A 57,889-nucleotide genomic window follows, 5' to 3' on the forward strand; every position below is an offset into this window, starting at 1 on the left:
CTTTGCGCGAATGAAAGAAAACGAGTGCGTCGCGGAGTACGCGAGTCGAATCGAGGAAATCTATTATAAATTATGTACAATTGCAACAGAAAAATTAAATGAAGCCGAAGCCAAAATCTATAAAAGTCAACTTAAAAATCAGGCATTAATAATTTTTGTTAGTGGGTTACCGAAACATTTAAATCTTGCACTAAAAGCTAGGGATCCAAAAACTTTAGAGGATGCTATGCAGGTGGCGAAAGACGAAGAAACCGAATATAACGCTAATTTAGATGTAGAAAAATAACGGAAAAACTTGGAAATACAAGATTTAAACGGGGGAAATGTACTTGAAAATAAGTTTAGGAAACAAGGAAATGATAATAATAGTAACAAGCAAAATTTTAATCGTGGAAATAATAGATACAATAATTATAACAACGGGTTTAACGATTCTAATAGACGAACTAATAATAACGTATATAATAATACATTGGATAAAAATTTTAATCGGAACGGATATAATAACGGAAGACAAAACCAGAGCAATTTTAATCAGCGTAATAATAATCAAAACAGGATATCGCCAAATAACGCAGGATGTTATATCTGTGGCGGCACAAATCATTTCGCACGAGATTGTAGGCAGGCAGGTCAAAATCTGAGACAAAACATTAATATGAATAGACAACAAATTCCAAATTTCAATCCGCGCAGAAGTAACAATAGTAATAATAACGTGGAACCACTGAGTTGCACATATTGCAATAAAAGAGGACACGAAATTTCGAGTTGTTACACAAAACAGCGAAACGATAGGAATAACGCAAATTAATAAATAGATCACGCGTAGTTATTAAATATAACAGACTAAAAACACGGACTACCTAGTATTCAAGTATTTATTGTAGGTATAATATGCAACAGTAATTCGAGTGACAAATTATGATCATTAGAACATTGGAAAATTATGTAAAAAAACGAAAAAAACATTAGGACATCGGTAGATTAAAAAAAATTCAAAAAAAAATCAATCAATTATTAATCGTTATTTTGTTGTCATTAGTATGTCCTTTATTCCTTACGCAGTAGGATGGAAATTTATCAAATTTATTTTTCTCCGCCGCCGGGATCGAACCCTATACCCTAACATCTAGTGCCTAACGCCTAACCTACTGGGACATCCTACCGAGTTACTGGATTGTGGAAAAACTTTAGCATTTAAACCGTTTTTATTTAGCGGCGATTAATACTAAAAACGTTTAAACGTGTGAATTATGTGTCAGTTAACCTTATAATATAGTAGGTATGTTTGTTTTTAATCGATGTGTTTATACTATTTCGGTATAGTATATCCATCTATGATTCTGTTCAAATTGTACTAAGTTATGTTTCTATTCACTGTTTAGTCATAACATTTAGTTAACCTACCATTATTTTATTGCATATTGTAACTAACAAAATTAATCAAGAAGTTATGTGAATACACAGCAATTTCTTAGGTTAGGTTAGGAAAAGAAGAAGTAACAATAGTAATAATAACGTGGAACCACTGAGTTGCACATATTGCAATAAAAGAGGACACGAAATTTCGAGTTGTTACACAAAACAGCGAAACGATAGGAATAACGCAAATTCGTCGGGAAACGCTCAGATGCCAACCTCGAGTGGGGTGGGATTGGTACATCAAATAATCGATTCAGAACCCTCACAGAGCGATGCTTACGCATTTCAACAGCTATAATTCAAAATCATATAATGTTACAATCACCTAGTTTTAATACAGAAAATGTTCAATTACTATTAGACACGGGTAGCGATTTAAATTTAATAAAAATAAATAAATTAGCTGGTAACACGATAATAAATGAAAATGAAAAAAATTATCTAAAAGGCATAAACGAAGAAATAGTTCCTACAATTGGACGTACAATAATTACATTAATAATAGATAAAAACGAATTTAAAACTGACTTTTTTGTAGTAGATAAACAGTTTCCGGTCGATAAGGACGGAATACTAGGACAGAAATTTCTGATAGAAAATAACGCTATAATCGATATCGCAAATAGTACATTAACTATAAAAGATAAAAATGACTTTAACGAAAATAAAATATGTTTCACATTAAAACCGCGAACGGAAACGGTGGTTTGCATACCGATTACAGATCCCGATATGGAAAATAAAAATATTTTAATAAATAAACAACAATTATCAAAGGATGTGTATTGCGCAAATATATATAATACGGTTAAAAATGGCAAGATTACAGCTAGTGTATTAAACATATCAGAAGTAACACAGGAAGTGAAAGTAGCTCAGATTAATAAAATACCATATGAATACGACGTGGATACAGATAATCACGAAATAAAAAATATAGTTCATGATAATGCACGCGTAGATAAAATAAAAAGTCTTATTAGGAGCGACCATTTAAATACAGAAGAACGCGAAACGTTAATAAAAATTTGTGAGCAATATGCCGACATATTTAATTTAGAGAACGATTATTTAACTATGACAACAGCGGCAGAACACGTAATCAAATTACCTGTTGACCAAGCCCCAGTTCATCGAAAACCATATAGGCTACCGCATGCGCAGTTACCTATAATTGAGGCAGAACTTGCGAAAATGGAAGAAAACGATATCATAGAACGGAGTATGAGTCCGTTTAACGCAACACTCTTATTAGTGAAAAAGAAGGCAGACGCGTCAGGGAAGGAAAAGTTTCAAGTAGTTATAGATTTCAGGGCATTAAATAATGTTACCTTAAACGAACTCCACCCTTTACCGAATATCACAGAGATTCTGGACCAACTAGGTCAATGTCAGCTTTTCACTCTACTCGACCTTCGAGCGGGATACCATCAGGTACCTTTAGCAAAAGATTCTAGAGAGCTTACGGCCTTTTCAACAGGTCAAGGTCATTACCATTTTAAGCGATTAGTGATGGGATTGGTGTCAGCACCCAGTACGTTCGCACGTATGATGGCAAACGTTTTATCGGGACTCATTGGAGTAAAGTGTTTAGTTTATTTAGATGACATAATAATATACGTGAAAAACTTAAGTGACCATAACAATAAATTAATTAGCGTATTCGAAAGATTACGTATACATAATCTAAAAATAGAACCAGATAAATGTGAGTTTCTCAAACGAGAATGCCTGTTCCTAGGACATATAATTTCGGAACATGGAATTAAACCAGACCCAAAGAAAGTTACTGCAGTTCTAGATTTTCCAATACCAAAGAATGTAAAACAAATAAAAAGTTTTCTAGGACTTAGTGGATATTACCGGAAGTTTATAGAAAATTATAGTCCGATAGCTAGACCGATTACTGGGCTGTTAAAGAAAGATGTAAAGTTCGATTGGGACGATGATTGTCAACAAGCGTTTGATAAATTAAAAACATTACTTTGTTCAGAACCAATTTTGCAATACCCAGATTTTACGAAGGAATTTATACTTACGACCGACGCAAGTGGGAAAAAGCGCTAGGAGCAATATTATCGCAAGGACAGATAGGGAGCGATCTACCTATATCATACGCGTCTAGGACATTGAGTCAGTCGGAAGCGAATTATTCAACAACGGAATTAGAATGTTTAGCAATAATATTTGGGGTTAAACATTTCAGACCATATCTCTACGGTAGAAAGTTCACGATTCTTACAGATCATCGACCATTATCTTGGTTGTTTAACTTAAAAGATCCTTTATCTAAATTACCAAGGTGGAGAATCGAATTGGAACAATATACATATGAAATTAGGTATAAACCAGGTGTACAAAACGCGAATGTAGACGCGTTAAGTCGGATGTATAATATTAAAGAAATAAAAGATGAAAGTTACGCAAACTTTCTTGAAAAATCGGAAACTATGATAATAACCAATAGAAACGTGAAAGAGGTACACGGTGAACTAATAGAGTCACCAAATGAATACAATATAGTGTCAGAAATAGAAAATATTATAATTGAAGGTCAGGAATTGAGACAAACAGAATGCTGAATATTATATGAAAGTAACACGAAAAATAATATAATATAAGAAAATAAACAATAAACTAATCACGTAGATAAATCAATTAATATTAGAAGTAGAATTAGCAAATATTGATAAAGTGCAAAAGAGTTGTAACGGATATGTCCATAGGTTAAAATCGATAAAGAACACCGGAAAAACCGGATAGTACCTATAAACTGGAATATATATGTATACACTTAAAACGTATAGAATGTATGGTTAAGGGAATTAAATTAAAGGGATAAGTTAGTTAGAGGAACTTTATTAATATTGTTATAAAGAAAAAAAAAATGAAATAAAAAAAAATTAATGTAAACAATGGTTATGGGAAAATATTATTATAAGTATTATAGGACAATTATGTTAATCAAATAAATAAATAATTAATGGAATATACATGTACTACTAACACAATCTTTATTATTATACATATAAGTACAAACGGAAAAAAAAATATTATTAATATAACTATTAACCAAAAATATATCATATTATATAAAACATTAATATTATTGTAATCTAATTATTGTAAATTCGATAAGCATATAGATATATTTATACATTATAATCATTGCATGTAAAATTACGAAATTGTAAGAACTTTTAAAACATATGACATTTGAATTTGTACACAAGCTAAAGCTTGTAAATGTAAAAATGTAAAGTAACTGTTACAAATACTATTTAAAGATTTCTGTCTTGAGGACAGAAACCTTTTTTTTAGGGTGGAGGTGCTATGTACTGACGTCCCACTGAGACATCTATACACGCATATACACGTAGATATATATAAGTGACCATGGGGCGTATGAGTTCGCCAATCAATTCTGTTGTGTAGGACCTCAATAGCTATATCGAAGGCCAAACTCCTAGCCTTTCCAAAATATTACCATGGTGTGAATTATATATACGAAATATTAAATATGAAATCGTAGTCTTGACAGGCGTTTTTAGAGATATGATTAATGTCGTCGGGTTATGGAGATTACGTATCGCGAATAACCAGGATGTGGCCGACCGGTCGCATGGGCGTGGGAAGCTTAGTGGGACACATACGTATCTTATCGATAGGAGAGGAAACGCAGGGAGTAGGACTATCTGGACTATATAGGAGAGCCCCGATTAGACCCAATTCAGACGTGAGCCACTAGAGTCAGAGCAAGCACCTTCACGCCAGACACCAGTCCAATTTAATTATTCGGACTTAGAATATTTTGCAACCAAATCAATTTGTGCAGTAAAAAGTGTTTTATTTACATAGTAATCAAATAAATATCTAATAATTAATCACAAATTAAGTTGTTATACTTATTACACTCAATGCATCTACCTCAACACCAGTCGTTTGTCCTCCTGTATGCTGGGACGCTACATAATTATCACGTTATCAATATTATTGTACACACCATATTATTGTACTCGTCTCAGACTTACGACCAAATCATATGTATTATAATTAAGAATATTATAATATTTTACATGGTGTGAGATGAAATTCACGGTATTATGGTATCTCTCCAAACTGAAGACGCCTTCACGATAAATTGGGTCATTCTCTCTTATATGAGTTCATTCATACCACTAAAATTATTATTATTAATTTAAATCACTTCGTATTCAACTGTCCTGATATCAGCATCTATATTTTAATTAATTTTATATCCGTTTATAATCTTCGCAAAAACCAAACAAATCTTTGTTTAAATTGATTCAAAGAGTCTTAAACTTCATAATGGATTTCCAATCATGTAAGAATATTTTATATTATATTATGGTAATATGGTATGATATGTAACATTATTATTTTATTCAGTCAATGAAATATTACACATCGTTTTAAAAAAATCGTCTGAAGAAAAATTAAATGTAACATGTGGTATAAATTGTAATATATCAGACCTGTGTCAGAAATGCAAGATAAAAAAGGATAAGTTTTGCAAAAATTATCATTTGGTAAATAGTTCGAAGTGGTTTGAAATTATAAAACGTAAATTTGGTAAATTTGAAATACTATGGTTAGTTGATGAAATTGCTACGTATTCCGGTTTTGATTTCGAAGTATTATTGCGTGAGTTGTATGAGAAAGTGTATAACATTATTTGTGATAGCGGACATGATTTCTGGAAAAAGAAAATTTCTAGAAAAAGCATAACCCGCAACAAACCGATGGTGAGTAACAATTATTGGAATAATTTAATTTATAAGATATTAGAATTAAAATGCGAAAAAAATAATATTATAGCACATAAGTATGATTTACCAATAAAAACAAAAAAAAATTGTTCGCAAAAATATATTTTTAGATTCCTTAGGTATATATTACGATTATAAAAAATTACCAACTATTGAAAACCACCGTTGTGCCAATTTCGGATCCAGTGCAAATGAAATTTGGTAGAATATTTTCCGTCCACTTCTAATTATTCTTAAAACTAATGTAATTATCATGTTTAAACAAATATTATACACACATCATTGTTATTGTACGCGTCATATATATAAATGTATCCCCGCTAATCCTCTTCCACTAAGGTGACTCGCACATAGGCACGTACAACATACAGCAAGGTAACAGCTACCCCCACAACATATATATCTTGTCCGCACACGGTACACCTCAGTCTGCTTTTAGTTACTGAATTTACGTACATAATATACGCTTTTTTTAAACATTTTGTGTAAACCTATAAGATTTTTTTTTTCTTCGTCTGTAAAGATCATCGTCGGTAATAACGTAAGTATTTTACATCTTTCATAAATTATTTAAAAATTACACCTAAATCTAATAAAAATGTCGAGTAATTCATCGCCAAATACACCGAGGTAAACCGTCGCAGAATTCAATAGAATTCTTGAGGGTATTTTACAGTCACCGGTGAGCTCTATATCACAACACAGTGAACTTATGTTTGATGACATGGTAAAGTTATAATTTTAAAATAATAATAATAATAATAAAAAAATATAAATTAAAATACAAAAATATTATTTAGGCTCAATCCCACGATAGCAGTTACTTGACCGATCATGAGTTGTGGCTTGCTGATATAGAGCAGGCTTATCTACCAGCTCGACGAGGTATTCTAAACCCAGTTCACTTCTCACCACCACAATGGTACATAGTTCCACCACCGCAAAATACCCCGCCGCGTCTATAACCAGTCCAAGCTCCGCCACAACGAAATACTCCACCAAACGTAAGACGTAGTTTGTTTCCTGATCCGGTGGATGATTTTTGGTTATCACCAATTTCCCCAGATATGTTAAGACCATATTATAGATTTCATCAGCCATCCCCTTCAGCTTTACAATACAGTCTCGAACAGCATGTTCCGCTCCAGGAACACGCTGCGCTAATTTTTGGGGCGTTATCAGACGCAACGCAGCATTCTACTGCTGATGAGGTTTCAATTGAGATGGAGTGGGATAACAATACCAATGATGAAGAGTTGAACCTCCATATGGATATGTATGAAGAGAACGAAGAGTTGAACCGCTTGCCAATGTGCAAAATTATACTGAATTTCTCCCGCTCCACTCACACCTGAGCTACTAAAATTATTAAAAACACACGTACAGCGCCACCCAATTAAGTTCAATCTACAACTCGAGGCTACGTATAGCCGACCAAACGTTCCAAATTCGTCGGAGAATAGGGCGTTTAAAACATCGACAGTTGAAATTTTTATGGAGTCAGGTATTGAGGAGATTATAGAGAGAGCGTACGTAAAGTTGTTGAGCGAGCAGGATGAGTATAAATCGCGTGGAAGTGAATTTACACTGGAGTCGATAGACGGGTTGTTTTTGTCAGTGTATAAATATATGCCGATGGGCGGCTCGTCATATATAGAGTTACCGTCGAATATCGAAAATAAACGAGGCACCATCAACCCGCAGAATGTGGATCAACACTGTTTTAAGTGGGCGATTCTAGCGAGACACGTGACGGGGACGGCGGTATGCCGTGTCGGTCAAAATTACAGGCAACACGAAAACAAATATAACTTTGATGGTATATCGTTCCCGACCCCGATGTCAGATATACCGAAATTTGAAAAAAATAATATTAACGTATCAATAAATGTATACGGTCTAGACAAAAAATTCCAAATACCGAAATTGCCGAAGTATGAGGTCTACCCTCTGCGTGTGGTAGATGAAGAGAAGGCCAACCACTTCGACCTGTTGTTGGTAACGGACGGTGACAACTCACATTATACGTACATTTCGAATTTTTCCCGGCTCGTGCGCAAGCAGAAAATATCACACACGGAAAGACTTGTATTTTGTAAACGTTGTTTTACTAGTTTCGATGATAGACGGAATAAATTCAAGCTGGGCGGATAGGAGGCGCTAGAACAGCACAAATTGATTTGCGGGAAGCACAAACCAATTCTGCCGGAGATGCCGAAGGAGGGGGAGTGTATTGAATTCAAGACGTGGAAAAATACGGTTCGACACCCATTCGTGATATATGCGGATTTCAAAGCATTATTGGTGAAGACGGATGAGGATAAGGGAAAAAGCACAAAAATAATACAAAAGCACGAGGCGATGAGTTACGGGTTTATGGTGAAGGCGAACGACAACGTACCGTTGGAGTTGTTGGATGAGTACGAGATACCGAAGGAGCCAGTGGTATATAGAGGGGGCGAGAGTCGACAGGACGTGGCGAAAAAATTTGTAGAAGCGATAGTTGGAGTGAGCAGGAAAATTGAAGAATTGATGAAGACGAATATACCGATAAAAATGACCGAGGACGAAGAAAGAACATTTCAAGCGTGTACAGAATGTAATCTATGTAAACATAGATTAGTCGGAGGCGGCGGTAAAGTTAAGGATCATGATCATCTGACGGGCAAATTTAGGCAGACTTTGTGCTCAAAGTGCAACTTGGAGTTACAACAACCTAAATTTGTCCCCATATTTTTTCATAATATTTCAAACTACGACTCGCACTTTATAATATCTGAACTTGGTTATGACACAGAGTCTATAAACGTTATTCCGAACAGTGAAGAGAAATTTATATCTTTTTCGAAATATATAAGTAGTACCTTCACTGTTCGGTTTATTGACACGTTCCGGTTTATGGCGTCGAGTTTATCGTCTCTGGCGGAAAATTTAATTACAGTAATACAATTTAATCAGTCGGACTGGTTGGCCGAGTACATTAATTTGAACACTGAAATGAGGAAAAAGGCAAAGAACGCGTTTGAGAAAGATTTTTACAAGCTCATGAACAATGCTATTTTTGGTACCTTTAAACTTTTTGAACTTATTAAATTTTTTAAAACTTAAAAAAAAAATTTTTTTTTCTAGGGAAGACTATGCAGTCCAAAAGGAAGGAGATGAAGATGGAGTTGGTGTTGTGTGAGAGGAGATTACAGAAGTTAATAAACAAATGCACATTTAAACATTTTACAAATTATAATGAGAACCTTAACGCTATTGCTTTGGAGAACAAAATGATTAAATTTGATAAACCTATCTATATTGGTAAATACACATTATGTTTTATATTATACATTTATTAACACATTTATTTTATACAGGATTTGCAGTGTTAGACATATCAAATACGATGATGTACGACTATCACTATAATGTTATGCAGAGGCATTATGGGGATAGAATCAATCTCATTTATACTGACACAGGTATTATAATATTATATATAATATATATATTAATTTAACATTATTTTTCTAGATTCATTAGTGTATCATATTGATACTGAAGATTTTTATGTAGATTTGGTGGCTAATCGTAACTCGTTGGACCGGATGGACACTGCTAACCTGCCCAGTGACCATCCGTGTTATGTGGCAGATAGGAAGAAGAGTCCGGGATTCTTTTCCGATGAAGTCGATGGCAATGTGGTGACAGAGTTTTGTGCACTGCGTGCCAAATCGTATGCATTCAATGTATATGCTGGAGAGGGCAATGTAGAGGGGAGAGAGAGAATCAAAGCCAAGGGGATCAGGTCTAATGTGGTTAAGAACCATATGACTCTTGAAGATCATAGGAAGTGTTTGTTTGGTGAAGAGGGAGTAGAATTACACAGGGCGAACGTGTCAATACGGTCATTCAACCACCAGCTTATGACAATAAAAACTAATAAATTAACATACAACAGCTACGATGACAAGAGGATAGTATTACAAGATAAAATACATACAGTAGCACATGGGCATTATAGTATAAAGTAAGTTATTACAAATATATATATTTAAATTATTTTACTAATATTTTTAATTTTATGGGGGAGATGATCTTAATTGGCCTGAGCTTGAAGATGAGGTGGATGATGGTGAACAGAAATGGATCGATGAGGAAAAAGAAATGATGAGAGAGCTACTGCGTCATATGGTAGATTAATTTTGATTTTAAATGTATATATTTTTTGTTATTGTAAATTAATATAAATTGTAAGTACTTTGTATATATTTTGTTTACTTGTAAATATTAATCGACTAATTTGTTTATGTAAATACTTTGTAAATGCAACACATCAACTTGAAATTATTATAAATACTGTGCAACATCATGTTTTATCAGATTAATGTAATATTTTCACTTTTTAATGTATACTTTGTAAATATCCATGTTAACGTATATATTTCTGTAAAATAATAGCTAAATGTATAAAATTGTATTATTTTCACCTTTATAGTGTATAAACACTCTGCATGTAGTCATGTTAGTTATTTAAGCTAGATTTATAATATATTTCTTGTGATATTTATTTTTATATATCCATATATAATGTATAATTTGTTAGATATTTTGTATTTTCATGTATAAATGTTCATTATCATATTTTTCTGTTTCAGGAAGTCTATATATTTAATTAACCTTGTAATTGATAACATAAATGTAGCATGTAAATAAATAAATAAAAAACAATGTTAAAATATAATTATGTTTATTATATAAAAATTGCGTACATTTTTAAGAATTATTTATAAACCATTTCCTTATAGCAAATACTTTATAAAATGTACATTGTTTTGGATTAAACTCCATATGGAAAATGCAACATGGAAGAGTTTCTTCATCACATATTTGTTCCAAGCGTGGACACCCGAGGTCTTCAATGTTGATGAGTGTGACATGAGGTATAAATCCAATGATAATTTGTGTTCACCTTTAACGTATATGCTGGTGAACTTTAATGAATTCAATATTCTTCCGACTTCTTCATATTCGATATCACCATAATCTATAGTTAGTTCATGATAATGACGTTCCAGCCACTTGTTAGTTTTTCGACTCTTGTTGTCCTGCATAGATTTTGAATTTTTAAAAATCCAATGTTGTGCTGCCCATGTTTCTGTGTCGACTATAGACATTTCTTTAATAAGATACTTATTGTTCGCTCCAAGAATGCATTGAACGTCTAAGATGCCCGAAGACATTATGCCTTGTCTTTAATATAAGTTCCAATAGTGTTGAGTTGACTTTGTATGCTAGGCAATATTTTTTTAATTCCTTCGATATTTTCTAATGAAGCTGCAATATTACTCACACGTTGCACTATATCTATACACGTTAGTTGTAAGTTTTCTGTTTGTTCTTCCAGCACAAGCATAGATTTGTTATTTTCTTCGATTAAATGTTCGATTTTATCAATTTTATTTGTACATGATTTGATCGACTGTTCAAGATTTGAAATATTTTTTTTTGTCTCACTAGCTTGAGAACCTCCGAACACGTTCATGGTTATAATACTACTGACACTATATTTTAACATCGCGTGTATTTATCCAACTATTATGTGTATTATCAAACCCGAGCCACTTGACAAATACTTGCTCCCCCTTCTTACGTATTATTTTTTCGATTAAATATTTGTTTGGAAGATTAGTTTTAAATATTTCTTCAGAATAAAAACAACCTGAAAATAGGTTTTCCCATATAATCTTGTAATTGATAAGTAACGGGTAATGTTTTATTTATTTTTATGATCTCAAATATTTCCGTAGACCAGTTCGGCAGATAACCTTTTGTAAACACGCCTTTTTGTGTACTGATACGAACGTTATCACCAACTTAGGTTAGGTTATTTTATTATTATATAATTTTTACATTATTTATTTCACGGTGTTTTATTTTCACTGACGTGGGGTTGGCATCTGCTTGCATTGGTGTCATTCCTATAGTCCTATGTCGCGAACTGTTGTATTCGTCAAGCGACATTGGTAAAATCGAAATCCACTCGTGCGAGCCGCGTGCTGTGAACTCTCTGAACATTTTTTCCTTTAATGTCCTATTAAACCTTTCTACAATACAAGCTTTCATGATGCTAAAAGTCGAATATTTGAATATGTTATACTCGGTCATTAATGCGTCGAAAGTGGTGTTATAAAATTCTTTTCCGTTATCGACTTGTAAAAGTTTCGGTGAGTCTTCAAGTAATATTTAAGACATTGCGCTAGTGACTTCTTTCCCAGTTTTGGACTTTAATGGCGATGCCCAGGCACGCTTCGTAAAACAGTCTATTATTGTCAAATGTACTTGTTATTTTTATTTTTATTGGAATATGGAATCATTTCAACCAAGTCAGCTTGCCATAAATCATTTTTTCCATACACGTTAACTCTGCTATATATAATTTTACTCTGAGCTTGACATTCTACCCATATTGTACCTAATGGTTTTATTAAATATCCTCCAAATGTTTCTATTCTTACTTCACACTTTTCAATTGGCTTTGGTATCAAACTGTTATAGAAACTATAGGGTAATATACTAACTTCAGCGCCTGTATCAAGTTTTATTTCCACATTCAAATTATTAATTTGTATTTGTATTTGTCCATTTTTTCTTTGCTAAGTTATTTTCCTCATTAAGAACTCTAGCTATGCTATTAATATTGAAGTACTCATCACTACTGTCTGATTTTTCAAAATCTACTGTTCTCACTTTTTTTATTTTTGCAACCTACAGCAAAATGATTCATCTTCGAACAATTACTACACTTTTTCCCAAATGCTGGACAACTTTTTGGACCATGTTCATTATTACATTTTTTACATAAGTATTTTACATCTTTATAACTATTTTTATTAACATCACTGTTATTAACAATTTTATTTTTATTTTTATACAACTGCTTACCTTTAAAATCCTTGTTATGATGCTGCTTGAATGACTTAACTTCTGCTCTGTTTACTGATACCCCTTCCTTGCCGATGACTGCTGTTAATTCGATCTCGTGCCTACTTTTCTCCGATAATTCAATGGACTGACAGAACTGCACAGTTTGCTCTAAATCCATATTTTTCTCTAGTAGCTTTTGTTGAGTTTCTTTATTTTGAATACCCAATACAATTTGAGTACACAACAACTGTTTTTCAGCATCTTTTAACTGACAATGTTTTACAAGTTCTTTTAGATCTGTGTAATATTTGTCAAACGGTTCTGACTGGTTTTGTCTTCTTTGAAAAAATTTGAATTGAGACATTACCAGATTTCTTTTTGGTATGCATCTTAGTTTCAGTGCGTCCGACATTGCACTTACTGTTTGTTCTTCAATGTCATCTTTTATTTGGAAATATATTTTTCTAGCTTCTGCACCCATTATGTTCAAAAGTCTAGCAACTTGCGTTTCTTTCGATTTCTTAGTGGTTTCAGTTGCTGTGAAGAATATCTCGACTTCTTGTCGAAATAATTCGAAATTTGACTCCACGTCTCCTTCTAGTTTTAAAATTGCTGGTTTTTCGAACTCCACCATTTTACTAATTATTAGTTTTAATTTATACACTATAACTATGGACTAGTTAAAATCCTACGGACTACGCCATGTTACGTCTTATGTTACTGACCTGACGTTGGTTGATGGTGATTTAGGAAAGATGGAATCAGATGCAAAAAAGAATGTGGGTTTTTGAGCATTTTATTTAATGTGTATTAAAGAACAGTGATAACTGTTACAAAAAGGTTATGTGTGTGATAACATCCTTATCACATTAGTTAATCAAATAATATTAGATTATGTAACAAATACGATAATTGTACGTGCATGAATTATTTGTATGTTGACATAACATTAAATAAAAATAAATAAATGAATAATAGTAATAATAATAATATACTAATAATACATAAAAAATAAAATATAATGTTGAGTATTTTTTCACGTTTGTGGATGTCAATAATATTAAATACATACTTTTTATATTTGTAGTTGGAAATTGTATGCAACACCACGAAGGTAATCTACTGTTACACGGTTATTATAATCTGCACATATTTTATTTTAAATTTAAATTTTATTTCTATACATTTTTTTTGATGGTGGTTCTTGACCCGCGACATACTGCTGAATTTTTAAAGAATTAATACTTTCTTCTTTTTGGAGTGCATGTATAAATCTCCAAATTGATGGATGTTTGGATGAATTAAGTGTAGACGAAAAACAATTGTGCCATCCTTCAACTGCATTATTAGTTCGTAGAAGGTCTGCCGCTACTAAATCATAACAATTCCATACACTAATGGGGATGATCGGATCTCTTCTTTAGCCTCTACGATGCAAACGGCCAATCCAGGTGCCCTCAAAGTAGTATATAATTGGCATTAACATTTCTTAATTTTCAGAAAAGTATTCAGAGTCTAAAAGTTTTTCATAGTCTTTTATAACTTTCTTTTGTGGCACAAAAGCAAGAGCAGGTAACATACGAATATGTAAGGCAAATTCAGAATCTTGTATGTAATTTTTTTGTAACCCTGCTTCTTGTAGGTGGCGCCAAATACATTGTGATAGGTGAAAAAAACATCCATTTATTGAGGTATTTGGAAATTCAGATTTAACAGCATTCATCGCTGCTTTTTCAAAATCCATCATAATAGACTTTGGATTTAAATTTTGGTTTAATGATTTAAGAGCCTTAAACATTTGTATATATGTCTCTTCTTTTTTGTCGAGTAGAAGAGCGTAAGCAGAAGGGATAACATTTGAATAATGTACAGCGTGAATTGTATATAACTGTTTAAACGGAATAGGCGATCAAGTAAAAGTGCCATCGCAAAACCAATCAAGGCAATTATTCATTAACTCCAAACTATTATTCGTCGAAAACAATAATATTCTTTTTGTATACGATTTGTTATTAAAAAGTAGAAAATCGTTGCCATTTGTCGTCTTTGTAAATTCTTCAGGAATATCAAAACTAAAGTTTAAAGGGTTTACAGGAGCATTTAGTTTAGTTTGACGAGCACGTTGTATTGTTCTTTTCAAACTAGCTACGCTGGGTAATTGACCTGCAACCGATAAGGGAACCTAAGAAAAATATAAATGTTAACGTATTGCTTTAAATTTAAAATAAATGATAAGTTTTTTTATTGTAAACCAAACTTATGGAAAATCTTGTATTAAATTTTCATTTTTATAAATATTTATAAAAAAAAAAAACTAAACAAAAACAAATACAAAAAATACAAAATTAAATAAAATGCAAAAATTTAACTTTCTTTGAAATAGTTCTAACATGACATGTATATTATTCCTATTTCCTTTAAACATTCAGTCTAAAATTCAAATTCTTTATGCAAGTTTCAAGCACTTTTTTATAATTTTAATTTAAAATTCAAAATATTTATATAAATCAATTTACCTGACTTGCTATGTTTCCAATGACTCCCTGACTTGTAGCAGCAGAGGTTTGTGCATCGTGTTTCATGTTATACATTAATTCCTTTGTCTCCACTTGAGCATTATCTGGTACATGATTATGTTCATAACTTTTGACAACTTTGTCATTTTCCACATGAACACGACCACCACACTTATATTTTTTATACAATGAACATTTCCAAAAAGTTTTTTTTCCGTTTGTTTTTCGTGGTAGAACATGTAACTTTTATGTACGATTATATCTGTACCACGATCACTTTTTACGTATTTTAAAACCATAGTAATTAAATACTTATTGCGGTAAAATAAAATTGGATGGTCAAAATTACTGGTTGTACTGTTGTTTGATTTTTGTGACAGGTATGTGTTAGTATTAGTATTATACCTACTATTCCAGAACACATTGGGATTTTTGTGCTCATTATAAAATGTTCGATAACGAGATACGTTATCGATATGGTTTTAAACTTCACACATTCCACACTAAATCAAATAGTATGTTATTTATACCAAGGGGTGGACACTTAAATTTTATAACATGGTAATCATACTTATCACACAAAAAGGTGGCGACCATATTCTTATTTATGAATCAGTCTGTCCACACAATGGAAAAAAAATATCTAAAATTATATCGTGTAATTATATAATGAAACTTAATCACAAAATGATACGGTTCAACTGGTTCAAGTTAAACTTAAAATCTTTAAGTCTAACTTTTTTAAATTCTGGCTTATTTTTAATTTAATAGTACCTAGGTATATTATTCAATTCAATTATAATACAAATTAATTCAAATTTAATATATTATATCTATTTCCAATTGTTGTCTATTTATGCTGATTAAAAACTTTATTTTTTTAGAATAACACTTCCATAAGTATAATTAATTAAATTAGGACAATAATAATATGTAATTAGGTATAACAAATAGAAAAAAATAGTGATTCAACAAATATTTATTTTAATGTACAAGGTAATGTTACAAATGTTTTATAATTGCGAGTTTTCTATTTCTACGATTTATTTCAGTCAGGAGTTCTCTGTTTAAAAACTTTAAGGATGAAAAAAAAAATTCTTAATCTTACATATACTTTGATTAAGAATGCTTTGATCATGCATATGGACAAGGATGATTAAATGGTACATTGAAAAATGCATTTTTCATTTTAATGCCTACATTTTTGTCTACAGCTAAGATAGGAAATTGTTCAATAAATATATTTTCTAGTTCAAAAATAAAATTGTGGAAGTCATTGTGTGGTAGATTAAGATGTCCAAAGATGGTCTTATTTTTGTCTACATATGATTTAAAGTGGTAGAAAAGAAATGATTTGTCTAAGTCCTTTTGACTGTGCCCATATTTGATACATTCATTACACGTATGATTTTTTAAACATTTCATATACAAGTATCCACAAATATAATTTAATGCATTACTTTCAGGTATGTTAAGGTCTCTGTAATCAACATCTTCAATTTTCAAATAAGGCATGACATTGATTGGATTTGCTGTCTGCTTTGGAAGTATTACCGGTGTGTTGCAATTTCCATTCTCTTCCACATTTAAATGACTTAAAATGCTATCCAAATCTTTTAAGCAATTTGCATTAGGTGAGTGTTTAAAATAATTTAAGCAGAATAATTTTTTGAAGGCACAGTAAAACTGAACAGGTGTCGGATTTAAATTATTCCCATTTTGAAGTCGAAACATACCAAAAAGATTTTCGAGACGATCTGTATTTAAACGTGATGTATACAGAACAAAATTACAATCATTTGTGGGATTCATGTTACACCACAATAATAATAGTCCATTTATTGATATCAACCAGCCATTAATGAAGTTCATTCGGTTAGGTTCATTGCTGCATGAAGTTTTCCTCGTTGTTTATGTCAGCCAACTTTTGACCCAAAGTGGTAATAGTTTTTTGTGCTTCAATCCTTGCCTTCTTTTCAAGTCTGTACTTTGATTTCAATGATTTTTTTCTAGGTGTGTCATCAGACCACGACTTCAAGGTTTGAACAACTACTGACGATGCTAAACAAATAATAAAATGTGTACAACCAAGTAATAAATGCTTATAAAAAGGTATTCAAAATGTATGCATTTGAATTTTAAATAGCACATAGGTAATATTATTATTATACATTATAAACCTAAACATGAATTGAATTTAAAATCAATATATTAATTATACATAAATTTAAATAGGGTTTTCAATTGCATAAGGCTTAAGCACAAAAGATTTCAAGAACAAAAGAGTGCGGGATATTCGTTTTCCACCCACTACAAACAAATTTATCTGATACAATTCAAAACAGTCTAAAATTAAATGTTAACTAATTCATTATATTGTTCGATTGGCATCCTAATAAGTCAATTGTGAAATGGATGAACAGCAATGAATTATTATTTGTACATTTAAATTTGTAACGCTGAATGAATTATAATAAGCATTGTAATTTATAGGATTGTATGATAATACAGTGAATTAGCATTTTTCATATATTTTTTCGGAATAGGAAATTTAATAATAACAGTATTTAATAATATTAATAATTGTATTTGAAAAAAAGAAAGTATTTAAATACATGCATACAAATAACTTAGAACATAATATAAGTCATTATACAATATAAAATGTTGAATTTTATTCCTTAAATCATAATATATTTTCAATTTTCTATGCCTTTGTTGCACAAGTGTTCATTTATCGGCCTTCGTAGGACATATAGCACTCTTGGTGGTGATAACTGTCCGTTGTAAAATTTTCAAGCAAGCGTTAAGCACAGAATAGATGAAATGAAGAATGAAACAAGTGACAATACATTATCAATACACCTTGAAGGGGATAAATAATTATGATAAAAATATATTGTTGAACATAAAATATCATAAACTAACTAAACAGTAGGTAATGTAATTTTATAAAGTAAAAACTATGTACAATTATAACTTACAATTTTTCCCAGACTCATTTGTTTCAAATGAATAATTTAACTCCAATTCAAGTGAAACATATGAATGATCAGTACATGGACTGTTTATCGTGTTGTGTGAAATCATATTCATAGTCATTGGAAGCAAGTTACCTAACAAATGAATTTGTTGAAATCAATCTTATGAGTAGAGTAGGTAATAATACATAATATGATAAATAAATAATATAATATTTACTTGGTGTACTAGAATCCAATGGTAGAGCTAATACATTTGGCGAAGAGAGAATTGTGGTTTCACATTCTGTTGGAGCATTAGATGGATTATTGTCAACAGTAGAACAAAAATCAAGTTGACGTGAAATGCTGCTGGAAGAAGACGGTGTATCATCTAAAATATAATACAAACTATACAGTATATTTCATTTTCAAACATAATAAAACAATCTAATATAAAAATGAAATTGTACACTAACTAATACAATGTCTCGGTATTGCATGACTATGAAGTCTATTGTGAAGATCATTTAAAAACATTTTTTTTTCAAAGTGTTTGCCACACACCTTTAAGGACTTTTTGTATGTAAGCATCAGGAATTGTGATACCACAGTTTACAATCCACTTTGCACGGCTATGATTAAGAATTATTTTTTAGTATTTTTATTACATTTTTTCTATATAATGAATTTATTTTATTTTATTATACATACTTAGTTGGATCCTTCGGAAGAGAAAAATAACTAACGTTAGGATTTTGAACCATTTTGTTTTGACAACCTGAATACGAAGCTTTGATGTGATTATTTGATTTATTCATTATAAAAATAATATACCAACAACCACAAACAACTGACAACAAAAAAATTTCAATTAATGCAAATAACAATATTAGCACAAGTTGCAATGTGAAAAGTGAATTAACGATAGGTCACAATATGTTTACAAACATTACAAACTGGTCGGGACGTCGGGTATGAATGTATGATAGTGTTTAATACAACTTAATTTCATAACCTAACAAATTATTCTCTGACAGCATAAATAAGAAGATGGCGGCCACCATCCCCACTACATGCAAAACGTTCCTTGCTTTAAGTATCCTTTCTGATTTCATATATTCTGTGTTTATACTGCCGTATAGATTACAAAACATATTACATGATAAGCAAGTCTTATTATTTTTTTTTTTTTACGAACAATTCATGGACGAACAATTTTCGTATTCGAACAATTTCCAGGCGAAAATTAGACATGCGAGCAACTGTCGCGCGAACTATTTTTGGCGAACAATTGACGCATATCCAAGGCAAAAGGGGCTAAGCGACATGGTGTATACTACGGAACAACCGACAGTTAAAGCAATCGAGCGCCCGAGCGCTAGTGTTCGTATGACAATTTAGTAATGAGAAAATTGATTTTTATTTTTCGGTATTTTACGGTATAAGCGCTTTGTATCTTAAAATTTGGATTTAAGCAAAGTAAAGCTGCAATTTTACTTTATAAGTATTTATTTTATTAATTTTAGTTTCTAGTATACATTTCTTTTATTATTTATTATTTGTTACTCAACATTTTAAAGATTTGAAAAAAAAATAAGGTATTTATTCAAACTAATAATATTATTATTGCTATTTAAATAAGGGTACAAGCGCCCTTCATCGCATATGAAAAAGCAAAAAAATCATAGCTAAGAGCCAAAAAATGGTAAGTTTTAACAAAATTCATTGTGTTTAAAAAATTAACGAGACATTTCAGTATAACTAGTATCAAGCCATCAAGGTTAAAAATAAGGGTAAATGAAAATATACAATAACCTCATTCCTGGAGCTTAATTAAACACCAAAGCCCCAACGCCACTTGAACATTTTGTTTTTGCACTCCTGAAAAGTTGTAAAAATGTCACTTGGCCCCTTTTTTCTTATATACCGGTTGATATGTCTAGTATCAGGTCATGCATAGAATTAAACGTTATAAAAACGTAGTTTAAGGTTAATATTAATTTTTTTTTTCATCGATTTAAAGCCCGGCGACTGAGGTCATTAGCTATACATAGTCCATTGGGTTTGAGGTGGTAAGATAGGGGTTTATTTTGTGTTTGTAGGATTTTTAAGTTGGTAGGGTTGTAACACGTGTTTGTGTATGTGTGGTAAGGATATTTATTGTTTCTAAGATTACCGGTAGATCACTCATCCGGGAGCTTGCAACTTCGGCCAGTACGTACACTCAGTGCGTTTCCACAGATTGAGCGTACGACCGCGCCTCACCAAACCACGAAATATTTAATTATAATAGATTATAACCATAGACATATAAAACAACTAGATAGTCGACTGTGAATTACATTCCATAAGAACGTTGAAGTCGGGCCGCCATATGCCAACAGGGCAATGTTTATATAAAAACTCAATAGATAAGATACCTATATTGATAAGTGATAATAAATAATAATTCAAATAATGAAAAAACGAATTTCTTTTCATATTCTATTGTCAAAATCTCAACTACAAATTAAATTACATAAAGTAGTAATAAGTACATAATATACTACAGTACAAATATTTATATTAATTTTGTTATCAAAATTTTATTTTTGTTATCATAATTTTGTTATCAAATTTTGTTATTTATTTTGTTATTTTCTTATCGACCATGCGATTTTGTAAACATTGCCCTATTGGCATATGGCGGCTGACTTCAATATTATCCTGTAGTCGGCTATCTAGTTGTTTTATATGTCTATGATTATAACTAACAGTTTTTTTTTTTTTAAACATCGGGAAATAGAATGCAGATAATTAAAAAATAAAATCACACTTCTTATCTAAATTATGTTGAATATTATGTAAACATAAGTTTTAATTTAAATATATTTAAGATACATATTATAAATCGTGTAAAATTAAATAATTATATAAATTTAAATCAACTTACGTTGCTCTATAATAGACAGAGAATACCCGATATCAATTAATAAGTGTACAATATATTTATTAATTAAAAAATATTCATCAAATTTTATGATTAAAGTGGAAAATCAAGTGATTTATTTGAAAGTTTTGCAACGAATATTCAAGAATTTGATAGAATATAAATTTCGAAACATAATAATTAGGGTAGAAAAATCATTTGAACTTAAATTGAAATAGAGTTCTTAGTTATAACATATTCATACTTATATTTCTACTATTTGGCCATGCATAGAGATAGAATTAAACATTAGAAACACGTAGTTAAAGGTTAATATTGAATTATAATTGATAATAACTAACAGATTTTTGGTTTTAGAAAATCAGAAAATTGAATGCAAAAACCCTAAACAGTTGACCTAGTCGGACAACCTATCTTTGAAAATAATTATACTTTTTGTTTTATGGTGTCAATAATTGAACCGTTACTAAAATTATTATTTTTTCATAAGCACTCAATAATTTTCAGGCTTTTATATTTTTTTTACAATTAAAATTTTTTTTTTGTCAATAATGAATGTGTTAGGATTGGTTAAAAATTTTCAATTTTTATTATACAAGATCCGAAATAAATCGATTTTTTTTCATCTATTTAATAATATTATCTTTATTTTTTAATTTTGAACGTATTGAGGAATGTATTGATTTTACATGTTACATTAGCTCTGTCATCTCGTTTTGGAGTAGAAATAATGCTTTGATTTTTGACATTATTAACTCTTTGAAAAGGGAAATTGATCTAGTTGGTAAGTATTTGGGTGGTCGAAGTTAAAAAAGTAGTTTTCAAAAGCTTCTGTAAAAATGCTAAAAAAATAACGATAAAACGTGAATTTTCATGCATAATCAGTTTTCGACTTAATTGATTTTTTATTTTACTGTAACTGAAATACGAACCATTGTAAATACTTGAAATTTTCACCAAATGTTTATATCTGCGTTATCTATCTACGATTGAAATTTCAATTTATAGACAGTTGAAATTTTTGATTTATATCAGTTTTTTTTATAAATGCCAACAAAAATAAAATTGGCTACCCAAAAACTCTTTACTAGTTTATTAAGTAGATATATATCATTTATTATAAGATATGTTTTCACACTAGGAAATCCTGTCTCTGCGGTTAGTACCTAGCACTCACACATCCTGGACCAGATACAAGGAGCTAATATAAATATATATAACAAATGAATTATAATTACAATATAACACCAATCTTTATTACAATTGTTGCAATGCACGCAATATATTAGCTGAGGTGATCAGCCTCAGACTAATAAACATAAATAATAGAAATGTCAACAAAAAGACAATAATATATTAAGTACTCTGTCCCATACCAGAGTACCCTTAACACAATTAATAATATTATATATATATATATATATTAAACAAAGAAACAACAAAGGGAACGAGACGGCTGCTCAATACATAAATAAATAAGGGGAACCGGGATGCTGAACTGTAAGGGTTGACGGGTGGGACCTGTTATGAATACCTAACTATAAATAACTAGTATAGTAGGTACCGGATATAATATAGTGTAGGATTAAACAATAATGTTTGTAAAACAATTAGTATTAAGAAATAAAGATGTTATTATAGTTTAGCATAAATAAAGTACAATCCCAAATCTGCAAGTATGCACTAATTATAAAGGAGGGATTGTCCTACTTAAATTTAGATATAAGGTACGATAAGATGATATGAAGGTGAGTTGGAAATGGACAGCACCCAGTGCCTATATCTATTCAATTAATAAAACTAACTGATAACTTATTTAGTTCGTGTTTGTTATTTTAAATATATACTTGAGTTCAAAACTCTACGAGTACGAGGCTACGGTCAACCGACTTGTAACATTGGTGGCATCGGAAAAACGAACCATTGTAGCAAACACAGGATTTTTAATTAAGCAGTTTTAAGTTTAAATTATTATTGAACGAGTCAAGGCACATCATTCTATTTAAACTTCAGAGCATTCAATTTGAATTTCAGAGCATTATATTCAGACTTCAGAGCATTCCAGTTTTCAGAACATTCTATTTTCAACTTCAGGGCATTTCCAGTCAAGTCAATTAAGGAGCATTCCGGACTACCAACTTCGACAATGTTATATGTAATGTTAATGTAATTTTAATTTTTATAGTTAGAAACACCCATTTTTTTTTCATCATTTTTTTTATGATTAATGAGTGACGATAGTTCTTATACAAAAGACGATAGTAAGGACTTAACTTTTGTACCAGATAAGTCGTTTGAGTCCGACGACAGTAGAGCTGGACAATCAACACTAAACAAAAGTAGTAGTATCAGTAGTAGTCAGTTAGTAGATCCACTTCCAAGTACAAGCACTCTATTAGGTTTACAGAATCCCGTTAGTGGTCAAAATACTCTAGATCTATCAATTCAACGTAGACGGGTAAAAGTTCCCGCAGGGGTTAGCTCTAATATTCTAGAGAAAACTTTCTCTTTTGACTCTAGCACGCAAGTTTATATTTTTTCTCGGGAGTCTAGTCAGGGTGGTTTCAGAGTCTGACAACATGAGTTTGATAACTTCTATGGAGGTGGCATAGCGAATCTTACCAAAATTTGAAAAGCAAGACTCTGACGGTCTACAAAATTTTATAAGGTCAGCAGAGTTTGCTTTGTCATGTATCGATGAAAGTTTAAGACCCGTGATGTTAGGTGCATTGATTGCAAATTTAACAGCAAAGGCGGCTCAAGTTATTCGGTTTAAAAAAATTAGCACTTGGGAGGAGTTGAAGGCAACTTTAAAAAATTGTTTTGAGCCACAGAATACTTCTACACATTTGCTGTTAGAATTAACAACAACTCGGCAGAAATTCAATGAGGATGTTGGTACGTTTTATGAGGGATTAGAGAAATTATTTCACTTAACATTAAATGTCCAAACTAAAGATAAAAATATAGAAGTGGCAGAGGTCATAGAACAAATTTTAAAGTCGCAGACATTAAGTATCTTTGTAGAAGGATTGAAACAACTGGTAAAGATGATGGTGAAAGCAAGTCATCCAAGCACAATTGAGGAAGCACTAGCAGAAGCTCAACAAGAGGAAACGTCATATGAATCAGATAAGAAAACACAGTCAAAAATGCCAAAACAAGAAGCAGGAAATATGACATGTTTTAATTGTGGAAAAGTAGGCCACACGGTGAAGGTATGTTGGTCAAAGTCAAATCACGAATTTAAAAAAAAACCGCATGACAATAAAAAAAACAGGGTCACAGATACAGGTCAAAATTCAAAACAAAACAATTGGTCAGCGAATATGCATAAACAAACTGCAGAAAGCAGTACTAGCTATAATAACAATACAATTTTTTGTAAATATTGTAAGAAACCAGGTCATGAAATTGGAGTATGCAGAAAATTAAAATACAATAATGAGAAAAAAGCAGGTCAAGGAAGTTTTTTTAATGCAGAGCCATCAACTTCGGGAAACGAAACAGGGTCGATTCAGAACGGCGAACGATCGGTCCAGGAAATCAAAGCAACAGCCGTAACATTTTTAGATCATTCAAATTAAAGGCTCAACTTTTTAAAGATCATGTTTTATGTCAATCTACAGAATTTGTTAATCAAGACTCAAAGTTTTTGGTTGACACAGGTAGCGAAATAAATATAATTAAATTATTATCACTTAAGGACAATGTAAGAGTTAACGAAAAAATTGTATATCGATTAAAAGGTATCAACGAATTTTTCGTTAACACAATCGGTTCGACAAGTTTAACATTGTATTTTGGAAAAGAAAAAAGACAAGTAAGATTTCAAGTCGTAAGTAATAATTTTCCAGTATCCCATGACGGAATCTTGGGTAAAGAATTTTTGGAAGACAATAAAATAGCAATTGACTATGCAAAAAAGGAGATTACGTCAACAGAGACTGAAGGCGACTCCACAGTATTAAATCAAAACATTCAAAATATCAACAATGACGACATTGCAATAATACCACCAAGATGTGAAATGGTTGTTCCAATACAAATTACGGACGATCGAATAAAAGAAAGTGATACATTAATTATTTATTCACAAGCAGTACAAGATCTAGTTCAATGTGGAAATGTTATAACTACAGTGAAGGATCGACAAATATTAGTAAAAATTGTAAATCAAAATAAAAATTCGATCAAATTACAGGCGGTGGATTTGAACAATCTATTGTACGAGCAGTGGGAAGAAACAAGTTTAAAAGTGTGCACTAAATTACCAGAAGTTCAAGGAAAATGAGATCGCTTACAGTTATTGGAAAAATCTTTACGATTGCAGCATCTAAACAAGGAAGAATATCGATCATTAAAGGATATATTTACAGAATATTCTGACGTTTTTTTATTAGAAGGTGATAAATTAGAGGGAACAGCAGCAATACAATATAGAATTAAAACTTCATCCGATATTCAACCAGTTTATATTAAACCATATAGACTACCGCAAAGTCACAAACAAGAAATATCGATGCAGGTAGATCAGATGGAAAAGGATGGAATTATTACGAAAAGTACTTCACCATGGAACGCCCCATTAATAGTAATACCAAAGAAAACGGATGGTTCGGGAAAGCAAAAGTTTCGAATCTGAGTGGATTACAGGAAATTGAATAGTATTACAATTGGAGATGTATTTCCGATTCCAAATATAAACGATATTTCAAATCAGTTAGGCAATTCTAAATATTATACAACTTTAGATTTAGCTAGTGGGTACCACCAGGTGTCAGTACATAAAGATAATAGGGCGAAAACATCATTTTCCACGGATAAAGATCATTATGAATTTCTTAAGATTCCTTTTGGATTAAAAGGAGCACCAAGTACTTTTCAGAGATTAATGAACACGGTGTTGTTGGGAATAAATGGTATAAAATCATTCGTTTATATAGATGATGTAATCATATATGCACATGATTTGAAAGATCATAGTGAAAAATTAAAAGAAATCTTTCAAAGGTTTAGGGATTATAATTAAAAAGTACAACCTACGAAGTGTGAATTTCTGCGTCACGAAGTTATATATTTAGGCCATATAATCACAGAACAAGGCTTGAAACCAGATTTGTCAAAAATTTTGAGTGTGAAGAATTTCCCAGTACCAAATAGCCAGAAACAGTTGAAAAGTTTCTTGGGACTGTCCGGTTATTACCGTAGGTTTATAAGAGATTATGGTAAAATTGAAAAACCATTGACTGCATTATTTAAAGATGACATACCGTATGATTGGACAAATACATGTCAACAAGTATTTGAAATAATAAAAAATGCATTAATAAGTGAACCTATTCTTAGTTATCCTAATTTTGAGAAACCGTTTAATGTGACATGCGATGCGAGTAACTTAGCAATTGGATCGGTTCTATCACAAGGTCCAATAGGGCAAGATTTACCAATTGTATATTCATCAAGAGTACTAAACAAAGCGGAACAGAATTACTGTACTACAGAAAAAGAATTATTAGCCATTGCATGGAGTTTAAAACAGTTAAGACCTTATTTGCTAGGGAGGAAATTTTATATAGTAACGGATCATCAGCCGCTAAGATGGTTGGTTAATCACAAGAATCCAGAATCGCGACTAATGCATTGGAGACTAGCAATGGAGGAGTATGAGTATGAGATTATTTATAAACCAGGAATATTGAATACGAATGCTGACGCCCTCAGTAGAATACCTCAAATTATGCAGATTGAAGGAGAACAATTAGTAATAAGTAATAAAACATATAATGAATACATGGATTATGTAAAGACAAATTTAGTTCAAAATTTAAATATTATGGAAGTAGCTGGAAATATTTTTGAAGATGATCAGGCAAGTCTCGTACATCATATATCACAGGAATTAACTTTGAAAGAGGGTTTGTCACTTGGATTTCGACGTCGATTTGGGAATCTAGAAAATAATCAAAATAAAGAAATTACAGATTTATTGTATCTAAAAGAAGGTAACCGTTACATAATATATATGGTACTATCAGAGAAAGAAAAAAGTCAAATTACTTATGGAAACGTGTGTCATTGTTTGCAAAATTTGAGAAAATTTTGTTTAAACAATCAAATAACAGATTTAGCTTTATCAAAAACAGGCGATCAAATTTTCCAACTAGATTGGGAAACAGTAAGAATAATGTTAAGATATCTATTTAAAGGTACCAAGATAAAACTTTGAATATTTACACCAAATGAACTTACGGATAAGGAAAAAAATATTATTATTAGGGAAATGCATGAGAATCCTTTGGCAGGACACAGAGGAATTTCGAACACTATAAAAAAAATTAAAAAAGTATATAATTGGCCAGGGATGTTGAAGGAAGTAACAGATTATGTTAAAAAATGTCAGTCATGTCAAAAGAATAAAACGTCAAACAAACATACAAAACAACCAATGGTTATCACTTCAACAGCAGATAAGCCATTTCAGAAAATATTTATGGACATAGTAGGACCACTTCCCACTACACATAAGGGAAATAAATATGTACTTACAATGCAATATGACTTAACCAAATTTAGTATTGCAACATCTATGGTATGCCATGAAGCTAATACTGTAGCGCATAATTTTGTAACGTCATTTGTTTGTATACATGGAATTCAAGAATCCATAGTATCCGATCAAGGAACGGAATTTTTAAGTAAAATCTTTTTGGAAGTATGTAAACTATTGAAAATTCCCAAGTTTAACACAACGCCATATAGACCACAAAGTAATGGAGCATTAGAACGAAGCCAACATTAGGAAACTATTTACGTCATTATGTCGACAAAAATCTAGCAAATTGGGACGATTTATTCCATATGCAATGTATGTATATAATACAACTGAGCATAAAACAACAAAATTCCAACCATATGAACTACTCTATGGTTTTTCAGGGAAAATACCTACATTGTTAAAAAAGAAACCAGAACCGAGATATAATTATGAAGATTATAATTTTGAAGTTAAGCAAAAATTTCAACAAATTCACGAAATTGCAAAACAACGTATAGGAAATTCTAAAGAAAATACAAAATCATGTTATGATAATAAAGTTAATCCACTGGAATTAAAAATAAATGATAAGGTTTGGCTTATGGAAAAACAACAAAAAATTAAGTTAGCACAAAAATGGCTAGGACCATACACTATAGCAGAGATTAACAGTAGTGAGAATGTAACAATTATTAGGGGAGGAAAATTAATTAAAGTACATAAAAATCTACTGAAATTATGTAATCAGTAAAGTAAAGACAAAATATTTATCAATGACAAATTGTGATTACAGGTTATTAAGCATACAACCTGGCATGTCAACAAATGTATCAGAAAAATATCATATACAAAACATTGAATCACCATCAGGAATTTTTTTTTAACTATTTAACAAGGATAAAAACAACAAATGCAAAATGGGAACTGTCAGTTTATGTAAATTTGACCACGTATGATGATAACTTTGAACAAATAAAACAATTTCAGAAGGAAATGTTAATGCATTGTGTAAAAATTGCTAGAGATACAGAAACAGTTCTGTTAGAACATGTACTAATCTGGTCCTATCTATGTGAACAGTTTAATACAACAACAACGTCATATATTCATGATATAGAGAAAATGAGACAACAAATAAACTATGCAATCAACAAAAGTGAACGTCAGAAAAGATTTAAAACGATAGATTGTCAAAAACATTATTTGGAATATGTTCAGATGAGGATTATGAATTTTTTGATAAAAAAATTGGGGAACTACATGAAAAACAAATTAGAATTATTCATGATATGCAACAGCAAACACGAATAGTACAATCAACAGTACATAATTTGGACACAGAAATGGATAAAATACAACAAAGTGAAACGTTGCTAATACAAAATATAAATAAATTGGAGATCAAGGCAAATAGAACAGAAAAAAGAATAAATGAAATAGAAATTAGACAAATAATGAGTGAGCAAACTGTGGCAATAAATGTTCTTTTAACGCAGCATTCATTTCAAACGCATAACTTAATAGCAATCATAAATACAGCGCAATTAGGGCATATGCATTCGAGTATTATTTCTCCAAAAGATTTTGTAGCAGAGTGCAACAGGTTAGAATACAATTGGACACAAAAGTGAATTTTTCAGAACAAGTGACATTACAGAATATTAATAAATTAATGCAAATGAGTACCTTACAAGTGTTGAGAGTAATGGATACATTAGTTTGTATAATATCCATCCCGATCGTCACCACTAGAGAATATCGACTATATGAAGCAATTCCATTACCTGTAAGACAAAATAATTCAGTATACGCGTGAATTCAGCCAAAAAATAAATACTTAGCCATTTCAGAAGCTAATGTACACTCGATAAATGTAAATGAGCTAGAGTTAAACAGGTGTGTACATATGCAAGAGTATCAAATTTGTACGAACGCGCAAACAATTAAGGACACTAATAATTGTGAAACCGAGTTGTTTAGTAGTCAAGATGGACGAATTCAAAATTCATGTGAATTCAAAATCATACGAATTGACAGATTGGTATTGCACAAACTAGAGAATGAAAATGTGTGGTTATACACAACACGACAACCGGCGATGATAAGCGTCGATTGTGCGAACGGCGAGTCAGTGTCGCAAATCTTACGAGACACGGGCACTATCTCTCTTTCTAATCCATGTCTCACAATAACAAAAATATTCGAATTAATCCCCACTCGACTAGTAGAAACAAAATTTTTATATGATTTCATTTCGAGAATAAACTTGACAGCTAATATTCAAACATTTTCTATCAATAATGTGCAGAATAAATATTTAGGAATAAATAACTCTTATCCCGATTTCCATTCACTAGCTTTAAATGCAAAACAATTAGATGTGTTATTACAACCAAATGTGGATGATATAGAATATGTTTTTGAATATAAGATAACATACGTACCTTTAGTAGTAGGGTTATGTATATTAGTATTTGTAATTGTAATATGTAAGATATGTTTTAAGTTGTATAAACAAAATAAATTTTCAATGAACTACATTAAAACATTGTTAACTGTAAATTCAGTAGATGAAGTACAGGAGATAGAGATTAAGTAAATCGTATAAAAAAATTATTTTTTTTTGATTATATTGTATATTATGTTTATTTTGTAAAGATGTAATGGGCTGTTGGACTCATGAGAACATGAGCTTTCATTTAACAAGGGAAATGTTATGAATACCTAACTATAAATAACTAGTATAGTAGGTACCGGATATAATATAGTGTAGGATTAAACAATAATGTTTGTAAAACAATTAGTATTAAGAAATAAAGATGTTATTATAGTTTAGCATAAATAAAGTACAATCCCAAATCTGCAAGTATGCACTAATTATAAAGGAGGGATTGTCCTACTTAAATTTAGATATAAGGTACGATAAGATGATATGAAGGGGAGTTGGAAATGGACAGCACTCAGTGTCTATACCTATTCAATTAATAAAACTAACTGATAACTTATTTAGTTCGTGTTTGTTATTTTAAATATATACTTGAGTTCAAAACTCTACGAGTACAAGGCTACGGTCAACCGACTTGAGCTGGAGCTTTTAACCACGAGGATTGGATCCGAACTGGACAGAAGAACAATATCATAATGGTTTCACCTTGTGTTGCTGCGAGCTGCAAGGCGATGGACTGCAAACTGCAAGAACCAGCCGAAGGTTGTCAACAGAACGGATGACTATAGTCGGGAGCACGAAAAATGAGCGTTGGCACCCGTGACCCGTTGTTCGTATCCACTCTTGTAGCCATTGGTTCTCAACTTTGTACCGTCACACTGCCGTTACGTATCGTATTCACGGGCACGAATAATGAGCGGTGACCGGTTTTATAGCCAGGTGGTCACAGCACCTGGGTGGGCCAGCACTAGTTCTTTCAATTCTTTTGTATTCCTTATATCCCTTATAAAAAAATAGACATTAATGCTGGAGGGGAACTGCAGGCACAGTTGTACAGCCATACAATGTTTTGTCTGTTCTGTCGTTTGTACACTGTGCTGTAGTAAACATATATTTTGTGCGTGCCACGTTTTTATAAATTGTGAATATTTTTATTTGATAAACCGTTTTATTTGTATAAAATGTCGTTTAAAGATCGTGACACTCATAGCCAGAGCAAAAAAATAATTTATAATGCTTATAATTTTATTAAAATGCTGTCGGAGAAAAAATATTTGACACCAGACTTTTTCAAAAGTAGCCAAAAAGTCGCTGCTGAAGCTTGTGGCGTTTCATATATAACGCTGAGACGAATAGAAGTGTAGAAACCAAAAAATCTACAGAGCAGAATGTTGAGGAAAGGACCATCTTTTAAATCACCAAGAAAATTATATAAGCGTCAAAAGAAATGTTCGGAAATGGATGACTTTGATGCTGACGTAGTTCGTCGAACATTCGTTTTACGATAAAGGAATATCCAACTGCTTTAATAATCTTAAACGAACTTAAAAAAAAAATGCCAAATTATGAGGGATCTGTTTGGTCAGTCAGAAGGCTATTAAAAAACTTGAATTTTTCATTTAAAAAATGTAATGATGGTCGAAAAATGCTATTAGAACGAAATGATATTGTTGCTTTACGTTGTAAATTTTTACGTAACATTTGTACACTTCGACAAATGAAAGATTGTCGACCAATGATTTACCTAGATGAAACCTGAGTAAATCAGAATCATTCACGATCTCATATTTGGCAAAATAACGAAGGGACAGAAGGGTTAAAAGTACCAATCGGTAAAGGAGGTCGTCTAATTATTACACACGCTGGGTCATCTCGATACGGGTTCATTGAAGGGTCAAAATTAGTTTTCAAATGTCAAGCGAAAAATTCTACTGACTATCATTCGCCAATGAACGCCGATGTGTTTAAAGCATGGTTTGTAGATGTTAAAGCTACTTCCCGAACCATGCGTTATTATTATGGATAACGCACAATATCATTCCACGTATATTAACTACCCAAAATGTAATGCACGGAAAGCTGATGTGCAGAATTGGCTGAAAAAACAAGGCGTTAATTTTTCACCACTAGAAACATTACCTGAATTGCGTGAACGACTTAAATTGCTAATACCGTCGTTTAAAAGGTACGAGTTAGACGAAATCACGAGTTCGATGGGCCATAAAGTAATTCGGCTACCACCGTATCACTGCCAGTATAACCCTATCGAACTCATATGGGCGCAAGTCAAAAGTGAAGTGGCAAAGAAAAATAACACTTTTAAAATGGTGGACGTCGAAAGACTTACAAATAAGCCATTGGATTTGGTATCAAAAAGTGACTGGGAGAAATGTGTTGAACATACTGAGAAGATTCAAGATGAAGATTACGAAAAGGAAATATTGAGAGACAGTTTGACGGAGCCAATGATTTTAACATTTGCATCTGATGACAGTGATTTCGGTGCTGACGGAGACAGCGAAAACGACGTTGAAGAACTAGAATAAAAATTATTATTTCATTATTATATTATACTTGTATTTTATTTATTATTAACTGTTAAAAATATTGTACTTTTTTTTACATTATGTACATTATTTATTTGTTCGTATCTTATTAAAAAATTAATTATAACAAAATAACCATGTTATTAAATTCTGATAAATGTATGAAAATATTTCAAAAAAAAGCGGGCTTTTAGTTTGCTAATTTGATAACCACTTTAGAAAAACAGCCGCTTGGCGCGTGACGGGCAGCGATCATTTTTCGTGCCCCCGACTATAAGGTGAACGATTGAACCGATAGGGTATTAGACGCAGAACAAAACAAATAAGACGATGTAGAGCTATGGTGTTGCGACTTGCAAACTTAAATTGCTGCGAACGGCAAACAACACAATACTAAAGCTAATGAATGATAGCCGCACGATATACGCACTGCCGAAAACATCACGACCGTTGCGAACTGCATGTAGCGACTGTGGTGAAGGGGAGCGTCTCTTCGGTAGTGTTACCAACCTGGGGTAGTGGGACTGGGCAACCGCGAGCACAGGCTGACGAAGTCCGAACAATATGAATAATAATATAAGTCAGTAACGACATTAACTATTAATATTAGAATATAAAGTATAGTCTAGAAATTAGTAACCTCGAATAATATTTTTAAATTATAATTATAACTAAAATTGTTTTTCTGTTTGTACAGTTTTTAAATAACTCTTAAAGCAGAATTAACTACTTTATTTTAAACGTGCAATCCTTAGTTATACATTTTAAACGTTTCATACATCTTTAATAAATAAAAAATTTATAAATCTTCAATTAAATAAATTTTATCAACATTTGAACTTTAAATGGTTATAAAAAAAAACGTTCATAATATGTATTTTAATATTTTCCAACTACTATTATTTAAACTTATGGGGAACCTTGTATTGTAAAATTGTAACTTATTATTTTTAATATTTTTTAACTGTCATTGTAACAATATATTAGGAGCTTTGTACTACATTTTGAAGCTTTAATTTTATTTATAGCCTCCAAAATTTTTTCTGTTTTCCTTGTACTTTTGAAAACTACTAGGAATTAAATTTGACCTCCTCAATGCACCAAAAAATATGCACTTTTCAATTGGGAAAGCTACTGAAGTTTAAAATCGAAGTATTATTTCGATAACTTGTCGTGTACACAGACACACACAAAAAAAAAAACACATCATTGTAAAATCAACACATTCATCGTTCCACTCAGCTCCATGTCCCCGGCACCCCCACTTCAAAGTTTTTAAATTTGAATTGGCCCATTCTTTTGTGCTTCATTTGTGCTTTTTTGTGCTCTTCATACCGACGTTTGTGCTTTCGCCGTTACCGAGATATCGAACTTTCCAAGTGGGGGTGCCGGGGAAATGCTCAGCACCCCCACTTCAAAGTTTTTAAATTCGAATTGGCTCATTCTTTTGTGCTTGTTTGTGCTCTTCATATCGACGTTTGTGCTTTCGCCGTTACCGAGATATCGAACTTTCCAAGTGGGGGTAGATTTTTGGGGGTTAAGTCAGCAGATGAAAAAAATTTCAGAGTGGTGGTTATTTGTGGGTGAGTAGGTTTGTGCTTGTAAGAGGCTGGGGATCTCGCAGAATCGCTTGGACTAACTCCCGGCTCGCAGCGGTAGGTCTAGCCACCACCCCGGAATTAATTTGAAATTTTGTTTCAAAATTCCCAAAATTCGGATTAGCGTCTACCAGTCATGGTGTACGTCTGACTTTTTCAAACTATTTCTCATACTCGCGTTTCGGGACAAATAACAAATGTGATGTTAGTCATCACTTTTCCATGATAATGTTAGTTGTGTTTAGATAGTAGATTTGTTGTTTTTTTATTTTTGTTTTACAAATATAGCTGTGACTATAACATTGATAATGTTAATTAATTTAATTTAATTCTTATAATAGTTACAGAAATGGTGTGCTTAATTAAATATTGAATTAACAATATGGTCTAGGTACTTATAATACTAATAATATCTTACCTATTAACACTAATTGAGTGACTATTTAATTACCTCTAATATATAAAAAGTATTGTACCTAAGTAGTAAGTGGGGCACTTGAGCACACTTTTCCTAAAAATATCAATAAAAGATCACAAGATTGATTTTCATCAGAAAATCATCAGAAACAGTAAACTTTATCAGAAACGCTCGCTTAAACAGAAATAGAACACAAACTGTAATTAAACATAAAAAGATCAGTAAACTGTAATTAATCAGAAAAAGAACACAAAATGAAATAAAACATAAAAAGATCAGTAAAATGTAATTAAACATAAAAATATCAGTAGAATGTAATTAAACATAAAAAGATCAGTAAACTGTAATTAATCAGAAATAGAACACAAAATGAAATAAAACATAAAAAGATCAGTACACTGTAATTAAACATAAAAAGATCAGTAAACTGTGATTAAACATAAAAAGATCAGTACACTGTAATTAAACATAAAAAGATCAGTAAAATAACTTTATTCATAAAAAGATCACAAAATGAAATAAAATCCTCAAATGCAAAATCTTTCAAAAGAAATTAAATATCTTATTTAAAAAAAAAAAAAAAAAATTATAATAAACAATGGCAAACATAAATTCTATAAAACATTTAAATAAACTTCGAGAAGAAATGAGAAACTGTGTAGACAAATTTAATAAGCTACAAGAAAATGAAATGCAAAATGAAATAAGAAACTCTATATTAAATGATGAAATCTATGTGAACTTTTGTAATCACGAATACTATGAGGATAGTGGATTAATTAAATATAATCTAAATACAATTCCTATTAAAGGAAATATTGTAATTGTCGATCATGGAAACAATATTTCTGGAAATGGAAAGCCTTATGCTTCTAAAATACTAGAATCACCAACATGGTTAGAAATTTGTAAGATTGCTAATGATTTAATAATTACAACAGGTACTTTTTTTTACAAATATCTTCATGATATTTGTGTTGTTCAAGATTTAGGAAATATTAAAATATGTGTCCTTGGCATGGGAGGTACACACACTAAAACCAAAATGCTTAGAATATAACTAAATAATCGTCATTTTTAATAGAAATATTTCTATTAAAAATATTTAAATAAATTTTTTATAATTTTCAATAAATTCTAAACACAAATGACCACATATAGGAGGATCATTATAATCTTGAAATTTTGTATCAGTATACCATAGATTATGTTTGCCTAAATAACTTACTAGTTCCTTAGGAGGAGAAGGCAATCCAAAAGAATCAAAATATATTTTTTTATTTTTTATTTTTTTCCATGCAACCCAATGAGATCCATTTTGAGTAGAATCATTTAAATTAAAAATTCCACATTCATTTACCCATGGTTTCATAGTTAATTCATTTCGCATGAAACACCCTCTAAAATTGTTTATATTATTTCCAAATTGATTTATATCAAAGTTACTTAAAGGTTCAATATTTATATTTTTTTTTTTGATCCAAAAAAGTGTGTAAACTCCTTTAAAAACTTTAATATTTTTTCTAAATTATTTATATCAAAACTATTCATTTCTTCGATTTTTTTTTTTGATTTTTCTTCAATCCTGAACCTTTATTTTTTTCCATTTCTTTATTATGTCTAATTGTTTCTTCTTCCATTTTTTTCTTATGTTTATTATCTTTATAACTATCATACAATGCAACTATAGCTGGAGTAGCTGCTATTGCACTTTCTAGAAAAGGTAAAATTAAAGGTAAAAATCCCCCTTCTTTTTTTTTAATCTGCTTCAGAGTAATCTCTAACCGTGCACCAGATTTTTTTTCCTTACTGTTCTTTAATTTATCTATTTGATTTTGATCTAAATAATATTTATTTTCTCCTTTATATATTTTATCACTAGCAATTTGAATTATTGCATTTGTATTATTTTTATAAGCATCAGCCAACTTTTTTTTCTGGTTTTCAGTTAATTTAAAATGCATTTTATTATACAAAATATTAAAAAAATTATTCAAATACTAAGTTCATTCCTAAATGTCTTTTTGTTTTCATTGTATATGCAGTTAGAAGAGCTGGAATTTTTTCATACATATCCGTATCAAGAGCATTAAATCTTTCCATTGCTTTTTGTTCTAAAATTTTATCAGCTTCATGTCTAGTTTTAGTATCTTTATGATCTTTATAAAAATAATCATGATCTCTTGCAGCTTCGTCTAATTTGTTTATAGGTTTTTTATTTTTTTCTAATTTTGTTCCCGGTCCTAAATAATTATAACCAGGCCAATGCAATTCAGGTAAAAATTCACAATTCAAAAAATTATTAATAAATCCTGAACCTTTTATAATTTTCTTTGGTAAACATGAAACATATGAATATAAATAATATGCACCATTATTAGGAATATCAATTAATTTTTCCATTTCTCTAATACAAAAATTAAGTATATTAAGTTTTTCATTATGATAAATATTATTTCCTTTTCTTTCTTCATTTGATATAAAATATATATTTTTTATTATGGAATCTTTTGATATTTTTACAACTTCTTTTGGTAAATTAGTTACATATAATAATAAATATTCAATACCTTTAGGAGTATCAATAATTTTTTCCATACTTGTTTTACATAAATGTAGAATACCAAGTTTTTCGTTATGATAATTGTTATTTCCAGCTCTTTCTTCTGCAGAAATAAGTTGTAATCTGTCTGTTAATTGTTTCATATTATCAATATAACGATATTCAATACGATCATTTGTAAATTGTCTTAAACCCTCTCCTATTGGTTTTGTTGTTGGTTTTGTTATTAACCTTTTATTTTCATTCATTTCTTTCCAAATATTGCTAATCATTGATACATATTTTGCACCACCACTTGATTTAGCTCTTCCTGTTGATTTATCATTGTTTTGATATATAGAATCAGTTTCAATTAATATTTCTTTATATATTTTAAAGTCATCATCTGTATAATATTCAGGTTTGGTAACATCTAAATGAGTTAATAATCTCCACAAACCTATAGTTCCTGTATATTTTTTACCATTTAAAAATATATCATCATTTTCAAATGTTACTATACATTTCCCGATCATATGATCTTTAAAATCATTTTTAGAATCTTTTATATAATATATTCCAAAACAATTATTGGGTTCTACTGTTGGTAGATATTTTGTTGCAATAGGACCTAATTTTATAATATTTGCAGGCATTGGAGAATTAGCTATTGATTTTTTACGAGAATTTTTTGGAGTTTCAAAAGTCTCTTCTGTACTCATTAATCGTTGTAATTCTGGATTTTTAGGTTTACAAGGTGGTATTATCATCTTTTGAATATCATTATCGGTTTTAATAGCAACCTCTTTAACATCATTAACAGATGATTCAACATTTGATAAAGCTTTTAATATTGGTGCATAATGTTTTACTTTTTCTTCTGATGTATATTTATCGTTTAAAACTGTTTTTCTATAGTTATTTTGTAAATTTTTTTTAAGATTAATTATTTTTTGTATTTTTTTTGGTGTATATTCAACGTGTCCCTGAATAGGGGACGCATTATTATGGTCACCTTCATCTTCATCTTTTTTTATAAAATTTAAATTTTTTTCGGATTGTTCTAAATCTGATTTTTTAAAAGTTTTTTGTAAATTTTGTCTAAGATGAATTAATTGTTTCATTTTTTCTGTTTCGTTTTCTAAGTTATTTCCGACCTTGGAATTGTTTTGGTCTTCAAATGTTATATTTTTTTTAATTTTATTTTTTAATTCATTTTGAATTTGTTTGATATCCATTTATTATATAAAAAAAAAAATTTTCATCGTTCATCAATACTTAAAATATCATTACCTTTATTGTCATAGATAACATTTTTTATTATGTCTATTGTTATGAAACCATATGTTTTTATTTTATTTTTTTATCATATGTTTTACAATAAGTTCTAAAAATGTCTTTAAATTTGTCTAATGGTATAATTTTACTAATAAAATCGGACCATATTTTTTTAATATAATAATTTGATTGATTAAAAACAATTAAAACAGTTAAATTATTTCTTATTGTTTTTATATCTACTGAAGTATAACTTTGTGTTAAATAAATAACACTAATATTCTTTGATCTCGATCTTATAAAATATTCCATTATCAACTTTTGATCTTCTAAAAGAAAATCATCAATAACCACTACACTATTAGGTTCACAATCATCAACAGATATTATATCACCATCAGAAAAATGAATGTTTATAGAAGATATTCCATCAAATATTTTTTTTAATTTTTTATAAACTGGCTGATCAATATTTTTTTTTTAAATATATAGATTTTTATATGGAATCCAATAACTTATAATCATATTATACAACAAAGTTGTTTTACCACAGCCAGATGCTCCTACCACTAAAACTCGTGAAGGTATTTCAAATAAAGATTTTTCTTTACTATCATCTTCAATATATTTTTTTACCATTAATTTATCCATTTATATAAAAAAAATATATATATTTACTATTATAAATAATAATAATGTATAATATTTTTAAAAAATACGATCAATATATTGAAAGATCTCAATATAAAACTTTTTTACCTGTGAATAATTCACAACTTAATACACCTAATAAAACTACAACTTTTAGAATAGATAGTATGGATGATTTTCTGAACATTAAAGATACAAAGTTTTATATGTATGGTAGATATTTGCAAAAAGATGGAAAAGATTATCCTAAAGATTCAAAAATACAACCAATTGATAATTTTCCTGCATTTTTATTTACTAGAATTGAAGTTAAAAAACATGGTAAAGTCTTGGATGAAATCGAAAATCCAGGAGTTGCTAGTACAATTAAAGGTGTGTTAGATTTTTCTGTGGATCCAAACGGACCAATTATAAACTCAGGATTTTCAAGCAAATATAAAGGTGGAGGTCGTTTTAATGTAATGGGTAAGTTATCACAATTCGGATTAGGATGGTTTAAAGACCAAATATATCCTGTTTTCCAAGGTGATATGGAAATAAGTTTTACGAGAAATACAGATGATGATGCGTTAATAAAAAAAGTTGTTACAGGTACAGAAGATGGAAAAATTATTATTGATGAATTTACACTTAGAATTCCAATTTTAGAATTCAATCCTATGTATAAAGTCTTATTGTTAAATGATTTAAAAACAATTTCTCAAGAAAAAAAATATATTTAAATCATGGCAATGTATTGAAGAAAGAAATATATCAGGAAAAACTATAAAAATCGATTTAACAACTCAATATCGAAGTCTTAATAGTCCTTTGTTTGCCGGTGTGGTATTTCAAACAAACAAGTTAAATACTCAAGAACATGATCCTTGTGAATTTGATCATTGTAATGTGAAAAATTTTAGATTTGAAATAAATGGAAAACGTTATCCTGAAGAAACTCAAGATCTAGATTTTAAGAATGAAAAATATTGTGAAGCTTATGATAGTTTGATGGATTATAAAAAAACTTTTCATAAAACTCATCAAGAACTTCCTTTGATGTATAATGATCCAAACGATTTTAAAACATTTAGAACAATTTATCTTGTAAACATGACTAGACAACCAACAAATATTTCTGCAACTAAACAAAATATTATTTTACATGTGGATTTCAATGAAGATTTACCTAAAAATACAATTTGTTATGTATTTTTCATCAGAAATGATGAATTTTTATTTGATATTGAAAAAGGAACAATTGAAGAATCTTTTACTGATTAAATTAGATAATAGATTTACACTCCTTTTAAGAGAATTATTTTCATGTCTTTCTGACAACAATAATAGTACTCCACCTCTTTCTGGAATAAATTTTTGTGTTTTCAATAGAAATATTTCTATTGAAAAAATAATTTTAATATTTATTTTGTTTTTTTTAGTAGGAAATGAGGGGTGGGTGGGTCCAATACACCCAGCCCTTTCTTTCTATTGAAAAATAATTTTAATATTTATTTTGTTTTTCTTCAATTAGATCAAGATAAACAATAAAATCATCACCAAAATTAACAATATCACCATTTTGATCAAGAATATATATTTTTATCTTTTGAATTGTTCTTACATTTACTTGTCTGTACATTATTGGATTACATCTTATAAAAGGATTATTTGAATCATAATAAAAAACAAACAAAAGTTCCTCTTCGATAACTTTTTCATCAATAGATGAAACAGACTTTTCAATTATGTTGCAATGTACTTCTAATAATTGTTTATTTATATTATTATCTAATTTTTCAGAATCTCCTACATGTTTATATAAAAAATTATTATCAATCCCTAAACTTAATTTTAAATTTTCGTCTATCAAACAAGTATTTTTTGAAGTTAATTTAATAAAATTATTATCATTTAGTAATTTGATATTTGAAGGTAATATACTATTCAATTGATCAATTGAATAGTTACCTTCAATTTTAGTTTTATATATTTTATCAGATTTTTTTGTTTGGCTAAATATAACACCGTTTATATTTTTTAATAAACATTGTGTATAAAAAATTGGTTTGTTTGATTCTGTTATTGTATATTCAATATCAGGACCTAGTTTCCACGAATCAGGCCATACCCTATTTATAGGGATTAAATATACCATATAATCAAAACCTAAACAATTTGATAAATATTCATCAAAACTTAGACCGATTGAGGCTGTAATATTTAAAAAATCATCAATTAATTCAAGACTTATTTTAGGAAAATCATAACAATTCATTAAATTTTCAATTTCATTTATTGTGTATATTCCTATTGGAATTTCAATCTTCGGTATTTCACCATTTCTACCTAATCTAATTATACATTCTTGATCTATATTTATATATTTTTCTTCGGAAGTAGGACAATACATTAAAGTATTACCAACTAATGAAAAATCAAATTCTGTATTTTCAAATCCTAAATTTTTTTTTAATTTTTCATCTAATTTATAATAACAAGGAGATTCAATTTGAATTTTTTATTAATATAAGATAAAAATACCGGTTCAATTAATTTATTTAAAAATGAAATGCTATATATAACATTTTAAACAAACTTTGGACAAATATAATATTCATATGTATCATACACAAAACGAAGAAAAATCTTCAATTATTGAACGATTTAATAGAACATTAAACGGAAAAATGAGAATATATTTTGAAGTTCAAAAATCTAAAAAATGGATTAAAATTTTACAATCTTTAATAGATAAATATAATTTGGATGATATACATAGATCTATTGGTATGAAACCTTGTGAAGTAAATAAATCTAACGAAGACCTTGTTCTACACAAATTATTTTCTACAAAAAACAAACCTAAATCAAAAATAAAATTTAGTATGGGTGATAGAGTAAGAATAAAAGCTTATAAAAAAACATTTGGTAATAAATATAGTAATAATTGGACAAGAGAAATATTTATAGTTAATGAAATTTTAAACACAAATCCTATAACCTATAAAATTATAGATTTAAACAATGAAGAGGTTGAAGGGAGTTTTTATAACGAAGAGATGCAAAAATCAATATTTTAATGTTTGAATTGTAGAAAATCTGCCGTGCAGATCTGCACGGCAGCTTTTCATATAATAATAAATCTTTAGTTCTTTCTAATCGAAATTATTCTATTAAAAAAAATTAATCATTTATTTATGATTTCAAAAATCATAAATAAAAACATTAATAATTATGGTATTCTAACAGGAAAAATTAATGATTTACTTGTTATTGATTGCGATCTTTTAAAAACCGATTATCCTCAGAAATATATGTGTGGAGTAGAAGCGTGGTATAAACTTTCTCAAGAAAATACTTTTTTAAAACATTTAGAAACTCAAAAATAGTAAAATTTAAAATTGATAATTTATTCATTTATTAATTATTAGAATACCATGAATACTATACAAATTATTAACTATTGATGAATTTATAACTCAAAATAATTTAATTTTATCAAATAATGATATATTTTTAGAGTTGTGGATTCCATTATATAATAAAAAAGAAATATTAATTACTGAAAATTTATTAGAATTTATGGGATTTTTAAATAATAACGCGTCCGGAATTTCCGGACGCGTTAAATATAGAAAAAAAATTCATAATTTTATAGAATTTTTAAATAACAATGAAGTTAAATTTGAACAAATAGATTACAAACATGAAAAATGCAATAATTTTGAATATATACAACATTATATTAAAAATGAATCAGATTCAAGAACATTGCATTCTAAAAAGTGGTTAATATTATCATTAGATTCATTCAAAGAATCGATTATGATGTTAAATAATCTTAAATCAAAAGAAGTCCGAAGATATTATTTAAAATTAGAAAAAATATTTGGTAATAAATATAGTAATAATTGGACAAGAGAAATATTTATAGTTAATGAAATTAATTTTTCTAATTTGTAATTCGATGTTTGTTTTTCATACGAAAAACCGGCCTGTAGATCTGCAGGGCGGCTTTTCATGATTTCATTAAATAATAATTTTGTTCTTTCTAATCGAAATTATTCTATTAAAAAAAAATTAATCATTTATTTATGATTTCAAAAATCATAAATAAAAACATAAACAATTTCGTTTAATTGTAACCGTATGGTATTGTATCATAATCTGTTAATATTATTCTTTTATCATAACCAAACGAGAATTTTTTTGTAACTTTTTTATTAACTATAGTTTTAGTAAGTGTATCACGTGTTATTTGATTATATTCTAGTTCTATATTATTATCTTTATTTTTTTGTTCAATTAATTTTATCATTGATTCACCGTTAAGTTTTAACAAATTTTGATAATTCAAAGTAAACCCCTTTACAACTGTTTTAAATTTATTATTGTTTGTTTTATAATAATAACTTTTAGGACCCGTCGATGCCCAATCTGTTATATATACATTTTCACCTAATTCATCAGTCCATTCTCCCAACATTGTTCCTGTTGTAACTTTATTATAACCGTTATCAATATAGAAAATAGAATCTGTATCAAAATAAACTACAGCTCTACCTAATTTATCTAACATTTCATATAATCTTAATCTCGCACTAGAGGTTGTAAATAAAGCTATTAAAATATTTGTATTATGAAAATTTTCAACGTAATAATCTTTATAATTATAACACATTTGTATCATATTGTCGTTTAATAATTTTATATTTATATTTTCTAATCGATCGTCTAATAATATCTTATAGAATCGCTGTGGGTCTGTAACAAACTCACTTTTTTTCATATTTTGTCTTTGTCCAAATTTTCCCCATAAACTATTTAAACACAGTTTTGCTACAGCTCGTCTACCAGGATTATCACCTAACTTATCTTTATCTAATAAAATACCCATTTTATCGAAAATTGCTTTTATATACTCATCATTAGAACTATAATTATGTTTTGAACTTTCTAATTTTATTTTCATAAATGTATCAATATAATCTTTAAATAAATCCGTTGTTTTTTCTTTAAAATTCCATACTTCATAGATTTTTGTTATAATGTAACCTTTTTCCAAAGCTTTATTAACTTCGTCTGTTGTCCATGTTCCTATAAATTGTCTTTCATTTTGAGAATGATTACATTTTTGATTTTGATCTACAGAACATTTATAACACAATGGAAATAATAATTTTTCATTTTTTTCCATTTTTATTTTTACTGGAAGTACAGGGTGGTAAAGATTTTTTGGAGGTAAAATTTTACATTTAATTAATCCAAACCAATTTTTATCATATACTTTTGGTTTCAATATTTTTTCAGGATGTCCGACAGGATAATAATCATAATAATTCACAGTTGGATATAAACTACACACATCAATATAACGCATTTTTGTATTTTTACTCTTAATTTTGTAGCATTTGTTCTACCTCCAAAGAAAGCGTCTCTTGGATTAATAGGGTCAGCTATATCAGCTTTTTCCATTTTTTTTGTATGTTTTACTATTTATCCAATCACATTCCCATTGTTCAACAAGATTATAACCGGCTTTTTTTATTGATGTACTTCTTTCAATTGTTTTTTCATACAAATCTTCCATTGTTATATGATTTATATTATTTATAGTTTCTCTATCTTTATAACATTTAGTACAACCGTGCCAAAAACATCCATGATATTGATAAACTGTTTTTGATTTATTATCAAATCCGTCTACTTTAGCTCCTGCTATTTTTTTTTCACCACCGTTTAATGCATGTAAAATATTTTTATTATTAAAATGTTGTAACCACGTTATCGATTGTTTTGAATATTTTTCATTTTTTTCTTTATCAAAAACAGCTATAGTATCTTCTAATAAATATCTTGATTTATAGATAGCCATACAAACACCTGCTATTGTTGTATATCGAAAAGGGTCAATATTAGCTATTTCCAAAAACTGTTTTCTGAATTCTAAACAACTTCTTCGTAAAATATCTACATCAGAATTACAGTAAGACTCTAATTCTTCTTTAAAATTAAATATGTAATTTTCCTTAATTTTATTATCGTACCATTTTTCAAATTCTTGTTTATTCTCTGTTTTCATTGTCTTGTATCCGTAATATTCTTTATCAGGCAATACGCCTATATAATCTTTATTTTCCACTGTATTAAATAAATGTGGGAAGTAACCTTTTTTCAACACTTTAAGACCAAAAGTTTTGGGAAAACTACTAAGTGGAGCTTGAATAAAATTACTACTGTCTTTTATTTTTATATTTTTATATTTAAACATTTAATTTCTAATAACATTAGTTTTGTACCACTATAAATTGTAAATGGTTTTAGAGTGTTATCAACCAAGTATTTTAATATAAATTGTGAATCGTATCCTTTTGCGTAATGAGCTATGAATGTATAACCCTTATATTCATCTGATATTATATGATTACAAAATTCTTCGTTTGTATCAAACATAATTTTATTTCCATCAAAATCATGTGCAATTATTTTATTTGCGATATGAGTTCCTGTTTCTTGTTGAGCTTCATAATCAAAAAACATATATTTTTCTGTGTAAGTTACAGTACATTTACCTCCTTTTGATTCTCTAGATAGCATATAACATTGGTGTTCATTTATTTTCACTTCTTTTTTACAATTTCTACATTCACTATATCCACAATGATGATCCTTATTTCTTAACGCTATTTTATTACATTCAATACATTTGTATACATATTCACATATATAATTATGATTATCTAAACATTCTTGATTAAAACAATATCTATTACATTTTTCACAATATATTCTATTTTTCGTACTACTTAAATGTTCAAATCTCGTACCAAAATCTGTACATAATTTACATACATTGTATTCTTTAACACATTTATGTTTATCTTTATTTTGATATGGTTTATCACACTTTTCACAATAATAAGACGATCCGTAGAATCCTTTAGCTGATGTAATAACATCAAAATGATTACCATTTTTATACAAATAAATTTTAGTTTTTTTATCATCGCCCTTATAAATTAAAGTATTTAAATTTTCAGCACAAATAACATTTATTTGTATATTTAGTGCAACTTCCACATTCTTAATATCATTTAATGTAAAACCTTCTTCGTTATATTCTGTTAACATATTGCATAATTCTAATGCTAAATCTTTTTGAATTTTTCTACCCATCATCAATTGCTTAATTTTATTGGAATCTAATTCATGTCCTAAAATATTATTTGTTTGAGTAGATAATGCAACAACAATAGCTCTGGGACAACATAAATTATCATTGTTCTTAATCTGAATAATAATAATACTATTTTTCGTTTTTATATTTTCTGATAAATTTATTATTTTAGTTCGATTTGAACCTCTTGGTATTTTTACTAATTGAACTTGAAAAGTAGTTTCTGTAATATCAATTGTTTCATCTGAAGTTAATATGTTACCAATTGATTGTTTTAAGTTTGATAAAAAATTTTCAGATTTCATTCCAGTAGATATAGTATTATTTAAATTTGGATTCATTACTATAATATTTATTTGATCACCTTTTTCGTAATTTGAATTTTTTTGGACAAGTTTTAACATCTCCTCTAGAGCTTTATGTGTATAATCAATTTTGTATTTTGTATTACTTAGTTTAAGATCTTTTATTAAAGTTTCTCTAAAAGAAATTTTATATTCAGCATTATGTATCTTAAATTTCTTCTGCACTTGTTTATTCAATTGAATTACTTCTATCAACTCAAAAACCTCTGGTGTTTTTTCTAATGAACTATTAAAATAATTTTCTTCAGTGAAAAATGTTTTTTCTAACTTCTGAAACGGATTATTGTTTAATGAACTATTATCAGTCTTGAAAATATCTCCTTTAAATTTACGAAAAGGTTGTTGCTTTCTTTTATTTATGATGTTTGTTATTAAATTTTCTTTATTAAGTTTGTAAATTGATCTTATATCATAATCTCTTGCTAATGACTTAAGCTCAGAGATTTTTAAATCACGAATTGTATGACCTTTCCTAATTTTTGATATAAGATCAATTTTTTTAAGGGTACTATATCCCCTAAGTTTATTCTCTTTTGCTATTGACTTAAGCTCAGAGACTTTCATATTTTCTAATATTCTTATAGAATTTATAGATTCCATTGTTTATTATAATTTTTATTTATTTTTTTTTAAAATAACATATTCAATTTTCTTTTGAAAGATTTTGTATTTGAGGATTTTATTTCATTTTGTGATCTATTTGTGATTTAATCAATTTACTGATCTTTTTATGTTTAATTACAGTTTACTGATCTTTTTATGTTTAATTACAATTTACTGATCTTTTTATGTTTAATTACAGTTTACTGATCTTTTTATGTTTTATTTCATTTTGTGTTCTATTTCTGATTAATTACAGTTTACTGATCTTTTTATGTTTAATTACATTTTACTGATATTTTTTATGTTTAATTACATTTTACTGATCTTTTTATGTTTTATTTCATTTTGTGTTCTTTTTCTGATTAATTACAGTTTACTGATCTTTTTATGTTTAATTACAGTTTGTGTTCTATTTCTGTTTAAGCGAGCGTTTCTGATAAAGTTTACTGTTTGTGATGATTTTCTGATGAAAATCAATCTTGTGATCTTTTACTGATATTTTTAGGAAAAGTGTGCTCAAGTGCCCCACTTACTACTTACCTACCTAATGTAGTAATTGTACTTAATAGTAGGTAATTAATTTCGATTTTATGTGTTATATTACTTATAATATTAGAATAATATTATACACTTTAGTATAACATTTAGTATAATTGACTTCAGAAGATGACCAGTAATGTAAATAGAATCTGTCATAACCAATATCATGAAATATAGTATTATATGGTAACATACCCTTCATCAAAGAAACTGCTAATATTGGATCGTTGTGTACTTGATTATTCTTTTGTTCCTTATACATCATCACACGTAATGCATTAAATGTAGTTATGATACTAGGCTCTTTATCACCATAGTTCATTTTTTGTTTTGCTTCTAATCTTTGTAAATAGGAAGCAGACATATTACAGTACATTAATTTGTCTAAAAACATTTCTCGTTGGTTCCCAGTAACTCTTCTTTTTTTTCCACTTAAGCAGTTTTGAAAATGTCCCTTAATTGTACACGTAATAACAACTCTTGAATTTTCTTCTGGTGCATGTTCTACTATACCTTTTAAATGACTTATACACATAATACAACTTCCAATTATCTTTAAATAAATTTGACTCTGTATTTATTTTTGAATATTTATATGCTACGCAACATGGCAATTTTGTCTGTTCATATAAATGTTCATTTATAACATTTGTCCATTTGTGTGGTCTTAATATTTCATAAGATCGATTGAAATTTTTCCCATCAGAACGTTTATACTTGACTGGTTTTTCTTCTTTTATATTGATCCATTCTTGAGGAGAAAGAGTTATATTAAAATTTAAAGTATCTTCAATATCTTCTCCACCTGACGAATATATGTAGTTATCTTCTTCAGAAGAGATTAAATCGGCTTCTGAATTATTAGGGGAATTGTTTGATGAATTTTGTTTCAACTTCTCATTTAAACCTAATTTATCTAATATTCCAAACCTATTTTGTAATACAATGGTATAAATGTATTTGGCTGTTACTGTATTATCCATTTCATTTTGAAAACGAGTCCAACAACTTTGACCAGGTCCTTTAATTTAATTGCTATCTTCATTTAAAATTTGAAATTTTTTAATTATACCTATTAATTTATCCACATATATTTTTGAAGATTTAGGCATGGCGATTTGTTACCTAAAAATAGTAAATTTTATGGTATTTTTAATATTATATTATAATTTGATAGAAATTATAAGTAGGGAATTTTAGATGACGTTGTCGTCGTGGTCGAAATTATAGAATAATTTGAGTATGATTTTTTATTATTATTTTATTTATAGATTTATGAATCGTTATCGGCCTGCGTCGATCACGACGACAACGCCGAATTGCCACCCGCCTAGTTTGGCGCATGCGGTGAATTATTATTATATTAAATTTATGTTTTAAAATATTTTATTTTGTTCTTTTTATTTAAACATTCTGAATATTGATGATGATCGTGGCCATCCCCTACAAGCTACAATATATAATAACTCAAAAAGTGAAAGAGAGGGGCCCACATTGACAACGAACATTATACGCCTAAAAGGTTAATTTAACATATAGTTTGTGGTGGATATAGGAATGGAAAATGGGACAGAATGTCGAGAAAATCCTTGGGATCAAGCAATAGCCAATAGTTCACAACTTATTTCATTAAAAACAATTTTTATTTTGTTAATATTGTGATGAAAACTTACCTTAACAACTTGAGGTTTCAGATTACCTACATTTTATGACAACGCGATCATAGGTTCTTTTCAAGAACCTACTACAGGCGGAGTAATCTTACTAACCCAAGCTCGATGTATAATATCAATAAATATTATAATAACTTACTTTATTCTCTACACTGAATTTGAATTCGTTTTCAAGCAATTTTGTAGTGAAACTATAAAATATTATATACACTGAACGTTTTAAATACAATAAATTGATGTTTATAGTTGGACAACAGAGTCAGGAATGATCATGTCATAAATTGCAATGAACATGCTATCCAAACAAAAAAATAAAAATAATATTATATACTATATTATGTATAACTATATACTGTAACAAAGACAGATATTATATTAATTCAATTCTATTATTAAACATTTTATTTAAATATTGAAAATACGGATTATATTTTACATTATTGGAAAATCCAAATTCAAATCAACACTAATAATAATAAAGTTATTCATATAAATGTAAAACATTTCAAATCTATAAGATGTCAATGTTAGGTCTGTATATCTACGTGGAGATAATAATAAAATAGGGGGAAATATTATAAGACAAAAACATAGCTGTATATTATTAGATATTGAAATATTTAAGTTATAATAGTTAATAATTATAAAAAGTCAAAATATCAATTAGGTATACCTATGTATAAATTGTAATATTGTTTTTTTTTTTTTTTTTTAATATTAATTTTAAATACCTTATGGGTAAAATGTGTTAATTTTTTATTTGTGATTAGTATCTGTAGTACCATTTAAAATCTATCATATAATGCATGCGGCCTTTCACGTACCACCATGGAGTCTTTCGCGTACCACACTATGAGAACTGCTGATATAATGTATAATTTAATTTATTTTACATAAATTATATCATAATTTTAAAAGGTTTATTTCTACAAAGTATGAGCATACATGCATATTTCTAAGGTTTTAGTGCATATAAATCCGGGTCTAGTTATAACTATCAAAAATGGTTTTTAATTAAATTGAATAACGATGGGTATACAAATATATTTTTTCCTAATAGGTATCTTTGAAAACTACCAACACATGTAGGTATTTGTAATATTAACAGTAATATTTTATTGCCTCTATCATTTTTATACCAAATATACTTAATTTTAATTTCACTAATAATAATATATTCTGTTTTGAATTTACTTATCTCTATTAACATAGTTATTAATCATTAATCATTACTATATAATGTATAATGATCAAATAATCTTAGAATACCTAATAAATAGAGCAAGGACTATTATAAACTAAAAAAATCATCAAATATGCAATTAAATATATCGCTGCGGGCCGCGAGTTAGTCCGAGCGATTCTGTGAAACCCCCGGCCTCTTACAAGCACAAACTTACTCACCCAGAAATACCCACCACTCTAAATTTTTTTTCATCTGCTAACTTAACCCCCAAAAATCTACCCCCACTTGGAAAGTTCGATATCTCGGTAACGGTGAAAGCACAAAGGTCGGTATGAAGAGCACAAACAAGCACAAAAGAATGGGCCAATTCAAATTTAAAAACTTTGAAGTGGGGGTGCCGGGGACATAGAGCTGTTCCACTCAGAATTTAACACTTATCGTGACATTACACTTAAAAATATGTGAAAATGAACATCAAATCTATTTCGCTGTGTCTATATCCCAGACAGTCAGGTCTTTATTTAAGACCCGACAACTTTGATAAGAAATGCCCGTGATAACAATATAAAAATGATAATGGGATAGCCGATAATTATTTAGCAGCTTTTACAATTTGTTTGCACCATTATTAAGATTAAATTATTATTAATATATAGTATCTTAATTTTATTTTAGAAATAAATTATTCGGGAATTATGTGAATATTAATAAATTTTTTTTTTCGCGTACCCCTCGAGATCATTGCGAGTACCCCCGGTTCGGGGTTGATAAATTGAGTCTCAATTGACCCTAACTCGGTAAATTGAGTCCCGGGGAAAAATAGGTAGTAGATAAGTTGAGTCCCAGATAAAATAAGGTAATAGGTAATTTAAGTCCCAGGGAAAAACGATTTATACGCATTTAAAATTTAAAAATATGCACTATAAAATTTTTATTTGTGATTTGTAGACATTCATTGACTGCATGTATATGATTTTGAATATAGCAACATGCATTTTTATTAATTATATAATTATTTTTTATGCAATAAAAGTGCATGTTGCTATTTTCAAAATCATATACATGCTGTCAATGAATGTCCACAAATCACAAATAAAAATTGTATAGTGCACATTTTTAAATTTTAAATGCATATAAATCGTTTTTCCATGGGACTCAAATTACCTACTGCTATATTTTTTCCGGGACTCAACTTACCTACTGCCTATTTTTCCCCGGGACTCAATTTACCGCTTTTAAAATGTACCAAACTTATCTCGGACTCAATTTACCTAACCCCCCCCCCAGGGTTGGTAACCGGTGGAATATAATTAAACGAATTTTGAATTCTAATTTTTTTTTTTTTCAATTTTATTTATTTGTAATTAAGGTGCATAGTTTTTTATACATATTGCTAATTTTTTTCGTTACCTATCTAACTCTATTTATTTTTTATGAAATCACAATGTGAAAAATACAATTAGTTTTACTGTCTCAAAACAGATTATATTATCGTTGACACGCTCCTGTCAAAATCTATTATTGTTTATGATAAATTTCATTTAAAAAACATAACCAAGTTCCTTCTTTACATAAAAAAAAAAAAATACATACGGTTCTGAACTGTAAATGATAACATTCAATTAATTTCTAACTATGAAGATACATAATAATTTTCATAAATAGATTACCAGCATACTACAAATAATGTAATGACTAGATATTTGGGGGAAAAAGTATTTCGATTGTTGCAGATGTTTTCTAACCTTTTACTGGTTAAAGTTATCATTTTTTATTTTATTAAATAGTATAGTGCAGTTTAAACAAACAAATTAATAAATACTACTGTTTTAAAAAAGTCACAACAATATCTGGATAAGTACAATACCTAGTAATAATTATAAACAAGATCTTGAATAATATAACAATATTACTTTTATTAATACGAGATATGATGCTAATCATTTTCAAAAATAGATACCTTATTAACTATGGATTTAAAATTGTTAGATATAACAATGAAAATATATTTTGTATATTATTGCAATACATAGACTAACAGAGAGTTAAATGAAGAAACAAGAAAGTTCATTATTAGATGTGTCAGTAGATAAACATTTCAAGCAACATATTATGATTTGTATACAATTTTATTTAAATATTGAAATAAAAAAAGAAAATTATAGGTTAGGTAATTCAGAAGTCAACCATTCAACGGTTAACGTTTTTAAGATACCTATTCTAATACTGTATCTACAGGGTACCCCACGGGGATCTGACAAATGAAATAACTTTTGTTCTAATCAATAGTTAAAAAAAAAGAAAATTTTTAAATAGTTACAATTTCAATTTGTTTTAATTATAATGTTTCATACATAACATAAACTAGATCGTAATTTACTTAACAAGAATATTGATATTTAAAATTTTTTTTAAAAATTAACCATTTGACTTAGATAATTTTTTTTACTATATAAATTGTTCTCTTCTAACCTGACTATGTAGGTAATAAAAAATAATCAGTCGAATTTCTGTAGTTATTAATCACTTTAGAAAAAAATTAAATTATGAGATATTTTAGTCATTGTCAAGTTTAATTATACTTATGCAAACGTTGTTGCATATTATTAGTAATTTTAATCATATACAATGCAGTGATAAAGATAAAACGAGTCTGAAAAAACTACCAACAGTGTATATTATATCCTAGTTAATTTTAGATTTATTATCTGATCATTCCAGAAGAAGAGAAAATGCAAATAAGACAATAAACATAAAATATACTTACTAGCTAATTCTGTAGAAAATATACATAATATACAATTAATCATTGATAAATAAATTATATTAAATTTGAAATGTTAGTATGCAGGTTTTATCACATATACTGACAGTGAAACAGTATAAAATATTAATTACGTACGATATGTGAACATTCATAATATTATATATAGTATGACAATATTATTATATTTCTACGTTCATATTTTCGAGTAATGTTAAAAATAATGTTGACTTTATTTTAATATGCTTCATATTTGAAGGGTGAAGCACACGTAACCTGCAACTGAAATAAGTTGCGTTCCAACCGCATGAACCACACATAGGTTCCTACTATTTTTAATTTTTTGTGACGATGGATAAATTAGTCAGAGTGAAGGGTTATTATTGGAAACACGGAACGGATCTTTATAGATGACGCGAAAAAATATAAGATGTAACCTGCAAAAATGTATGTTTTGAAAGGACCGTGGAATAGATACGCTTAGCACTTTTTGGGATTTCCACATTACCACTAGATACTTTTTGAAATTTCTGCTTTACCACCCGTCACTTTGGGGTTCTATGAACTTTACCAGCAGTGGACTGAAAAAGGTCGCTTTTCAACGCTTTAAGCGTTATGGAGAACTTAACTAACTTTCAATGCTGGCGTTATAAAAAAATACTTAACTAACAACATTACGTTTTAAGAACTCTAATGTTTCTGAACTTCAATTTTAATACGTGCAATAATATGCAATAATACACAGGTAAAACCTAACCTAACCTATGGTATTTAATATATATTTATCTATAAATTAAATTTACATTGAAGCTTATTTATGAAATAATAAATACAAATACAATATTTAAATCTCAAACAGAATGAAATATTAATAATCAAAACAAAATATACGTACTTATAGTGTCTAGAAAAAAATATATAATAATAATAAATTAGTTACTATAGAAAACTGTGTTCAATAATTTCATTGCTGGACTTTCATTTTAAAATTAAGTAATAATAACAATCATTTCTTTCTAATATTAATGACGATATCACAACATTTACCAATGCTATAATTATCAATTTAGCAAAATAATCCAACCTACAAATATCATATTCACATCTAGGATTTCCAAAGGCCGTTATTGCATTTATCTTTCAAAAAAAGAATTGGTTGATCAACTCATAAATAATAACCAACACATCACCATCGACAACTAGTTAATTAAATTAAGAAGACAACATAATCTCGAAAAATGTATCATACCATTTTAAGACCTTTTGGCCTAATAGAAGGGTGATAGAATGTTCGAATAAACAAAGATCAATAAGTGCTTAATAAAAAGAATTTATTGCGTATATTATGTACAAAGAGAGTTTTACAACGTGTGCGCGCATACGCGAAAGAAAAGCGACTGTTTGTGCGTCTAGTGTGTGAGGATGGACAAAAATATAACTAAGGAAGAGAACGCGAGAGGTTAGGAACAACAACGGTAGACAAGTCCGGTAACTCGCGGTGACGTCGGTAGTCGGTAGGAGCGCGGTAGTGGTAAATATAGTGATAAATATAGCGGTAAATATAGTGATAACAAAAATATAGTGATAACACATTTGTGTGACTATACTCTATTCGCCGTAAGTTGACCCATTAGCTCGACGAAAACCGGTCGTAGCTGCGCAGGCCACCGCGTCTTCGGAGCGTTAGTGTTGATCGTTGCCAACGCACCTGGCGTATACGTAGTGATTTGATTACCTTCACGACGTATAGACACTATTTCCGCGAACGCGCGCTATTATATTGATATAACATTCTATATGCACGGTGGCAGCTGACTACTACGACGAACACCGCCGATTGCCGAACACCACTGACCAAACACAAACCACCTGTCTCCGACGGGGGGGGGGGGGGGGTCTGAACGTTCCGGTGGCTCAGTATGCATGCGCGCAAGTGGGTCAACTTACGGCGAATAGAGTATAGGTCACCACAGCCCACATTACTCCCCCTCGGTAGGCAAAAAAAGAACTTGCTTCTTTTTTGAGCTGACGTTGACGGTGCTAGCGGCGTACAAGTGGTCGACCAGTGATGGGTCTTTGCGAAGCACAAACGCTGGCTTGAGCCTATCGACTGACACCCATACTTGGCGGTTGTTGCACTGCAACTTGTAGTCCTTTTATAAGACTGCGTGTGGTCCCTAATAGCGTGGTTGTAAAGGTGGTCTGACTGCATCGACTCTAAGAAATACGTGGCTTACGTTGGTTAGGTTCTTTGGTACGAAAATCGAACGTTTCGAGTTGTGGTCGGTACCAGGAGTAGGTCGTAACTGCGCCATGGTTTCACGTAAGGTCGTAATTAGTTCTGGTGGTCACGGCGTGGGTGGGGTGAAAGAGTTTGTGGGGCAACCGTAAGGTAGTGTCGTACACCATTTCCGCCGGGGCCAAACCGACGTCCATTTTGATGGTATTGCGCAAGGCGAGTAAAACCAACGGCAATTTGGTGCTCCAGTGGGTGGACTCTTGAGACGTGAGCGTTCTTTAAGCGTCCTATGAAGTCGCTCCAACATGCCGTTCGCCAGGTTAGGTTAGGTTCATCTATGAAGCAGTCCGGAAGAAGAACTCTCCGGAGTATCTAGTCGAGATGATCCGTTCTTGGCTCACGGACAGGCGGCGGCGGCAGAGTACTGCTCTGTACCGCTCAGACCAAGAACGAAACACTGGGGGAGTACGTTCTACACAAGTACCAGTTGTATCGGAGGTTAAACCTTGGGCTGACTGAAGAAGCGGTGGTAATGACAGTGATTGGACTCATGCGTGATGAATTTAGAATTCATGCACGTATTCAGCGACTGAGAGCATTCAGTGAATTACGAGCGCTTGCCCATGTTCTGGATGGAAGCAAGGCCGTAATACCGGTTAAGGCGGGAGTGAGCACTGGCGGACCACCAAAGTTAAAATGGTGGGATAACCGGAAAACTGAGAGTGCTGAGAAATCCCAAGTGCCAAATCCGAAGCAGCGACTTACAACTGGATCAGGATGCAGAGTATGTGGTAGTCATGACCACTGGCAAGCTGCATGTCCAAAAAGAAAGTCGGAGTCGGGAAACGCCAAAACGACCGGCGGGACCGCCGGGTCCTGACCGGTCAGGAAGTAACCGGCGAAAAAACAAAGAGTCGTCCGAAGAGAAGTAAGCAACGAAGTTCTACTTCGGCAGTGGGTAACGTTCCGGTACAGGAACCACAAACTACCAAAACTGACCCGGAGAAAAGGAACTTTGGAGTGTTACGGACCGGAGACTCGGGAAAGGGTCCGAAGAAAATGGGCCAGACGAGTTCTGAACCGGCGAATTCCGGTAAGGACGGAATTCCTCCGGAGGAAAACTTAGGTCACCCGAAGATAACCTCCGGAGTGAGGAGTTGTCCGGTGAAAACCGTCGAACCTCCGAAAAACATCGGAGAAATCGCCAAAGCCATCCGAGAAAATCCATTGAAAGCGACGTTCCGGTGAAGGAACCACAGTTCGTGACAATGGACCGGGTAAATGGTTCTGCGACGGAAAGGTGGACCGACCACCTGGACAACAAGGCGGGAAAATCAATCAGGATTGAAAATGTTTCGGACAAATGTGAAGATATCACCGAGGTGAGTTATCCTTCCGATAACAATGTCACGAACAGCGTTTCAAGTGATGCGGAACAAGAAAAGTTAACACAGCAGTTGTTAATTTGTCCGGTCACATCCGAAGATTTTTCCGAGGAGTTCATTCCTTATCCACGGGAAAATTGCAAGAGGAGAGACTCAGATACAGACTCAAAGTTTGAGTTGAGACAACGCTTCTCGGATCTGCGGACCGGAGGGTTAGAGTCTCCAGCAATTGCAACGGTGTCAACGGGGAAAACAAGAGTAACGGATGTTCCGTTACCGGCCATAGAACTAGAGTTTGCACTCGGGGCAGTAGTAGCGCTACTGGACTCCCAAGCGGCGAGGACTTACGTCAAACCGTGGGCGGCAAAGAAGTTTGGCCGGAGTTTTACCGAAGAACCGGAGACTGTCTGGATGGCGGACGGT

General features: G+C 30.1%; 2 protein-coding genes and 2 pseudogenes across 3 annotated transcripts; 3 read left to right on the forward strand and 1 right to left on the reverse strand.

Moving 5' to 3' along the window:
- The first annotated feature begins 9,169 nt into the window (after window positions 1-9,169).
- LOC107170712 (uncharacterized) lies at window positions 9,170-10,403 on the forward strand (annotated as a pseudogene).
- Window positions 10,404-18,209: 7,806 nt separating this feature from the next.
- LOC107170711 (uncharacterized) lies at window positions 18,210-19,919 on the reverse strand. Of its 2 annotated transcripts, none has more exons than XM_089230627.1 (5): window positions 19,318-19,919; window positions 19,171-19,238; window positions 18,845-18,997; window positions 18,628-18,759; window positions 18,210-18,508 (listed from the first exon to the last, which is right to left on the reverse strand). In XM_089230627.1, the coding sequence occupies exons 1-5, from the start codon at window positions 19,422-19,424 to the stop codon at window positions 18,450-18,452; spliced, it is 519 nt and encodes a 172-aa protein (XP_089086753.1). In that variant the 5' UTR covers window positions 19,425-19,919; the 3' UTR covers window positions 18,210-18,449. The 2 variants fall into 2 exon arrangements, with proteins under 2 accessions (XP_089086753.1, XP_089086754.1); XM_089230628.1 differs by having other exon boundaries at window positions 19,083-19,238; window positions 19,318-19,414.
- Window positions 19,920-28,846: 8,927 nt separating this feature from the next.
- On the forward strand, window positions 28,847-30,672 carry LOC149054129 (uncharacterized; annotated as a pseudogene).
- Window positions 30,673-32,537: 1,865 nt separating this feature from the next.
- Window positions 32,538-33,065, forward strand: LOC149054130 (uncharacterized). The gene has a single exon (XM_089230638.1). The coding sequence runs from the start codon at window positions 32,538-32,540 to the stop codon at window positions 33,063-33,065; it is 528 nt and encodes a 175-aa protein (XP_089086764.1).
- Window positions 33,066-57,889: the final 24,824 nt, after the last annotated feature.

Source organism: Diuraphis noxia, unplaced genomic scaffold, assembly GCF_037042655.1.
Source record: "Diuraphis noxia isolate RWA-SAM2 unplaced genomic scaffold, SU_Dnox_SAM2 contig0011, whole genome shotgun sequence".
Lineage (NCBI taxonomy): Eukaryota > Metazoa > Arthropoda > Insecta > Hemiptera > Aphididae > Diuraphis > Diuraphis noxia.

Coding starts and splice junctions, on each gene's coding strand:
- LOC149054130 (XM_089230638.1), top strand. CDS start 32,538: ATGGATAACGCACAATATCATTCCACGTATATTAACTACCCAAAATGT.
- LOC107170711 (XM_089230627.1), bottom strand. CDS start 19,424: ATGAATAAATCAAATAATCACATCAAAGCTTCGTATTCAGGTTGTCAA. Junction 18,760..18,844: donor ATTGGATTCTAGTACACCAA/GTAAATATTATA, acceptor TTCATTTGTTAG/GTAACTTGCTTCCAATGACT. Junction 18,509..18,627: donor AAATGAGTCTGGGAAAAATT/GTAAGTTATAAT, acceptor ATCCCCTTCAAG/GTGTATTGATAATGTATTGT.